Raw genomic sequence first — 72,089 nt, 5'->3', positions numbered from 1 at the left:
AGTCTGCATTTTATATCCTCTCTACTTCGACCATCATTGGTTATTTTGCTCCCCAAATAGCAAATCTCCTCTACTACTTTAAGTGTCTCATTTCCTAATCTAATTTCCTCAGCATCACCCGATTTAATTCTACTACATTCCATTATCCTCGTTTTGCTTTTATTGATGTTCATCTTATATCCTTCTGTCAAGACACTGTCCATTCCGTTCAACTGTTCTCCCAGGTCCTTTACTCTCTCTCACAGAATTACTATTTCATCAGCAAACCCCAAAGTTTTTATTTCTTCTTTATTGATTTTAATTCCTATCCCAAATTTTTCTTTTGTTTCCTTTACTGCTTGCTCAATATACAGATTGAATAACATTTGGAAAAGGCTACAACACTGTCTCACTCCCGTTAAAACCATTGCTTCTCTTTCATGCCCCTCGACTCTTACAACTGCCATCTAGTTTCTGTACAAATTTTAAATATCCTTTCGTTCTCTGTATTTGCCCCTGCCACCTTCAGAATTTGATAGAGAGTATTCCAGTCAACATTGTCAAAAGCCTTCTCTAAGTATACAAATGCTAGAAACGTAAGTTTGTTTTTTCTTAGTCTATCTTCTAAGACAAGTCGTAGGGTCAGTATTGCCTCGTGTGTTCAGACACTTCTACGGAATCCAATACTAATCTTCCCCGAGGTGGGCTTCTCCCAGTTTTTCCATTTGTCTGCAAAGAATTCGTGTCAGTATTTTGCACCCGTGACTTATTAAACTGATAGTTCGGTAATTTTCACATCTGTCAACATCTGCTTTCTTTGGGATTGTAACTATTATATTCTTCTTGAAGTTTGACGGTATTTCGCCTGTCTCATACATCTTGCTCACCAAATGGTAGAGTTTTGTCTGGGATGGCTCTCCCAAGGCTATCAGTATCTAATGGGATGTTGTCTACTCCTGGGGCCTTCTTTTGACTCAGATCTTTCAGGGCTCTGTCGAACTCGTCATACAGTTTCGTATCTACCATTTTATCTTCATCTACGTCTTCTTCCATTTTCATAATATTGCCCTCCAGTACATTGCCCTTGTACAGACCCTCTATATACTCCTTCCACCTTTGCTTAGAACTGGGTTCCCATCTGAGATCTTGATATTCATACAAGTGGTTCTCTTTCCTTCAAAAGTCTCTTTAGTTTTCCTGTAGGCAGTATCCATCTTACCCCTAGTGATATGTGCCTCTACATCCTTAAATTTGTCCTCTAGCCATCCCTGATTGGCCATTTTGCACTTCCCGTTGACCTCATTTTTTAGAAGTTTGTATTCCTTTTTGCCTGCTTTATTTATGGAATTTTTTATTTTCTCCTTTCATCAATTAAATTCACTATTTCTTCTCTTACCCAAGGATTTCTACTAATCCTCGTCTTTTTACCTACTTGATCCTCTGCTGCCTTCACTATTTCATCTCTCAAAGCTACACATTTTTCTTCTACAGTATTTCCTTCCCTTGTTCTTGTCAATCGTTCCCCAATGCAATCCCTGAAACTCTCTACAACCTCTGGTTCTTTCAGTTTATCCAGGTCCCATCTCCTTAAATTCCCCTTTTTGCAGTTTCTTCAGTTTTAATCTACAGGTCGCAACCAATAGATTGTGTCTGTGTCCACATCTGTCCCTGGAAATGTCTTAAAGTTTAAAACCTGGTTCCTAAATCACTGTCTTACCATTACATAATCTAACTGAAACCTTCCAATGCTTCCAGGCCTCTTCCATGTACTTCTTTCGTGATTCTTGAACCAAGTGTTAGCTATGATTAAGTTATACTCTGTGCAAAAATCTACCAGGTGGCTTCCTCTTTCATTCCTTACCACCACTGCATATGACCTACTACTTTTCCTTCTCTTCCTTTTTCAACTATCGAGTACCAGTCCCCCCATGACTATTAAATTTTCGTTTCCCCTCACAATCTGAATGATTTCTTTTATCTCATCATACATTTCTTCAATCTATTCATCATCTGTGGAGCTAGTTGGCACATAAACTTGTAATACTGTGGTAGGATTGGGCCTCGTGTCTATCTTGGTTACAATAATGCATTCACTATGCTTTTCGGGTAGCTTACCCGTGCTCCTATTTTTTAAATTTACTATTAAACCTACTGCTGCTTGATTTTGTATTTATAACCCTGTAATCACGTGACCAGTAGTCTTGTTCCTCCTGCCACAGAACTTCACTAATCCCCACTATATCTAACCTTAACCTATCCATTTCCCTTTTTAAATTTTATAACCTACCTGCCGATTAAGGGATCTGACATTCCATGCTCCGATCTGTAGAATTCCAGTTTTGTTTTCCTGATAACGATGTCCTTGTGAGTAGTCCCTGCCTGGAAATCCGAATGGGGGATTATTTTACCTCCAGAATATTTTACCCGAGAGGATGTCATCATCATTTAACCATACAGTAAAGCTGCATGCCCTTGGGAAAAATTACGGCTATAGTTTCTCCTTGCTTTCAGCTGTTCGTAGTACCAGTACAGCAAGGCAGTTTTGGTTAATGTTACAAGGCCAGATCAGTCAATCATCCAGACTGTTGCCCTTGCAACTACTGAAAAGGTGGCTGCCCCTCTTCAGGGGGGCCTGTCAACAGATACCCCTCCGTTGTGGTTGCACTTACGGTACTGCTATCTGTATCGCAAAGGCACGCAAGCCTCCCCACCAACAGCAAGATCCCTGGTTCGTGGTGGGATTATCTCTACCGCATGTAATCGAAAGTTTTAACATTTTCGTAGCAGGGAAAATATTTATTTTTAAACATGAAACTAGAAATTTTTAGTTATTGTAATAGCTGTGTTTGTTTCAAATTTTGCAGTACGATACAGAATGTTTTAAATTAACAGAAAGGCAAAACTTCGATGTCTGTGGGGTCACAGAAATCATTCCTTTACATTGGCCACTTTTAGGACAGTGTGGCACCCGACACATCTGCTACCTACTTATCGCCACAGAAAATTGGTCTCACTCTTTGTAAATGTTTTTTCTTCCAAAAGAAATGCAGACTTTCTTCTGCTCAGTTATGAGTTGACCTTGAATATGCACGATATCACTGTTACTACTTTTTCTGATTTTAACAATATTTTATTACTGCGTGGACCATGTATAACCAAAAGCAGTGTTTTTAACTTAAGGCAACAATAGGTTAGGTTAGGTTAGCACTCCCAAATATGGTGTGGGTAGTAAGGCTCCATTTGCGATAGTTTAGGAACACAACAAAGAACATCACACTGAATGTGATGCACTGCCTATCTTGTAGTTTTACCTGCACCACAGTAGCAAACAGGCTGATGACTGATATAATCTTACTGTATGTCAGTACCTCTGAAAAGATACTAATATCACGAATGTTTGTGGTCGTCAACTCTGAAGGAGCAGTTTATTCGTTTAGAATAAAGTTACTACTAAATTTGAATGTTCTTCTTGATGTCAAGATAAATGCAAGCTGTGAAATCCCTACATAGCTCAATGGCTACCACCTCTAAAATTTTGCAGATACATATTACTAAAACTTGGATAACTGAACATTATGTAAAAGAAATCTCCAAATCTGAAGCTTTACGTGATACAGCAATCCGACCAGATAATTTGATATTAACACAAATAAATGTAAAGCTGAGTTTCACAGGTATATACTTCTGTGACAATCTCTCATTGCTGTGATTCCGAAATTATTTCGTACCATCTTTTTTGCACAAACTGTTGAGGAATTTAGGATTCAGTTAGTTACTTTAAGACAGTGACTTTAACAAACCCTTAGGAATAAAACTTAATATAATAAGTAATTAAACATGACACTTTTGTCTGGAGTGTCCATTACACTTCTGATTACTTGGATTAAATAAAATGTCTTGCCTCAATTCTTGCAGTCTATGCATTGCCGTATATGATGGTTACAGAATGATAACTGTGTAGGCTCTTCACATCTCCAGTGAAATGTACCAAATAATTCGTTACAATGGTGCTGCACTTATGGTAGCCATTTTTCTTGAACTTGCGGTGGCTGCTGATTTCATTTTACATAAATGTTGGATATTCTTGCTATCCAAAACCTGCGATTTCTGGAGACGACTTTAGGACACACACACCAACTTTCACTAGCATAAGCATAAGCAACGGTTTAGCATCTACGGAATTGTTAAATCGCCAGACATAGCGCAGCCATGTATGTACACATGCTACCTTGCTAAAACTACCGTATTTTCGTTTCGTTCCATTCTTTCCCTCGCGCAAATAGCGCAAAGGTTATCCATACAACAGCCAGTTGAAAACCCAAAGTGGAATCCCGGCTTTCTTATATACGCTGTAAAAATGAATATACACTTTTAAATAACTTACGAATATTAAAATTAATTAATTTACAAAAAACATACGTTGTAATGTTTTTGGGTTCTTTAAACAATATCTATTACTTAATTTGTTTTTTACGACTTCTCAGAGACATTTAACATAGTTTGTATACATTGATAATCTTAACATAATTAGAAAACATTGATAATTTTGTGTCTATTTTTGTATTCAAATAAAAATGAGGATTTTTATTAAAATTTAGATGAAATTTAAGCTGTTACATTACACAATATTAACATACTCAACAGAAATCGCTACAAATCAATGTTCTAACACACTGTTTACATGTGAACCAAGGCTGCAAAAATACATTCGCCAGTCACGCTGTCTGAGCACTTATCAAAGAAAGTAGATTCCCAGAGCTGGCAATTGTGAGCTTTGTATCATAACAACTTTTTACATCTGTTGACAACATATTGCTCTAGGTGATGATATAGTCATAAAAATCAAGGGAACAGGGTAGGAAAATTTATGGGTAACAGAAGAGCATAAAAATACATATGAAATCTGTTCAAAAGGTCTCACACACACATACAGAACACGGCAACAGGAATTTTACAATTATACATTGCATCTAACCTTACCCCTACCAGTCTACATATGCTCATCTCTTCACTAATCTATAAATCGATTTTAGTGTCATTTCTACAATCCAGGAATAGCTAACTGAGGAGTAGGCTAGCCATGGGTTAAATTGGTGTGCATGTTGTATGGCTCTATTTTATTCCCTGGCTTCGTCAGGTATAAATTTCTTACATGTATATATGTAAGTTACGAAAGTTGAAAGGTGTTCTACTTTCTTGCATGATATCACTCCCCACAAGTGCGTATGAGCTTCAGCTACTGCTGGTAGACAGATCTGCTCTCAGTCTGCAGTGATTCATTCCACAGCACACTTTCTGAATCGTTTCGTTATGTACATGTCAAAATGATGATATTAGTCTTCAACTACGTAAATAAATACTTTCTAAAGTGGGAAAACCTTCTTCAAAGGTTTAATAGAAATTTCATTCTAATATTTAACAACTCCTTATACACACTAATTTGAAACAGAGTAACACACCATGATCAGAAGTGACGGAATGGATTAAAAAGTATTTAAACTGAGATTGTGAATTGGCTGAGGTCTGTATTACTGCAAAATAGCCAATACTGTAAGGGTATTTTTTATTTTAGAGTAATTGTAACATTTTTATTGCTTTTGTCTTTGAGCGTAAATATTACTGTGAAATGGAAATTTATTTGTTGCTTAGCGATTTTAAACGATTCTTGACCTCATTAAAATCCTCTGTAAATATCACAGTGTTTGAATTGGTGCTATCATTGAGTATGTTGTTCTGCACATTAGTACAATGTCTGGTTACGAAGTACAGTACCACATCGGTTAAAAAAACGTCTATTTACAGCACCTATAACCTATCAGAACATTGACTAACTCTGAAAATAAAAATAAACTGAACTGTTGAGATAAAACCCTAACTTTCCAGTTCATATTCAGTGTCTTATAGATAACATAAAAATTCAGAAATAGGTCTCTGCAGAATACAATAAGCATATTGCAGTGACTGAAGTTCCCAAATATATATGATACGACCACTCTTATTCTTTATGTGGCTAAACAATTTGACGGACAGGGACGGCTGATGTCACTACACTGTGTGAGAAAATGCCGCCGTTGAGTGACTGTAGAAGAATACACGATGACTTAGGCAGAATTTCTGTTTGGCACGATGAAGTGCAGCTTGCTCTAAACGTGAAAAATAAGGAAATTAGTGCAATACAGTATTAGTGGTGTGCTTATGGCCACAAGCAGTCGATTAACTAGGAGAGACGCAGCGTCGCAAAGCAATATCAAATGGAACAAGAAAGGAAGGACGGCAACATGGAAGGCGAGTGATCATTTTCGGTTTACTGGGAGAGTTTTAGGAAATTGCAATTCATGTACAAATTAGACTGCGTGTAGATTACTTGTGCGACCCATTCTAAATTACTATTCGAGTATTTGAGCTCCCCATCATGTATAATTAAGGGACGACATCAAAGTAATTTAGGGGTGTGCTGCTAAATTTCTTACCGGTAGGATCGATCAACCCACGAGTGTTACGGAGATGCGTCGTGAACTCAAATGGGAATCCCTTGAAGGAAGGCAATGTTAGCTTCGTGAAACACTATTGAGGAAATCTGGGGAACAGGCATTTTCTGCTAACCATAGAAGGATCCTACTGCAGCAAAAGTACATTTCACATACGAACCGCGCAGAGGAGATACGAGAAATTAAGACTCGTACGGAGGCATACAGGCAGTCGTTTTCTCCTCGCTCTATTGGCAAGTGAAATAAGAAAGGAAACGACTATTATTGGTACAAGAGACCCTCCGACACACACCAAACAGGGGTCTGTGGAGTATGTATGTCGATGCAGAGTAACACCGCTGTCCCTCTCCGAATCTTTGGAAGAATGGGACCTCTCCCATATTCGCCGCGATACTTGTCGGTGATGTTCATCGGAGGCAATGCAGAAAACTGATTCATCGCTGAACGCAACGCTACGCCATTCATCAGCACTTCATACTTCTCGGCAACAACACCACCCCAGGCCGTGTGTTCGTGTTAGGGGGTTAGCGATATACTATATGTGGGGCGGTAATTCTCTATTCTGGTTGCTGCCTAGTCGCCGGTTAATATTGGGGGAGGCACAGAATGTTGCTGGAACCCCGTTACTCTTTCTCCAATGGCTGGCACACATGTGAAGACCTTTGATGTGGTTGTTGCAAAATATGGCGATCCTTCCTTGTCGTGATCATAAACGGTCGACTGGAACTTCCACGATGTGTATGACTGCTCTCGCTTTCCCACGCAGTCCACCGTTGGGCCACTGTCACATCCGAATGCCCCACAAATCAAGATATTGTTAAATTCGAACAGTCAACCGAATGGAGACAGTGAATCCACTTTCAAACTCTTGATGATACACTGTTTCACACGAGTAAATTGCATCTCCGTGTTCTTCATGGTAATCACTCAAAATCTGGCGCTCTTCACACCACTTATTACCGTGCCAGCTCTGCGAAGAACACTAAGAATAGTTTTAATCATTTACATGTTCGCCTAAGGTGTGCATGCGTGCAAAGTTGCATTGGCATCTGGCCATGTCTTCCACGTGCTTTGCATTTTTGTCAGGCAGCGTGTTTCGTAAAGCTTCTTGTTAAAGGTGCTAGGAAGGCCGTACATCAATTTTTTCTCCCTTCTAAGGCATGGCGGCGTAAGGACGTAGGCCTACCAAGTGACGCAAGAACTGACATCTTCATGAAGTGAAGTATGTAGCTGTGTCGCCCGACAGGATACTGTCACAGCGACGGAAAGCAACCACATCATCTGCTTAAGCTGTCTCTGTATGTGAGAATCGCAGGGACGACCAGTCTCTTACGTTGGCTACTGCGCCGATGATGTAAATTGCCTTATTTATGTGGGAAGGTCTTCTGACTGGTGTTATGTCACCTCTAATAAGGCACTTCCCTTGTAGATACCCATCCCATTATAAACCTTTAATGCTGTGGTCTTCATTGCCTTCTGTATCGTCATAACATTGATTACTGCTAATTATTCTCCATTTTAGGGACAGTTTCCCACCCAAATGACAAGAGAGTTCCCTGAAACTCTTTCACCTACTCTGTCGTCTTTGACAAGGCTGTTGGCAGAATGATGATGACTTCTTGTACCGAAAGTCCAGCTTCGTAATGTATAGTCAAAATTAAGGAAGAGGAAAGTTAGAACTTAAGGTCTCTTTCTGAAGAAAGTCACTAAAGGCGAATGCTAAGACACGAAAGGGTTGAGGGTTATTCGGTTGTGCTAAGCTGTGAAAAGAAGCCACGAAATACGAATATACAGAAAACTATCCAGAGAACAGAACCTAGTGTTATTCGAACACCGCTCTGGTCCCTTAAGAAATGTTCCACCACACTCACTAACATTATAAGTATATAACATTTCATATGGCTCTTGTACGAATCGTTGTTATAAGCAAGGAAGACATTAGTACAGTTCTACTAGATAGCATACAGAGATTAAAAACGCAGTGTACTCGATAGTGTCTGTAAGTTACGTAAAAACTGTCTGGGGATTAAAATCACGAAGTTTTCAGTGTAGACATCCAACATAGTATCAGCGTGTCAACCGATGTATATTTCCTGAAATCATCTTCCACGAATGTTTGTGTAGTATCGATAAATGGATGTGGAATTGTAATAGACAATGGGTGACGAAATGACGTCATGGGACATTTCCACGGAAACCATGCTTAGCATTGCCATACTTCTATATAAGGCAAGACGCTGGGAAGTTTAGGCTGTGTTTCAGAGAACAGATCGCTGCGAGCAGACAGCATGCCGCAGAAGGCGAAAGTATTTTGACGACGCCACATCATTGTACAGGTCGCTGGAAGCGCAAAAGTTTAGGAGGTGGCGGCGTCAACGCTCTTCGCGGACGGTATAAAGGTATGCTGTGGTGTCTGAGCACGTACAAGCTCCCACGATTCGGAGTAAAGTTTTGCTCACGTACTCTCGTGTTTTTCAGATACTTGCATTTATTTGAGCACGTGGACGATGCCGTCGCCGTGTACAAGTCATTGGAAGCGCAAAAGTTGGGGAGACGGCGCTTCAAAGCTGTTCCGAACGACACGAAGGATTTTTTAAAGTACGATTGGTTTGTTTAAGCACAACGACGACTCGGCCGCCGTGTAAAAGTCGCTAGAAGTGCGAGAGATGAAGAGGTGGAGGTGCCGAAGCTGTTTGCGAACGTTAGGTAGGCATGCTGTGGCGTCTGTGTATAAGCTCCCACGACTCGCAGTAATCTTATGCTCACGTGCTCTCTTCTTTTTTCAGAGGCGTGGATATATCTGTCTACGACGACGACGACTCGGCCGCTCTGTACAAGTCACTGAATGCGTAAAAGCTGAGGAAGTGCGGCATCGATGACGACTGCGAACTGTACGAAGATATAGCATGTTGTCCGAGCATATACGAATTCCATCGATCCGCAGTAAACTTTTGATTATGTACTCTTTCTTTCAGAGCCTTGTATTTGAGTAAGAAGACGCTCTGCACAAGCCGATGGTAGTGCAAAACCTTAGGAGGTGGCGGTGTCAGTGCTGTTTGCGACCTATGCCTTTTTGTTTGAGCACGTAATAGCACACAAAATTACTAAAAATTTTCTCATGTACACTCTTTTTTTCAGTACCTTGGATTTATCTGAGTACGACGCGCCGCCGCCGAGCACAAATCGCTGACAGCGCAATAGCTGAAGAGGTGACGGCGTCGAAGCTTTTTGCAGACGACTCAAAAGTATACCGCAGTGTCTAACAGATGTGACCATTAGAAGGCTCAGTGGAGACGGCGGAGGAGCAACGTAAGCGGGCTGTAACTGAGGAGCATAGAAGACGGAGCGTGCGCGCTTAATTTCTGGACTCAATATTCATGCATTTGTAAATAACGTGAAATAAAACAAATAAGAGAACTGATATTGTTATAACTGCTATAGCGGTAGAAATATCGAAAATATAATAGTTTAAGTACCTAATTTTCACCAAAGACGCAAAAATATTTCCTCACACTTGTAAATACAAAGAGCCCGTACATAAAAGGTTTAAGTTGAAACGTGAAAATTGCACTTGTTCTGTCTGCAACAGTGGTACACGAATAGAACATCCCCAGTCTGAGACTCCTGAGGCTCATAATTTGTACCTGAGAAGCAAAAACATTTCCCCCAATCACAGCCCATACGGAAGGACCTTCCCTAAACGTTATAGAAAGCTACATGTTTCTTAGAAATCTGTTGCTTATAAAGAATCGCCTACGATTATTGCTTATATCTATCTCGCACATAGAGTCTATGCCTTAGAGCCGATGTCTTGCCCTGTAAGTTCTGTACCTGCTGGCGTCACGTGAACCTATTGCGAAACGTGACATCGAGGTAAGGCACAGATGTGCTTCTCAACGAATGATCGCTGTTGAACCTTTTATGTGAATGGGAACAGGCTCATGGTCACATAATTCAGGTGCCGTTGACAGCAAATGCGACGACGACAAGACACCACAGTGGGTCCCGGTATCCCGATATGTTTCTTTTTTTCCGGATGGTTTTTTCCCCCATAGAGTGGAGCTCACTGCCATTCGCGCCAGCTCTGGTGATCACACAGAATCGTGCTGTCAGTGCCATCAGCTTGTAGGACGGATTGTAGAATTACTCTACGACGACAGAGTTATTATGTTACAGGTGATAGGGCACTATGGTATCACAGGACTATTCACTATGGAAGGAAAATGTGTAACCACGTTCCGTAAACAGATCTTCTTGAAGGAGTGTGCAGTAAATCAGTCTTCATGGAATAACAAGTGACACCTTGTATACCAACTTAGAAGTGTAGAACATACCTGCGCAACAAAGGTGCAGAAAATTCCTTGTTACAATTTTTCGTCTCCTCTTCAATCACCTCTGTAGTCTACAATGGACTGCGGAGAATACCGAACACATAATGTTCGGCTGCCATTGCGGTACCATGCAACATTGAATATGTGTAAATACCGAACACATAATGTTCGGCTGCCATTGCGGTACCATGCAACATTGAATATGTGTGCAACATTGAATATGTGTGCAACATTGAATGTGTGTGTGTGTGTGTGTGTGTGTGAGAGAGAGAGAGAGAGAGAGAGTGTGTGTGTGTGTGTGTGTGTGCGTGTGTGTTTTTAGCTTGAGATTAACCTTAAGATTTAAATCCAGCTCAGAAGTACGCGTTGCCTGTATTCACGCAGTCACGACTCTTAATTACATCTGGCTGACGTATGAGGCCGAGAGTAATAGTTGCATTCTCCCATTAGCTCCTGAAACAAACTGTGTTTGAAAATTACAAGAGCTTCCGTCGTATGATGACACCTGTCAAACCGAAAGTAACCAAATAACTGGATGTCATAATAGTAGCTATCAACTGCACATAGCAATGTATTGTCCAAACACAGCTACTTTTGATCAAGAAACCATTTTAATCCGTTAGTTACTGAAAACTCCCCTTGAGTTAGCACAAATCGAGAAACTACACAGACGAGTTGTCTAAACATAGGCGCTTCTATCCCTTCCTTCCCTTCCCGATCGGACACGCGAACAACATCGGCAACAGAACCATACTGCGCTGTTAAGTTTCTCGAACTTTCTATGGAACGTAGCGATAGTACCTTGGTGTACACTGCTGGCGCTACGTCGGTAGTGTCGGGTGTGCCTTCGTCATTGGCACCGACAATTTTCGGTATAGGCTTCCGGAACACAGCTCAACCTTTACAGCAGAGCTCTTCGCCTTCTATCAGGCCACGCAGTACATCCGCCGACACAGGCTTCTTAATTATGCCACATGCTCCGATTCTCTCAGTGCGCTTCAGAGCCTCCGTGTGCTGTACAACGTCCATCCGTTAGGGCAACGGGTCCAGGAAAGCTGTCACTTGCTCTCTCTTGATGTTGCCGCTATGACGTTTATGTGGGTTGTAAGGTGTCAGGCAAATCCAACACCTTCCATGAAAACTCTGACATGATAAGCAAATCCAGTAGTATGTCACATAGCTCCGAATAAATCGTGACATTAAATTAACCAAAGTAATACGAGTAACGAGTGAGCAAATGGAATACCACAGACTAACGCAAGAATGCCTAAATGCATTTCATACATTCCCACCGTGAGACAGACGCAGTTCCGAGGGGAGAAACGAGAACAGAAGCCGAGAGCAGAACCGTGTTAAGCTAGAAGGCCCTACGATAAGGGACGGACTGGACACCCACGTCGCCAGCTAAACACTAGGACCACCCCAGCTGCAAGTTTTAGCGTGAGACTTTTTCGCATCTCTGTTACGTTAGGACCACCCCCCAGCCTATGTTAAAAGCTAGAGCCTTAGTGTGAGACTTTTTCGCTTCTCTGTTACGTCAGGACCACCCCCAGCCCATGTTAAAAGATAGAGCCCTCCAGAAGAACAGTATAGATCTTACGATAACGCTAAAAGGACCACACCAGCTGCAAGTTTTAGCGTGAGACTTTTTCGCGTCTCTGTTACGTTGCAAACTTTAAAAACATTGCCCCACCACGAAAAGTATAACGTTTCTCATTGGATGGACAGAATTTTTGTAGGTGGAGCTTAAGGTTAATATTGAGACCCTGATTGGTCAGATGAAAACACAGCCAGATAGTTTTTTTAAACCAACTTCGGTAAATTGTAGTAAGGAGAAGTTAGGGGAGAGTTGCTTCGGAGACGGCGAGGTGAGTGGAGCTGTGCTGCCCGCCGCCCCCTGATGAACACCGACAAGGTAATGAATGCACGCAATACCGCATAACAGCGCATAAAGCTTCACTCAGAACTGCAGAAGTCTCATCTGTTACACCCCCTTTTTGCGTAATACTAGTGTCGATCGTCAATTAAAGCTCATGGCGTTCACATTTGCCACTTGAAGTAAAAATCTGAAACGCGATGATTTTTCTGTTATATAGTTATTGAGAAGCCACATCAGCCACTGTAATTTACAACAAGTTAGACAAGTAATTAAAGATAATTGAGGGTCACTGTAGACCATTTTGATAGTTTTCTCTTTTGTGAAACTTAATTTAAACCTAGATTATAGATGTGATACGGCATAGGTCATCCTTCGATCCATAGTAGAACTTGGAAACCCACTCAGGGAATATTCGTTCACATTTTTGTTGAACGCATTTGGTTTTTATCATCCTGTATTAAAACATTTCCTTTTATCAATAGTGCAATTTATAAACAATGTTTTGTGAGTAGAATAAAATTTCCAATGGTAAACTTAACTGCTTTTTCGACGTTATTTTACCAGCTAACTAAAAATAGGAAAGCCTTGAACCCCTTCCACTAAATTTAGTTAGTATTAAGATCCTTTTACAAGGAGTGCAGTGGAGCTGACGCTGAAATCATTAAGTATTTGCTTGTATCATCGCTAGTCTCACTGAACTCTTCTGAAATCTGCATGTCATGTGTGGTCTGGCGTCTCCTTACCAGCAACAGGTCCCATGTTCAAACTAGTCAATTCCCTAAAAAACACGCTCAGAGCGTCGTTGCGTGAAAGTGGTAGGGAGACACGATATAGAACAAACAGACACCACGCAGAATGTTAGAGGGTTCCTGGACACGTCGGCCTGACGGGAAACGAGGCTGTCCTACCTCGGCCCGCTAGCTCTACCATTCCTTCGGATGATTTCCGTGTTGCCGCGTGACGACAGGTAGTGGCACTTTGGCATCGTCTCTTGTCTTCTCGGGAACAAGCTCCAGAGAATTAGACCTCTCCTGGTGACTTGTTCGACCTCCTCTCGGACCTCTTGCCGCGATGAGATTATTTTAGCTAGGTTGTGTATTGGGCACTGTCGTTTTAGCCATCGTCATTTTTTAGGCGGTGTTCCCCAACACCATGCGCTCATTGTCGTCACTCTTTGACGGCTCATCATTTCCCGAACGAATGCCCTATTTATAACCACTTACGTGCTAGTGTGTATTTGCCATCTCAGTTTTAGCGAACGACGCACGGACTGCCAACGGCGTTTGACATTTTATCCGTATTAATACTATGACTAATCTTTAGTTCTGGACCTCTGTTGCCTCTACGGGGTACTTTGTGGACGTTTCGCCAAGAGGAAATCTTTGTCCTTAGCTCTCTTTCCTTCCATCGATTGGGTTTATCGTGTAGTCACTTTTAACTACTTTTTCGTATTAGTGTTCTAAGGTTGTGACAGAAGAACGGATGACCTCAGGTGTTTTCGCGCCCTAAAACAAAACATAGCAGAACATAACAACCCCATCGCCCTCAATGTACATTAGCGGTTACTTCTGTTATCTAGCAGGTTGTGGCATTACGAAGTGATGTGAGAAAGGATAAAAGCTTCAGTTAGTGAGCTGCAATTTAAATTAACGAACTTCAAAAGCGCAAATAATATTATTAAATTTTGTGATCACACCATCATTACTACGAACCACGAGAGGAAGTACTTTTAAGGCACAGAGACTGAAATTTTATTTCAATATTTGAGTTTCGATTACTTAGACCTTTAAAATAAGAGATTTATTTTGTGGAAAATATCGATGTGGTAGAACAAGATGCAAGTGATTTCCAGAATCTGTGTTCATTGCAGAACACGTACTTTGGGAAATCGTTTGGCAAAAATTTTTAAAACGTGATCACACCATCATTACTATGATCCACGAGAGGAAGTACTTTTAAGGCACAGAGACTGAAATTTTATTTCAATATTTGAGTTTCGATTACTTAGACCTTTAAAATAAGAGATTTATTTTGTGGAAAATATCGATGTGGTAGAACAAGATGCAAGTGATTTCCAGAATCTGTGTTCATTGCAGAACACGTACTTTGGGAAATCGTTTGGCAAAAATTTTTAAAACGCAGGCTTGTGTAATTAATCAACACTGCACAACACAATTGAAGGACCAGTTTTTCGAAATACCTTGATAGAGTCCCACTGCAGCGTATATATTTAAAATTTGATTTAACAGTGCCTACAACATTTCTCTGTAATAGTGCAAAATCGTGGCGGCTTGCGCCTTCACCCTCGGCCTCACCGACTCTTCAGGCAGCAAGTAGACAACACCCGCGGACAAATGGCCACAGTTCAGAAGTTCATGTCGTCTAAGGTGGGTTAATGACGTCACATTGGCACCAAATTTCACCTCAGTTCCGACCAACGCTACAGCAGATTAGTCACACGATGTGAACGACGTCACATGCCCTCTTACTCACATTTTATTCCTTCCTTTGATGCCTCTGACATGGAGTTTAGGACGGTGACACCCATTGTTGAAATCACGCGGTTTTCTCTTCAGTGGCCGGGATAAAGATTTCAGACGCATCGCCGTTCAGAACGGACACGAAAAGGCCTCAGGAAGTGGCACAAAGGGTGTCATTAAACCATCCCTTTCCTTGGGGCATTGATTCGTGCATATTTCACGGTCCAAGACGACAGTCCTCAGTGCGATGAGCGACAGGGGAAAGTCACTGACAACTATGACGCTGCTGACACCCCCGGACTTTTCAGCTCCTCTCTACGGACACTGTGGAGTTGCATCGGCGCACTGTGTGAATGCATCCCCATTTAAAGTGTGATTTCACCTTTTTGGAGCGCAGCGCAACTGCAATTTTTGCTCTGGTTTTCAGGTTGGAATCACTAGGGACCGTCAAAATTATTCGACGAAATTTGAACTAGACTCGCAGCAGCAAAGCGCCCTTATGCTTTTCCAACCATCCTTCATCGCGCCAGCCTGTGGCGTGATCACGGAGAGATGCGACATTTACATAAGCACGAATACGGCAGCAAATTTTTATCAGTAAGTTTTTAAAGCATTCGTAACAAAGCTCTCGAATTTATTAGCCTCCAGAAAAGTTCTCGCGTTCAAATTGTCCTCGGGACCGAGAGGTAGCTGAAACGCAAGTGAAAAGCTCGGAGATATTTAGCGAGTCGTGGAACGGATATCAACAAGACAAATTATAGGCCGTAGCAGGGCGAGTGTTCATTGCAGTTGACAAAAATAATTTCTATTGAGGTCGAAGTTGAGTGTGACAGTGAAGTTATCTGGTAGCGTACAGCAGGTCTTCGGTGTTTTTACCAGCCACCCGATTCTGCTGTGACCAGTTCTAGAGGCATTCAAAGAAATTCTACTGTTAGTCGCGCGTAAACAGCTAGATCATACATTACTAATTGGAGGCGATTTTAACTTACCTAATATAGACTGGGACGTCTGTGGATTCATTGCAGCCGTGTGAAGTATTTTTGAACACGTTTTGTGAAAACTGTCTTGATCAGCTACTTTGGCAGCTCACATGCAGTGGAAATACACTCCTGGAAATGGAAAAAAGAACACATTGACACCGGTGTGTCAGACCCACCATACTTGCTCCGGACACTGCGAGAGGGCTGTACAAGCAATGATCACACGCACGGCACAGCGGACACACCAGGAACCACGGTGTTGGCCGTCGAATGGCGCTAGCTGCGCAGCATTTGTGCACCGCCGCCGTCAGTGTCAGCCAGTTTGCCGTGGCATACGGAGCTCCATCGCAGTCTTTAACACTGGTAGCATGCCGCGACAGCGTGGACGTGAAACGTATGTGCAGTTGACGGACTTTGAGCGAGGGCGTATAGTGGGCATGCGGGAGGCCGGGTGGACGTACCGCCGAATTGCTCAACACGTGGGGCGTGAGGTCTCCACAGTACATCGATGTTGTCGCCAGTGGTCGGCGGAAGGTGCACGTGCCCGTCGACCTGGGACCGGACCGCAGCGACGCACGGATGCACGCCAAGACCGTAGGATCCTACGCAGTGCCGTAGGGGACCGCACCGCCACTTCCCAGCAAATTAGGGACACTGTTGCTCCTGGGGTATCGGCGAGGACCATTCGCAACCGTCTCCATGAAGCTGGGCTACGGTCCCGCACACCGTTAGGCCGTCTTCCGCTCAGGCCCCAACATCGTGCAGCCCGCCTCCAGTGGTGTCGCGACAGGCGTGAATGGAGGGACGAATGGAGACGTGTCGTCTTCAGCGATGAGAGTCGCTTCTGCCTTGGTGCCAATGATGGTCGTATGCGTGTTTGGCGCCGTGCAGGTGAGCGCCACAATCAGGACTGCATACGACCGAGGCACACAGGGCCAACACCCGGCATCATGGTGTGTGGAGCGATCTCCTACACTGGCCGTACACCACTGGTGATCGTCGAGGGGACACTGAATAGTGCACGGTACATCCAAACCGTCATCGAACCCATCGTTCTATCATTCCTAGACCGGCAAGGGAACTTACTGTTCCAACAGGACAATGCACGTCCGCATGTATCCAATGCCACCCAACGTGCTCTAGAAGGTGTAAGTCAACTGCCCTGGCCAGCAAGATCTCCGGATCTCCCATTGAGCATGTTTGGGACTGGATGAAGCGTCGTCTCACGCGGTCTGCATGTCCAGCACGAACGCTGGTCCAACTGAGGCGCCAGGTGGAAATGGCATGGCAAGCCGTTCCACAGGACTACATCCAGCATCTCTACGATCGTCTCCATGGGAGAATAGCAGCCTGCATTGCTGCGAAAGGTGGATATACACTGTACTAGTGCCGACGTTGTGCATGCTCTGTTGCCTGTGTCTATGTGCCTGTGGTTCTGTCAGTGTGATCATGTGATGTATCTGACCCCAAGAATGTGTCAATAAAGTTTCCCCTTCCTGGGACAATGAATTCACGGTGTTCTTATTTCAATTTCCAGGAGTGTATCTTAGACCTTGTAGCTCAAATAGACCGAACCTTATCGACAACGTCAGTACAGAAATGGGGATAATCCTCATATCGTGATGTCATTATAGCACCAAACGTTACGAAAGTGGAACATCAGTTAATTAGACTAAGAGAGTGTTTCTGCTAGAAAGAGCAGATAAGCAGTTGTTAGCCTCTCACTTAGACAGTGAAGTGACATTACTCAGTTTCAGTAACAAGAACATAGAGGAATTATGGGAAAATTTTAATAAAACGAAATGACACAATTTCAGAACCCTTCTGGTCTCAGAGCTCTTATGGTCTCGTACAGATGCGATTTTATGTATGTAGGCTGAAGCAGAGAGTGAAAATTTGTACCAAGTCCGGGAATCTAAACCGGTCTACTGCTACCTAGGCAGGTGCGTTAGTCACTAAAACACCTTGCCAAAGCAGTTCACACAACTGCACCGTTTACCGTGGCACGTCTCCCTCCTCGATCCAAATTCTCATTGTCGTCCTGTCCCATTCTACTTTAAATTACCCCCCACCTACACACGAGGAGAATTTCATCTCTATGAAATCAGTAAACTATCTGAAATAGTGTCATTGCGTCCGTATAAGTTCGTGCACCTTTGGTTTCGGGCTGGATCCCCCATAGAGACGAATATCACAAAAAATGAAATGAGCGTGTGGCATTGTTGGCCGGGGGGCCCCATCCGGGGAAGTTCGGCCACCGAGTGCAAGTCTTACTTCAGTCGACGCCACATTGGGCGACCTGCATGCCGGTGATGAGGAAGAAGTGATGATGAGGGCAACACAACACCCAGTCCACGAGTGGAGAAAATCTCCTACCCGGCCGGGAATCGAACCCGGGCCTGCTGCATTGGCGGCAAGCACGTAACCACTCAGCTAAGCAAGCGGACACTCAGACTTCACTTTAGTTGTGATCAAGATGAGGCTGGAGTTTAAGAGACTAGTCAGGAGGAATCAACGCACAAAGAAGTGGGATACGAAACTATTAAAGAATGAAGATGTACGCTTGAAGTTCTCTAAGGAAATGGATACTGCAATAAGAAATAGTTCAGTAGACAGTTCAGTTGAACAGGAACCGGCGTCTGTAAAAAGGGCAATCACAAAAGTTGAAAAGAAAAACAGAGGTACAAAGAAGGTAAGTAGCTGATGCTGGGAGATCCAACCTGAAACCCAGGTGCAGGTACTTGCACAAATGAAATGGCACACTTCAGAGACTTAATTGGTCTCATATAGATGCGATTCTGTTCGTGTGTAAAGGGGGTGGCCGGGTGGGAGGGTGGAGGTGAATGGAAATTAAAGTAGACTAGGGCGGCCATGACAATATGGATCGAGAAGGGAGGTGTGCCACGGTAATTCGTGCAGCTGTGAGAACTGCTGTGCCAAGACACAGGTGGGACCCACTGAACCCCTTAAAAAGCGGACATACTGGTGCAAGTGACGCAGGAACTGGCATTCTCGTGAAGTGAAGTCTGTAGCGGTATCGCCCGACAGGCCACTGGCACAGCGACGGACCCCAGCCACATCATCTGCTTAAGCAGTCTCTGGATGTGAGATTCGCAGGGCCGACACGGAACTTTGCAGCTGTCTTCCAAATTATTTTAACAGTTTTGCAATAAGTGGGATTGAATCAAAGTCATTTGTCCCTAAGTCTCTTACGTTGGCTACTGTGTAGGTTGCCTTATTTGTGGGGAAGGGTTTTCTGACTGGTTTTATGTGTTCGACACCTGTAATTTGGCACTTTTCTTGTAGATAGGCGTTATGCACCTTTAATGCCTTGGTCTTCATTGCCTTCCGTATCGACATATCGTTGATTACTGCTAATTATTCTCCTTTTTAGGCATAGTTTCCCACCCAAAGGGCAAGAGAGTTCCCTGAAATTCTTTCACCTACTCCATCCTGTTTGACTAGGCTGTTGGCACAATGATGATGACTTCTTGTACCGGAAGTCTAGCTTCGTAATATACAGTCAAAATTAAATAAGAGGAAAGTTAGAACAAAAAGTCTCTTTCTCAAGAAAGTCACTAAAGGCGAATGCTAAGACACGAAAGGATTGAGGGTTATTTGGTTGTGTTAAGCTGTGAAAAGAAGCCACGAAATAAGAATATACAGAAAACTATCCAGAGAGCTGAACCTAGTATTACTCGAACACCACTCTGGTACCTTAATAAATGTTTCACCACACTCACTAACATTAGGTGTATATAATATTGCATACGGCTCTTGTAAAAAATCCTTGTTATAAGCGAGGAAGACACTACTACAGGTCTAGATCGCATAAAGAGATTAAAAACGCAGTATACTCGACAGTGTCTGTAAGTTACGTACAAACCGTCTGGGGATTAAAACCACCAAGTTTTCAGTGTAGATAGCCAACATAGAATCAGTGAGCGAACTAGTGTATGATTCCTCACTTCATCTTTCACGAATGGTTATGTAGTATCGATAAATGGATGTGGAATTGTAATAGACAATGGGTGACGGAATGACATCATAGGACATTTCCACGGAAACCATGCTTAGCATTGTCATACTTCTATATAAGGAAAGATGCTGGGAAGTTTAGGCTGTGTTTCAGAGAACGGATCGCTGCGAGCAGACAGCATGCCGCAGAAGGCGAAAGTATTTCGACGCCGCCACATCATTGTACAGGTTGCTTGAACGGCAAAAGCTGAGAAGGTGGCGGCATCGATGCTCTTCGCGAACGGTACAAAGATATGCTGTGGTGTCTGAGCACGTACAAGCTCCCACGATTCGCAGTAAAGTTTTGCTCATGTACTCTCGTGTTTTTCAGAGACTTGCATTTATTTGAGCACGAGGACGATGCCGCTGCAGTCTACGTCATTGGAAGCGCAAAAATTGGGGAGATGGCGCTTCGAAGTTGTCCCTAACGATACGAAGGATTTTCTTATGTACCACTGGTTCGTTGTTTTAGTACGACGACGACTCAGCGGCCGTGTAAAAGTCGCTCGGAGAGCGAGAGCTGAGGAGGTGGAGGTGTCGAAGCTGTTTGCGAACAATAGGTAGGTATGCAGTGGTGTCTGTGTGTGTACAAGCTCCCGCGGCTCGCAGTAAAACTTTTGCTCACGTGCTCTCTTCTTTTTTCAGAGGCGTGGATTTATTTAAGTACGACGACGACTCGGCCGCCCTGTAAAAGTCGCTAAAAGCGCAAAAGCTGAAGAGGTGCGGCATCGATGATGTTTGCGAACTATACGGAGATACACCACGCTGACCGAGCATATACGAATTCCAACGATCCGTAGTAAACTTTTGTTTATGTACTTTTTTTTTTCAGAGCAAAGCTGAAGAGGTGACGGCGTCAAAGCTTTTTGCAAACGACACGAAAGTATACCTTGGTGTCTGACAGATTTGACAATTAGAAGACTCAAGACACGTGAAGACGGCGGAGGAGTAATCTAAGCGGGCGGAGCATAGAAGACGGAGCGTGCGCGCTTAATTTCTGGACTTAATATTAATGCATTTGAAAGTAACGTACAATAAAACTGAAATAAGTAAATTGATTTTGTTATAACTGCTATACCGGTAGACATATCGAAGATATATTGGTTTAAGTACATAATTTTCACGAGAGACGCAAAAATATTTCCTCACGCTCTTGTAAATACTAAAGAGGCCGTTCACAAAAGGTTTAAGTTGAAATGTGAAAATTGCACTTACTGTGTCTGCAACAGCGGCACACGAATAAAACATACACCAATCTGAGACTCATAATACCAATCTGAGGCTCATAATTTGTACCTGAGAGGCAAAAATAATACCCTCACACACAACCCATGCGCAGGAACGTTATAGAAAGCCACATGTTTCTCACAAGGGAACCTCCCCATCGCACCCCCCTCAGATTTAGTTATAAGTTGGCACAGTGGATAGGCCTTGATAAACTGAACACAGATCAATTGAGAAAACAGGAAGAAGTTGTGTGGAACTATGAAAAAATAAGCAAAATATACAAACTGAGTAGTCCATGGGCGACATAGGCAACATCAAGGGCGATGTGAGCTCAGGAGCACCGTGGTCCCGTGGTAGCGTGAGCAGCTGCAAAACGAGAGGTCCTAGGTTCAAGTCTTCCCTCGAATGAAATTTTAACTTTCTTTATTTTTGCATAGTTATTATCTGTCCGTTCGTTCATTGACGTCTCTGTTCACTGTAATAAGTTTAGTGTCTGTGTTTTACGACCGCATCGCAAAACCGTGCGATTACTAGACGAAAGGACGTGCCTCTCCAATGGGAACCGAAAACATTTGATCGCAGGGTCATAGGGCAACCGATTCCGCCACAGGAAAACACATCTGATATATTCTATACGACACTTGTGACGGCATGTGCGTCACATGACAGGAATATGTTGTCGACCCACCTAACTTGTACATTTGGCGAATGAGTAAAAAGATTCTTCTACCTTGCCCGATTTAGGTTTTCTTGTGGATGTCATAATCACTCCCAAAAAAGTGATGAAAACATAAGAGTTTGTCACATAAACTGAAAATAAAAAATCAAACTTTTTACTCGATGGAAGATTTGAACCAAAGACCTTTTGTTCCACAGCTGCTCACGTTACCACGAGACCACGGCGGTCCTGACCTCACGTTGTCCTTTATGTTGCTTATCTTCCACATGGACTACTCAGTTTGTATATTTTGCTTATTTTTTCACAGTTCCACACATCTTCTTCCTGTTTTCTCAATTGATTAGTGTGCAGTTTTTCAAGGCCTATCCACTGTGCCAACTTATAACTAAATCTGAGGGGGGTGCGATGGGGAGGTTCCCTTGTCAGACATGTTTTGCCTATAAAAAAGCGCTTACCATTATGGCTTATATATGTCTCGCACATAGAGCCTATGCCTGCAACTTCTGTACATGCTGGCGCCACGTTAACCTATTGTGCAGCGTGACATCGAGGTAATGCACAGTTCTGCTTCCAAACGAATGATCGCTGACACACAATACTCGGAATTGATAAACCTTATATGTGGATGCGAACAGGCTCATGGTCACGTTAATTCAGGTGTGGCCGGCCGGGGTGGCCCGGCGGTTCTAGGCACTACAGTGTGGAACCGCGCGACCGCTATGTCGCAGGTTCGAATCCTGCCTCGGGCATGGATGTATGTGGTGTCCTTAGGTTAGTTAGGTTGAAGTAGTTCTAAGTTCTAGGGGACAAATGACCACAGAAGTTAAGCCCCATAGTGTTCAGAGCCATTTGAACCATATGAACCAATTCAGGTGCCGCTGACAGCAAATACGACGACGATAAGACACCACAGTGGGTCCTGGTATGTTTCTTTTATTCGGGATGGTTTTCTTCTCCATAGAGTGGAGCTGTCATTCGCGGTATCTTTGGTGATCACACAGAATCGCGCAGTCAGTAGCATGTTACGGGTGATAGGGCACTATGTTATCAGAGGACTATTCACTATGGCACTAAAATGTGTAACCACGTTCCGTAAACAGATCTTCTTGAAGAGGCATGACAGTAAATCAGTCTTCATTGAACAACAAGTGGCACCTAGTATACCAACATAGAAGAAGACATTTTGCAGATGTAGTGCGGAACATCCCTGAACAACAAAGGTACAGAAAATTCCTCGTCACAATTTTTCGTCTCTACTTTAATCACCTCTGTCGTCTACAATGGACTGACCGTGTTGCGGAGAAACCGAACACATCATTTTCGGCTGCCACTGCGGTACCATACAACATTCAGAATGTGTGTATGTGTGTGTGTGTGTGTGTGCGTGTGCTTAGTTTGACAGTAACCCAGAGCTCTCCCCTTAAGATTTTAATCCAGCTCAGAAGTATGCGTTGCTTGTATTCACGCAATCACGACTCTTAATTACAACTGGCTGACGTATTAGGCCGAGAGTAATAGTCCGCATTTTCCCATTAACTTCTGAAACAAACTGTGTAAATTACAAGAGCTTATGTCTTATGAAGACACCTGTCAAACCGAAAGCAACCAAATAACTGGATCTCATAATAGTAGCTAGTAACTGCACTTAGCAATGTATTGCCCAAATACAGCTACTTTTTATCTACTACACCATTTGAATCCGATAGTTACTGAAAACTCCCTCGAGTTCGCACGAATCACGAAACTACACAGATGAGTTGTCTCAACATAGGCGCTTCTATCCCTTCCTTTCCTATCCGATCGGACACGTGAACGACATCGGCAACAGACGCAAACTTCCCTGCCTCCCTCCACCACCCCCACCCCCCGCCACGCCCACTCTCCCTCTCTCTCTCTTTCTCTCTCTCTCTCTATCCCTCTCCCTCTCCCTCCCTCTCTTCCTCCCTCCCTCCTTCCCTCCATCCCTCTCCCTGTCCCTCCCTCCCATCCCCTTCCATCTCCCTCTCCCTCCCTCCTCTCTCTCACTTTCTTCATCCGCTTCCTAAGGAAATTACTCCGGATTCGATCCATCGCCTTAAGTTTCTCGACCTTCGTATGGAACTTAGCGATAGTACCTTGGTGTACATTGATGGCTCTAAGACTGACCGTAGTGTCGGGTGTGACTCCGTCATTGGCACCGACGATTTTCGGTGTCGGCTTCCGGAACACTGCTCAACCTTTACAGCAGAGTTCTTCGCCTTCTATCAGGCCGCGCAGTACCTCCGGCGACAAAGGCTTTTTAATTATGCCATATGCTCCGATTCTCTCAGTGCGCTTCAGACCCTCTGTGTGCTGTACAACGTCCATCCATTAGAAAAAGCTGTCACTTGCTCGCTCTTGATGGAGCCGCTATGACGTTTATATGGGTTCCTGGGCACGTCGTTCTGATGCGAAACAAGGCTGTCCTACCTCGGCCCGCTAGCTCTACCATTCCTTCGGATGATTTCCGTGTTGCCGTGTGACGACAGGTCGTGTCACTTTGGCATCATCTCTTGTCTTCTCTTCACGGGAACAAGCTGCAGAGAATTAGACCTCTCCTAGTGATATGGCCGACCTCTTCTCTGCCATCTCGCCGCAATGAGATTATTTTAGCTAGGTTGTGTATTGGGCACTGTCGTTTTAGCCATCGTCATTTGTTAGACGGTGATTCCCCACGACTATGTGCTCATTGTCGTCACTCTTTGACGGCGCGCCATTTCCCGAACGAATTCCCTTTTTTTTTTTTTTTTTTTTTTTCTTTTTAACGATTTACATGCTAGTGTTTGTTTGCCGTCTGAGTTATTCGTCATTTTAGTGAACGACGCACGGACTGCCAACGGCGTTTGACATTTTATCCGTATTAATACTATGACTAATCTTTAGTTCTGGACCTCTGTTGCCTCTACGGGGTACTTTGTGGACGTTTCGCCAAGAGGAAATCTTTGTCCTTAGCTCTCTTTCCTTCCATCGATTGGGTTTATCGTGTAGTCACTTTTAACTACTTTTTCGTATTAGTGTTCTAAGGTTGTGACAGAAGAACGGATGACCTCAGGTGTTTTCGCGCCCTAAAACAAAACATAGCAGAACATAACAACCCCATCGCCCTCAATGTACATTAGCGGTTACTTCTGTTATCTAGCAGGTTGTGGCATTACGAAGTGATGTGAGAAAGGATAAAAGCTTCAGTTAGTGAGCTGCAATTTAAATTAACGAACTTCAAAAGCGCAAATAATATTATTAAATTTCGTGATCACACCATCATTACTATGAACCACAAGAGGCAGGACTTTAAAGCCACACAGACTGAAATTTTATTTCAATATTTGAGTTTCGATTACTTAGACCTTTAAAATAAGAGATTTATTTTGTGGAAAATATCGATGTGGTAGAACAAGATGCAAGTGATTTCCAGAATCTGTGTTGATTGCAGAACACGTGTTTTTGGGAAATCGTTTGCCAAAATTTTTTAAAACGCAGGCTTGTGTAATTAATCAACACTGCGCAACACAATTGAAGGACCAGTTCTTCGAAAAACCTTGATAGAGTCCCACTGCAGCGTATATATTTAAAATTTGATTCAACAGTGACTACAACATTTCTCTGTACTGGTGCAAAAGTGTGGCGCCCTGCGCCTTCACCCTCGGCCTCAAAGACTCTTCAGGCAGCAAGTAGACGACACCCGCGGACAAATGGCCACGGTTCAGAAATTCATGTCGTCTAAGGTGGGTTAATGATGTCACGTTGGCACGCAATTTCAGCACAGTTCCGACTAACGCTATCGTGGATTTGTCAGACGAAGGGAACGTCGTCACATGCCTTCTTACTTGCCGGCCAGAGTGGCCGAGCGGTTCTAGGCGCTTGAGTCTGGAACTGCGCGACCGCTACGGTCGCAGGTTCGAATCCTGCCTCGGGCATGGATGTGTGTGATGTCCTTAGGTTAGTTAGGTCTAAGTAGTTCTAAGTTCTAGGGGACTGATGACCTCAGAAGTTAAGTCCTATAGTGCTCAGATCCATTTGAACCTTGTTACCCACATTTCATTCCTTCCTTTGACGCCTCTGACGTGGAGATTAAAACAGCGACGCCCATCGTTGAAATCACGCGTTTTTCTTATGGATGGCCGATGTAAATATTTCAGACTCATCGCCGGTCAGAGCACACACGAAAAGGCCTCATAAGGTTGCATAAGGGGTGTCAAGGCACTATCCCTCTCCTCGGGGCGCTGATTCGTGCATATTTCACTGTCGAAGACGACAGTTCTCAGTGCGATGAGCGATAGGGATAAGTCACTGGCAACTATGACGCTACTGACACCCCCGGACGTTTCAGCTCCTCTCTACGAGCACTGTGGGTTTGGGCACTGTGTGATTGTATCCCCATTTAACGTGTGATTTGCTCTGGTATGCAGGTTGAAATCACTAGGGTCTGTCAAAATTATTCGACGAAATTTGAACATTATCCGCAGCAGCAAATGGCTCTTATGATTTCCAACCGTCCTTCTTTGCTCTAGCCTGTGGAGTGATCACGGGGAGGTGCGACATTCACATAAGCATGAATAAGGCAACAAAGACTGTCAAAATTTTATCATAAGTTTTTGAAATATTCGTAACAAAGCTCTCGAATTTACTGCCCTCCAGGAAAGTTCTCGCATTCAATTATTTTCGGGACCGAGAGTTAGCTGAAACCCGAAGTGAAAAGCTCAGAGATACATCGCGAGTCGTGGAACGGATATCAGAATGACAGATTAAAGGCCATAGAAGGGCGAGTGTTCATCGCTATTGAGATCGATGCTGAGTGTTACAGTCAAGTTATCTGGCAGCGTACAGCAGGTCTTGGATGTTTTTACCAGCCACCCTATTCTGCTGTGACCAGTTCTAGAGGCATTCAAAGAAATTCTACGGTCAGTAACGTGTAAATAGCTGGATCAAACAATACTAGTTGGAGGCGATTTTTACTTAACGAATACAGACTGGGACATCTATGGATTCATTGTAGCCGTGTGAAGTATTTTTGATCTCTTTTTGTGAAAACTGTCTTGAGCAGCGACTTTGGCAGCTCACATGCAGTGGAAATATCTTACACCTTGTAGCTCAAATAGGCCGAACCTAATCGACAAGGTCAGTATAGAAATGGGGACAATCCTCATATTATGATGTCATTACAGCACCAAACGTTACGAAAGTAGATTATCAGTTAATTAGACTATGAGAGTGTTTCTGCTAGAAAGAGCAGATAAGCAGTTGTTAGCCTCTCACTTAGACAGTGAACTGACATTACTGAGTTTCAGTGACAGGGACATAGAGGAATTACGGGTAAAGTTGAATAAAATGAAATGACACAATTTCATAGCCCTTATGGTCTCGTACAGATGCAATTTTATGTATGTAGACTGAAGCAGAGAGTGAAAATTTGTACCAAGGCCGGGAATCGAACCCGATCCACTGCTTCCTAGACAGGTGCCTTAGCCAGTAAGCCACCTTGCCGAAGCAGTTCACACAACTGCACGGATTACACTGGGACGCCTCCCTCCTCGATCCAAATTCTCACTGCTGTCCTAGACTGCTTTAAATTCCCTCCCCCTCCCTTCCCCTTTACACACAAACAGAATCGCATCTATATGAGACCAGTTAAGTCTCTGAAGAGTGTCATTTCATTTGTGCAAGTACCTGCACCTGGGTTTCAGGTTGGATCTCCCAGCATCTGCTACTTACCTCCTGTGTACTTGTGTTTTTCTTTTCAACGTCTCTGATCACACTTTTTACAGATGGCTGTTCCTGTTCAACTGAACTTTCTACTGAACTATTTCTTATCGCAGTATCCAGTACCTTAGACAACTTCAAGCGTACGTCTTCATTCTTTAGTACTTCTGTATACCACTTCTTTCTGCGTTGATTCCTCCTGACTAGTCTCTTAAACTCCAGCCTAATCTTGATCACACCTAAAGTGAAGTCTGAGTGTCCGCCTGCTTAGCTGAGTGGTTACGTGCTTGCCTCCCATGCAGCGGGCGCGGCCTCGAGTCCCTGCCGGGCTGGAGATTTTCTCCGCTCGTGGACTGGGTGTTGTGTTGCCTCATCATCACTTCTTCCTCATCACCGGCATGCAGGTCGCCCAATGTGGCGTCGACTGAAGTAAGACTTGCACTCGGTGGCCGAACTTCCCCGGATGGGGCCTCCCGGCCAACAATGCCACACGCTCATTTCATTTTTTTGATATCTGAGTCTTTATGGGGGATTCAGCCCGAACCAAAAGTGCAGGCACTTATACAGAACAAAATCACAAAATTTCGGATACTTTCCTGATCTCATAGAGGTCCAATTCTGTTCCTGTGTAGGAGGGGGGATTTAAAGTAGACTGGGACGGGGCCGGCAGTGAGAATTTCGATCGAGAAGCGAGACGTGACAGGGTAATCCATGCAGTTGTGTGAACCAATGCGCCAAGATGGCTTAGTGACTATTGCACCTGCATATTAAGTGGGAGACCCGGGTCCGACTCCTGGCTTTGGTACATATTATCACTCTCTGCTTCAAACCATATAAATACACAAGTTTAAGAAGACTGTAAATCGTTGTCTGCAGAATTATGAGATTAGTCACTAGATTAAGGACGGAAAAGACCCCCCCCCCCCCCATGGCTTAATAACGAGATTCAGAAAATACCGAGGGACCAGAGGTTGTTGCACTCTCGGTACAAAAGAGAACACGTAACTGATGACAAGCAAAGATCTGCAGAGACTCGTGCATCTGTGAAAAGATCTATGCGCGAAGCATACATCAAATACTACCGTCATACTTTCGCAAAAGATTTGGCAGAGAACCCTCGAAAATTCTGGCCTTGTGTAAAATAGCTAATTGGATCTTACGCTTCCATCCAGTCGTTTGTTGGCTAGTTCGGTGTGGCAGCTGAAGGCAGCAAAACGAAAGCGGAAGTTTTAAATTTTACGTTTCAGAAACCGTTAACGCAAGAGAATCGTACAGACATACCGTCGTTTGACCACCGAACAGACTCCCGTATACACGACATACTATTAACTATCCCTGGCTTAGAGAAACAACTGAAAGAGTTGAAAACAAATAAGTTACCAAGCCCGAGTGGAATCCCAATTCAAAGAGTACTCTACAGCACTGGCTCCTTACTTAGCTTGCATTTATCGGGAATATCTTGCCTAGCGCAAAGTCCCAAGCCAGTGGAAAAAAGCGCAGGTGACTCCTGTGTGTAAGGAGGACAAAAGAGCGGGCCTGTAAATTTACAGACCAATATTTCTAACATCGGTTTAATGCAGAATAATTGAACGCATTATCAGTTCGAATTTAATAAATTTTCTTAAAGACGAGAATCTTATGTCCACGAATCAGCATGGTTTCAGGAAGCATCGCTCGTGTGAAACTCAGCTTGTCCTTTTCTTAAATGATATACTTCGAACTATGAATGAAGGGCAACAGGCTGATTTCATATTTCTAATTTTCGAAAAGCGTTTGACACGATGTCCCATTGCAGGCTGTTAAAGAAGGTAAAAACATATGCAATGAGTTCACAGATATATGAGTGGCTCGAAAACTTCTTAAGTTACAGACTCCGGGATGTTGTCCTAGACGGTGAGTGCTCATCGCAGACAAGAGTATCGTCAGGAGTGTCCCAGGGAAGTGTGATAGGCCCGCTATTAATGTCTATATACATAAATGTTTTGGTGGACAGGAGCTTTTGGGAACTTACGATCATACAGACAGAAGGGACAGATAACATCCCGCCAGAAGTTCTAAAGTCATTGGGGGAAGCAGCAACAGAACAACTTTTCACATTGGTTTGTAGAATGTCTGCGTCTGGAGACATACCATCCGACTTTTGGAAGTTATTCCCTGATGTCTTGATTGTTGTCCTATCATCCTGTCCATTCTTCTTATCAATGTTTTCCATATATTCAGTACCATTACAATTTTGCACAGAACCTCCTCGCTCCTTACATTATCAGTCCACTTAATTTTCAACATTCGTCTGTAGTACCACATCTCAAATGCTTCGATTCTCTTCTCTTATGGTTTTCCCACAGTTCATGTTTCACAACGATACAACGCTGTGCTCCAAACATACGTTCTGAGAAATTTCTTCCTCAAATTAAGACCTATGTTTGATACTAGTAGACTTCTCTTGGCCAGGAATGTTTTTTGTGCCAGAGCCTATCTGTTTTCATGTCTTCTTGCTCTATATGTCATTGGTTATTTTCCTGCTTAGAGTATAGAATTCCTTAACTTTATCTACTTTGTGATCAACAATCCTGATGTTAAGTTTCTCGCTGTTCCTATTTCTGCAGCTTCTCATTATTTTCGTCTTTCCTCGATTTACTCTCAGTCCATATTCTGTACTCACTAGAATGTTAATTCCATTCAGCATTTAATCCTTCTTCACTTTCACTTACGATAGCAACGTCAGCAGCGAATCTTATCATTGATATCTTTTCACTTTGAATTTTAATTCCACTTTTGTACCTTTATTTTATTTCCATCACTGCTTGTTCGATGTACAGGATGACCTCTTTTTAATCCAAGCACTTCGTTCTTGGTATTCCACTGTTATTATTCCCTCTTGGCTCTTTTACATACCACGCGTCTCTTCCTATATCTTACCTCTCTTTTCATCAGAATTTCGAACATCTTCCAGCATTTTACATTGTCCAGCGCTTCTTCCAGGTCGACAAATCCTATGAGCGTGTCTTGATTTTTCTTTAGTCATGCTTCCATTATCAACCACAATGTCAGACCTGCCAGTATGGTGAACTTCCTTTTCGTAAAGCCAAACTGATCGTCATCTAACACATCCTCAATCTTCTTTTCCATTCTCCTGTACATTATTCTTGTCAGTAACTTGGATGCATGGGCTGTTAAGCTGATTATGCGATAATTCACGCACTTGTCAACTTTTTCACTCTTCGTAACTGTGTGGATGATATTTTTCCAAAAGTCAGATGGTATGTCACCCGACTCAGACATTCTACAAACCAATGTGAAAAGTTGTTCTGTTGCTGCTTCCCCCAATGATTTTAGAACTTCTGGCGGGATGTTATCTGTCCCTTCTGTCTTTAAATTCTGGTTCTAATACTGGATCCCCTATCTCTTCTAAATCGACTTCCGTTTCTTCTTCAATCACGAGGCGAATCTCCCCCTCATAGAGGGCTTCAATGTACTCTTTCCATCTATCCGCTCTCTCTTCTGCATTGAATAGTGCCTTCCCCGTTGCACCCTTGAAGTTACCACTCCTTTTTTTTAATTTCAGCGAAGGTTGTTTTGACTTTGCTATATGCTGAGGCAGTTCTTCCAAAAATTATTTCTTTTTTGATTTCTTCACATTTTTCATGCAGCCATTTCGTCTTAGTTTCCCTGCACTTCCTTTTTATTTTATGCCGCAGTGACTTGTAATTCTATATTCCATTTTTTTTACTTCCTTCTTTCATCGATCAACTGAAGTATTTCTTGTTACCCATGGATTCTTCGCAGTTGCCTTCTTTGTACTTATGTTTTCCTTCCCAACTTTTGTGACTGCCCTCTTTCGAAATGTCCATACCTCTTCAACTGTGCTACCTATTGAGCTATGCCTTATTGCTGTATCTATAACCTGACAGAACTTCAAGCGGACCTCTTTGTTCCTTACTACTTCCATATCCCACTTCTTTGGCCACTGATTCCTCCCGACCGGTCCCTTAAACTCAGTACATTCTTCATTACTATTAAATTGTGATCCGAGTCTATATCTGCTCCTGGATGCACCTTACAATCCAGTTTCCGATTTCGGAATTTCCGCGTGACCTAACTGTAATCTTTCCGTATCTCCCAGCCTTTTCCAAGTATACCTCCTGCTCTTGTGATTCATGAACAGAGTATTCGTTTTTGTAGCTGAAATTTGTTGCAGAACTCAATTTTTCTTTCTCCTGTCTCATTCCTAGTACCAAGCCCATATTCTCCTGCAACCATTTCTCTTACTTCTTACCCTACAATCGGAAAAACTCCCTCATCACTATTACATTATCATCTCCTTTTAGGTACTGAATTACCAGTTCAAAATCCTCATATATCTTCTCTATCTCTTCATCTTCAGCTTGCGAAGTCGAATTTATACATGAACTATCGTTGTTGGTGTTGGTTTACTGTCAGTTCTGATGAGAACAATCCTGTTCACAGCAACAGACTCTCTGTCCTACATTCTTCTGTATAACGACTCCTACTCATATTATAAAGTTTTCTGCTGTTGTTGATATTACCCTACACTCAACTGACCAGAAATCCTTATATTCATTCCATTTCACGTCACTGACCTCCACTATATCTAGATTAAGCCTTTGCATTTCCCTTATCAAATTTTATAGCTTCCCTACTGCATTCAGATTACTGACATTCCATTCCCTGACTCGTAGAACCTTATCCGTTCGCTGACTATTCAATCTTTTTCTCATGGTCACCTACCCTTGGAAGTCTCTCCCTGAGATCCGAATGGAGGGTTATTCCGGAATGTTTTGCCAATGGAGAAATCATCATGACATTTTTTTCACTTACAGCCTACATGTCCTGTGGATACACATTATGCCTTTGAAGCAGTAGTTCCCATTGCCATTTGCATCCTCATGCCGTTGATCAGTGATAGTTCTTCCGCCTTTAGGGGCAGTATCACATGCCAAGTGCAAGAGAGTGCCCTGAACCTCTCTCTGCTCCTCCGCGATGTTTGACAAAGCAGTTGGCAGAATGAGGGTGACTTCTTGTGCTGGAAGTCTTCGAGCCACCAAAGCCAATGATTTTTACTCAAAATTTAAGCGGTGGCGTAGTTCGAACCGAGAACAGAGTACGTTTTGATAACTAATCAAAGATGCTGCCCCCACACTACGGGTTCACTATTCCAGTATATCTCAGACATTAAAATCCTTACACATGTATGCATATCATCAACAGAAATAAGCCTTTTCGCTGTACAAATACAGCAATATCAAACGAATGCTACGCTCCCTACTTCATGAAATTAGGGAAATTACGTAAACTGTTACCAATTGCAACCGAACCCGCCGTTTTTCCATGCGTCCAGTTCACATGTAACCAAACTTCTTCATGTTTTTGTAGCAGGGAAAACATTTCTTTTTAACTACAAGACTAGCACATTATAGCTATTGCAATAACTGTGTTTCCTTTAAATGACGTTTGATATGGTACCCTTTCCAATTGTTTGTTCTTCCCATAACAATACATACTTTCGTCGTCCACCCAGTGAAACATGGACGCTAATTCTGCACCATGTCACTGTTACTAATTTTCCTGGTATTAACAATATTTTATTACTCAATCGTCCACATAAAACCTAGCAGAATATTGACAACTTAAGGCAACAAATTTCTTTTGGACTTCACTCCCAAGCACAGTGTGAATAACAGGGCTCGTTTGCAATAGTTTCAATACACATCAAAGAATATTACACTGAATACACTGAACTGCTTACCTTGTAGTTTTATCAGCACCACAGTAGCGAAGTGATTGTTGACTGATGCGACCAATTCACATGTAACCAAATTGCTTCATCTTATTGTAGCAGGGAAACCATTTCTTTTTAACTACGATACTAGCACTTTATGGATATTACACTTTATAACTACTGTACGACTGTCCCTCCAAAAAACACAATGAAGATTTGTGGTCGCCAGCTCTGAAGGAGCAATTTAACTTTATTCTTTCAAAAGTTATTAACTGTTACTGAAACTTCGATATCCTGCTTGGGGTCCAGATGCATACAGGCTGTGAAATTCTGACATAGTTCAATGGCTCAATCTTTAATATTTTGCAGTTATGTATTACTGAAACTTAGACAACTAAACGTTAATTAAACTCACTCTCAGAATTTGTAGCTTTGAGTAATGAGCAATGCGACCTGTTTATTTTGTATCCACACAAATAAATTTAAAGCTGAGTTTTACACATATACATTCTTGTGATAATCTTCCATTGTCATGGTTCTGAAATTATTTCGTGTGATCTTACTTAGCGTCTTTCAGAATGACCCAAAACTATTTAAACAAATTAGCAAGGAATTTAGTATTCATTTTGGTTACTCTAACACTTAAAAAACTTAATATATTCAGTAATTAAATATGACGCTTCTGACTGTAACATCCAATATACTTGGTAAAAGGTTTTGCTTGACTATTGCAGCCAGTGTGGTGCTATAGATGACAGTTGCAGGATGATAACTGGGTAGGTTCTTCACGTCCCCAGAGAGATGGGTCTAATAATTTGTTTCTACCACATTGCATGCAGTAGCTATTTTCTTTGAAGTTGCTTTGACTCCTCATTCCATTGTAGATAAATGTTGGATATTCTAACTGACCAAAACCCATAATTTCTAGAGAAGACTTTAGGACACAAACACCACTGCCAAACTAACTTTCATTCACATAAGCACCGATAGTTACATCGCCAGATATAGTACAATCACATACTAACACCACACTACCCTGCCTGTAACTGCTGTATTTTCATTTCATTCCACTGAAAATGGACGTGGATTCCATACTTGCTTAGATACATTGCACAAATCGATTTCCACTTTTGAATAACCTATGAATAGTACAGTCTACATATTTATAAAAAAATATCTTGCTTATAATGCTTTTAACATAGTTTTTATATCGATAATTTTAGAATAATTTGAAAAGATCGCTAAATTAATATATCGATTTTTGTACTCACAATTTAAATGAAGATTTTTATTAAATATTTATGAGAAATTTCAGGTTTTGCTTTGCAGTTGCCCACATTTCATTGAATCATACATTTAGGTTCGGTTCAAAGAAATGTCTCTTTATAAAACACAATCCTTGTGGAATAATTAATTACTTTAAGAACATCTCATTTTCCAACAGGATAATATACATTGAAATTAACTAATACATTTTTAGTGCAGCTTATATGCTTTTCATTACAAACTGTTACATATTGTACATAAAAGTGATTTCTTGTTTACTAAATAAAATGTCCAACTATTTTCTCTCATCTGGAGTAATTTCCTTGCATGGAAGAAAATCTAGCAAGATTTCCACTAGACTCTTTGATCTCTGTCTTTTTTTAAATTTCTTCAGGAGTAAAACATGTCCGTTCATGATTTTATGTGTTCATTATTTGTTCAAATTCTGTAACATACTTGTCCCAAAATCTGTAGTTTTCTTGGCAGTAAGTTGGACATAACCACCTAGTCTCTTGCGTGTATTTCTCTATTAGGTCTAATATCCTACTGAAGTCCTGACACTCGCTATCTGATATCAAGTCCATTCCATTTATCAGGACTTGCTAAAAAGTCTGTTCTATTTTTACATCTCTTTGTTTTTCTGGAGGTTTTCCTCTTCTTCTTCTCCCCCTCCTCGCTATCATTGACTACTTCTTCCCTCTGTTAACCATTTTCTTCCTCTTCCTCATCTTCTTCATTTAAATTGCCACACAAACAGTTCATTCCATTTTTCATTCATTTGTATCACTTTTGTATTGTGTGAAGTTTCAATGGATTCAAATCCACCCTCCTTCTCAGACGCTATTTTTCTGCTGTTGGCTTCACAAAGGTCATTACTGCTAACAGAATTAATTACTTTGAGAGGAAAAATAAACTCTTAATCACTTCTGTTTTCAGCTGCATCGTTCTCTTAATCTAATTAGGTTTTATTTCCTTTTGCTTGGCAGGCTGCTAGAAATTCCTTGGTTAACTGACATATCTATTTGTCATCTTCATCATCTTCTACGAATTCCCGCAAAATCATACATGTAATATTCCACTGCACAGATGTTATGTCTTCATGTTTTTTTTGTTTTTTTTTTTACGTCAAGAAAAATACAATCAGTCTCATGAGCTTTTATGTCATCGGGTACACAACTTATCACTACTATTATTTTTAGAATCACTTGCATTGTGATGAATTTCACAGAATGTGCAGAATAATTGGAGTGAGTTTCTATTAATATGATTTTAAGATCATTGTCTTCATTTCTCCCTTCAAAAGTCGCCTTCTTCTTCACAGTCTTTTGTAACTGTTGATCATGTTCAGGGAGTGCTATTATCTCAAGCAATATCTACGCACTTAAGCACCAGTGTGCAAGGCTATTTCCTTTCCTCCCTTTCTACAATCAAGGATAGAGCCACTTCTAGGTCACTACTTCTCGTATCTAGCTCGACTTTCCCATTTCTCAATTTCCTCTGACCCATCTTTTAAACAGCACTTATTGTGCCCTTCCTTCAGTACTTCCGAACCACCTTCTTCTACATCCATATTTTCTTCTCTCTTCCTCTCTCTATACCCTATTCCGTTTGAATATTTCCAACTTCATCTGTCTTCTTAATGACTCTTTCTTCTCTGACTCCATGTATCTGTATTCCGATGTTTATGCTTTTAGTGTCTCAGTGGCACAACTTGTTTGCCACAGGACCATGCTCTATCTTTCTGTTCCTGTCTTCACGCTGTTAGTATTTTCACTGTCATCCTTCTTCAGACCACTTTCTCTTTTCCGCACCCGACAGACCTGAAACCTATGCTGTCATCAGTTTTCCTCATCTATGTACCCCTTACAGTTGTTGATATTTGCTCTACCATAGTTACTGAAATTTCCTTTACCGCTTCCTCTCATCACATTTATTTGCTTTCCATTGTGACCTCCTCTTTCAGGTACATTCTTTGGTTGTGCGTTTCATGCCAATGAACGTCATATTTGGCGAACCTCTGTTCAACACGCCTGCCATTCTACTACCATTTACAGCAACAACTGCCAAATTAATCTCTTACCCATCTCTCATCCCATTTGGTAGCACCCGTTGGCAATTCATTATAAAATTCGACGGATGCCAACCCCTCTATTTTATTTGAGAATTGTATTTCTCCTTTTTGCTCAGTAGTTCCGAATTGTACACAACCAAGGGAGTACTACTCGCTTTATTTTGCAATTCTATACGTAATGATTCTATTTCATAACGAATTTGTGTAGCCACATCATCTACACTGTTTTGTACATGTGTAAAACCAGATGGTACTTTCCTGAATCTGTCTTTGAGGGCTATGGAAACAGCTTTCGTCTCGTCTGTACTAAATCTTTGTTACTGCAAAGAGTTCCTGCAATTTATTCCCTGCAATCAACTCTATTTGTCTTCAGTATGAAGTCTACTAGTTACCTCGTTCTGGACTTCTATCAAGTCACTTTTTACTGAAGAAATGAAAGCACTTAGTTCAATAAACAATCGGCTCTGTAAATTCAATATTTCCAAATTCGATTCTGTCTTATTAGTTAATTTCTCTTAGAAATTTGAACTTTTAGTCTCCAGTTTCTAGTTTTGAATTTCCAACTTTTGGGTCTCATTACGTATTTGATTTTTGTTGTATTTTGAGTTTCCAACATTTGCATCTCAGTTTGAGTATGACTCATAATATTAGTTTGAAGAACCCCATGTTTCGTTTCATTGTAGTCCTGTTTATTGACATGTCTTTCAACATTTCCATAATGTCAGAGATAGACAGTTGCTGTTCTGTCATCATTGTTTCCATCTGGTCAGCGTATTCCTGATAGAAAAATGTAGTCCCATTCTCTATTTTGATCAACACCAGTGTGAATTCGCTCAGTGGGTGGTTAATCTCAAGCACGTTGTCACTAGCTAAAGGTGATGACCACTGTCGGCTCTTGCTTTCTGTCTCTCCAGTTGCACATATGCGATCAGCAACTCCTTTGTCATTTCTAACACTGTCGAGCAACGACTTGATTTTTTCTGGTCCCTGATTGTGATTAGGACTTGCCCCACTAGCGCATTCTTTTTCTTGCCTCATTAGTATCCAAATTTAATAGAAACTGTCACACTGTACTGAACTGCTTTCCTTTCGATATTTTTCAAGTTGTTCTCGCTTAGTTTGAAAATTTCTGGTATTTCAATTTTTTCATGAACAGAACTTAAGTTCTTTTCATCAGAAAATTTGAAATAGTCCTCTCATGGTTGTGACATGTACCAGAACCCACTGATTCCTTGTGCAACTGTTGTTGTTGTTGTTGTTGTGGACTTCAGTCAAGAGACTGGTTTGATGCAGCTTTCTATGCTACTACATCCCTCTGAATCTGCTTAGTGTATTCATCTCTTTGTCTTCCTCTACAATTTTTACCCTGCCATCCAATACTAAATTGATGTTCCCTTGGTGCCTCAGAACATGTCCTACCTATCGATCCCTTCTTCTAGTCAAGTTGTGCCGCAAATTCCTCTTCTCCCAGTTCTATCCAGTACCTCCTCATTAGTTATGTGATCTATCCATCTAATCTTCAGCATTCATGTCCAAACTATTTATCGTCAATGTTTCACTTTCATATATAGCTACACTCCATACAAATACTTTCAGAAAAAACTTCCTGACACATAAATCTATACTCGATGTTAACAAATTTCCCTCCTTCACAAACACTTTCCTTGCCATTGCCAGTCTACATTTTATATCCTCTCTATATCGACCATCATCAGTTTTTTTGCTCCCCAAATAACAAAACACATCTGCTATTTCAAGGTTCTCATTTCCTAATCTAATATCCTCAGCATCGCTCGATTTAATTCGACTACATTCCATTATCCTCGTTTTGCTTTTGTTGATGTTTATCTTATATCCTCCTTTCAAGACACTGTCCATTCCATTCAACTGCTCTTCCAGGTCCTTTGCTGTCTCTGACAGAATTACAATGACTTTGGCAAACCTCAAAGTTTTTATTTCTTCTTCATGGATTTTAATTCCTATCCCAAACTTTTCTTTTGCTTGCTCAATAAACAGATTGTATAACGTTGGGAGTAGGCTACAACCCCACCTCACTCCCTTCCCAGCCACTGCTTCCCTTTCATGTCCCTTGACTCTTATAACTGCCATCTGCTTTCTGTACGATTTGTAAATAGCCTTTCACTCCCTGTATTTTACCCTGCCACCTTCAGAATTTGAAACAGAGTATTCCAGTCAACATTGTCAAAAGCTTTCTCTTAATCTACAAATGCTGGAAATGTAGGTTTGCCATTTTTTAATTTATCTTCGAAGACAAGTCATGAATTCAGTATTGCCTCATGTGTTCAGACATTACTCTAGAATCCAAACTGATCTTCCCCAAGATCGGCTTCTATCAGTTTTTCCATTCGTCTGTAAAGAATACGTGTTAGTACTCTTCAGCCATGAATTGTTAAACTGTCAACACCTGCTTTCTTTGGGGTTGGAATTATTATATTCTTCCTGAAGTCTGAGAGTATTTCACCTGCTTCATTTATCTTGCTCACCAGATGGTAGAGTTTTGTCAGAGGTGGCTCCCCCAAGGTTATCAGTAGTTCTAATGGAATGTTGTCTACTGCTAGGGCCTTGTTTTGACTCAGGTCTTTCAGGGTTTTGTCAAACTCATCGCGCAGTATCGTATCTGCCATTTCATCTTCACCTATGTCTTCGTCCATTTTCATAATATTGCCCTCCAGTACATTGCCCTTGTATAGACCCCCTATATACTCCTTCCACCTTTGCTTGGAACTGGGTTTCCATCTGAGCTATTGATATTCATACAAGTGGTTCTCTTTTCTTCAAAAAAATGGTTCAAATGGCTCTGAGCATTATGCGATTTAACATCTGAGGTCATCAGTCGCCTAGAACTTACAACTAATTAAACCTAACTAACCTAAGGACATCACACACATCCATGCCCGAGGCAGGATTCGAACCTGCGACCGTAGTGGTCGCTCGGCTCCAGACTGTAGCGCCTAGAACCGCACGGTCACTCTGGTCGGCTTTTCTTCAAAAGTCTCTTTAATTTTTTTGTAGACAGTATCTATCTTACTCCTAGTGATATATGCCTTACATTTGTCCCCTAGCCGTCCCTTATTTGCCATTTTGCACTTCCTTTCGATCTCATTTTTGAGACGTTTGTATTCCTTTTTGTCTGCTTCATTTACTGCATTTTTATATTTTCTTCTTTCATCAATTAAATACAACATTTCTTCTGTTAACCAATGATTTCTACTAGCCCTCATCTTTTTACCTACTCTTCTATGGTATTTCCTCCCCCTGTTCTTATCAATCGTTCCATAATGCACTCCCTGAAACTCTCTACAACCTCTGATTTATCCAGGCCCCATCTCCTAAAAATTCCCACCTTTTTACAGTTTCGTCAGTTTTTATCTACAGTTCATAACCAATAGATTGTAGTCAGAGTCAACATCTGCCCCTGAAAATGTCTTACAATTAAAAACTGGTACCTAAACCTCTGACTTACCATTATATAATCTATCTGAAACCTTCCAGTGTCTCCAAGCCTATTCCATGTATACAACCTTCTTTCATGATTCTTGAACCAAGTGTTAGCCTAGGATTAAGTTATTCTCTGTGCAAAATTCTACCAGGCAGCTTCCTCTTTCATTCCTTACCCACACTGCATATTCACCTACTACTTTTCCTTCTCTTCCTTTTCCTGCTATCGAATTCCAGTACCCCCATGACTATTAAATTTTCATCTCCCGTCACTATCTGAATGATTTCTGTTATCTCATCACACATTTCTTCAGTCTACTCGACATCTGCGGAGCTAGTTGGCATATAAACTAGTATTACTGTGTTAGGCATGGGCTTCATGTGTATCTTGGCTACAGTAATGCATTCACTATGCTGTTCATAGTATCTTACCCGTGCTCCTTTTTTTTTATTCGTTATTAAACCTCCTGCATTACTCCTTCTTGATTTTGTATTTACAACCCTGTATTCACCTGGCCAGAAGTCTTGTTCCTCCTGCCACCAAACTTCACTAATTCCCACTATATCTAACTTTAACGTACCCATTTCCCTTTTTAAATTTTATAACCTACCTCCCCGATTAAGAGATCTGACATTCCATGTTCCAATCTGAGTAATCCCCACCTGGAGATCTGAATGGGGGATTATTTTACATCCAGAATATTTTACCCGAGAGGACGCCATCGTCATTTAACTATACAGTAAAGCTGCATGCTCTCAGGAAAAATTATGGCTGTAGTTTACCCTTGCTTTCAGCCATTCGTAGTATCCATCAACAAGGCTGTTTTGGTTAATGTTACAAGGTCATATCAGTCAGTCATCCAGACTGTTGCTCTTGCAGCTATTCAAAAGGCTGCTGCCCTTCTCAAGGAACCACACACTTGTCTGGTCTCTCAACAGATACCCCTCCATTGTGGTTTCACTTATAGCACACAAGCCCCCCACCAATGGAAATTTCCATTATTCATGTGGGAGTATCTCTATTGCATATACTCGAAAGTTTTAACATTTTCGCCGGCTGCAGTGGCCGAGCAGTTTTAGGTGCTTCAGTCTGGAACCACGCAACCTCTACAGTCACAGGTTCAAATCCTGCCTCGGGCATGGGTGTATGTGATGTCCTTAGGTTAGTTAGGTTTAAGTAGTTCTAAGTTCTAGGGGACTGATGTCATCAGATGTTAAGTCCCATAGTGCTCTGAGCCATTTGAACCATTAACATTTTTGTAGCAGGGAAAATTTAATTTTTAAACACAAAACTAGCAATTTTCAGTTATTGTAATAGCTGTGTTTGCTTTAAATTATGCTTGGTACGATACAGAATGTTTTAAATTAATAGAAAGGCAAAACTTCGATGTCTGTGAGGCCACAGAAATCACACCTTTACATTGTCCACTTTTAGGACAGTGTGGCATTTATCGCCAGAGAAAATCAGTTCCCTCTTTGCCCCTGTTTTTTCTTCCAAAAAAATGCAGTCTTTCTTCTGCTCAGTTATGCTTTGACATTAAATATGCACTATATCACTGTTACTACTTTTTCTGATTTTAACAATATTTTATTACTGCATGGAACATGTATAACCAAAGCAGTATTTTTAACTTAAGCCAACAATGGGTTAGGTTAGGTTAGCACTCCCAAGTGTGGTGTGAGTAATGGGGCTCCATTAGCAATAGTCTTGGTACACAACAAAGAACATTACACTGAATGTTATGCACTGCCTATCTTGTAGTTTTATCTGCACCACAGAAGCAAACAGACTGTTGCTTGGTATAACCTTACTGTATGGCAGTGCCTCTGAAAAGATACTAATACCACAAATATTTGAAGGAGCAGTTTAACTTTATTCTTTCAGAAGTTATTTAACTGTTACTGAAATGAACTTGTGTTATTACTGCTAAATTTGAATGTTTTTCTTGAAGTCAAGATAGATGCAAGCTGTGAAATCCTTACACAGTTCAATGGCTACAACCTTTAAAATTTTGCAGCTACATATTACTTAAACTTGGATAACTGAACATTATGTAAAGGAAATCTCCAAATCTGAAGCTTTACGTGATATTGCAATACGACCAGATAATTTGGTAACAACACTAATAAATTTGAAGTTGAGTTTCAAAGGTATATACTTCTGTGACAATCTTTCGTTGCTGTGAATCTGAAATTATTTTGTACCATCTTTTGAGCATTGAAAATTATTTACACAAACTGGTGAGGAATTTAGGATTCAGTTAGTTACTTTAAGATAGTGACTTTAATAAAAACTTTAGAATAAAACTTAATATAATGAGTAATTAAACATGACGCTTGTGTCTGAAGTAACCATTACATTATACTTCTCATTACTTGGATTAAATAAAAAGTCTTGCCTTAATTATTGCAGTCTATGCAGTGATATATATGATTGTTGCAAAATGATGGCTACGTAGACTCTTCACATCTACAGTGAAATGTAACAAATAATTTGTTACTATGGTGCTGCTTATGGTAGCCATTTTCCTTGATCTTGCTCTGACTGCTGATTCCGTCTTACATAAATGTTGGATGTTCTTGCTGTCCAAAACCCGCGATTTCTGGAGATGACTTTCAGAGACAAACGCCACTGTCACACCAACTTTCACTAGTATAAGCATAAGCAACGTTTTAGCATCTACAGAATTGTTGAATCGCCAGGCATAGCGCAACCTTGTATGTACATATGCTACCTCGCTGCAACTACCATATTTTCGATTCGTTCCATTCTTTCCCTCGCGCCACTAGCGCCAAGGTTATCCATACATTAGCCAGTTGAAAACCCAAAGTGGATTCCCGGCTTTCTTATATACACTGTAAAAATGAATATACACTTTTAAATAACTTATGAATATTAAAATTAATAAGTTTATAAAAAACGTTCCTTGTAACGTTTTTGGGTTCTTTAAACAATATCTACTACTTAATTTGTTTTTTTTACAACTTCTCAGAGACCTTCAACATAGTTTGTATACATTGATAACCTTAACATAATTAGAAAACATCGATAATATTGTGTCGACTTTTGTATTCAAAATTTAAATAAGAATTTTTATTAAATTTTAGATGAAAATTAAGCAGTTACATTACACAATGTTAACAGCCTCCACATAAATCGCTACAAATTAATGTTTTAACACTCTGTTTATATGTGAACCAAGGCAGCAAAAATACATTCAGTAATCACACTGTCTGAGAACTTATCAAAGAAAGTACATTCTAGAGCTAGCAGTTATGAGCTTTGTATCATAACAACTTTTTACATCTGTTGATAGTTCTAGATGATGATATAGTCACAAAGTGCAAGGTTGTAAGGTAGCAAAATTTATTGGTAACAGAAGAGTGTGAAAATACATATGTTATCTGTTCGAAAGGTTTCACACACACATACAGAACACGGCTCCCGTTCGTAAAAGCCATTCAGCAGACCAATACAAACAATTATAATTCCTTTTCGCTTTCACAAAATTACGCTGAACTCAGCAGTGTAACTACCCAGCCGACTGGCGTGCTGTTACAACAGTGAGTAACAAGAAAGAGAGGTACTGTCGCGGCATTTATGTGTGGCCGTCCGTAGTGGCCTTGCGGTTCTAGGCGCTGCAGTCTGGAACCACGAGACCGCTACGGTCGCAGGTTCGAATCCTGCCTCGGGCATGGATGTGTGTGATGTCCTTAGGTTGGTTAGGTTTAACTAGTTCTAAGTTATAGGGGACTAATGACCTCAGAAGTTGAGTCCCATAGTGCTCAGAGCCATTTGAACCATTGTTAGCCATTTGTGTGTGTGTAAGTCTTTCTAACTCGTTCGTATCGATCTGCCGGTCGACGTCATCACAATCCCGTAAGCATCGCTTTGACATTGATACACTTTGACCAACTGAAGCGGGTGTTCAAAGCATAATTAAGGTTATATTTACATTCGATAATGGCTGAAAGTGCGCACTAATATACGAAACACACAAGAAATATGAAGTTCAGGGGTAAGATGACGGAGGTGTTATGTATAAAGCAGTTTTCAAGTGAGTAAAATGAACTTAATGAGATACCATTACATAATCTATATGGTAGGATCTTTTATTAATTCTTTCTGGACAATTCTTCATAACAGATATAATCGGAGCCTTGGCAAAACTGACGAAAGACTGTAAGTTGCGAATAACACCGGACAAGATATTTTTCACTGTGTCGGATGGTTCAACTCTGGAGCGACCATTGGCATATTGTATAATAGAACAGGCCCATTTCTTCAACGAGTATACAGTGGTCGGTGTCTCCAACACACACAATATGATATGTTTAATTTTTTCACCAGGTAAGAATGCCGACAGTAAGTATTTTTACAATGACATTTAATCGGAATGTTAACAGCAGTTCCCTTGTTTCAGACCTATTGGCGCGGGCTACGGCCAACTTGAGGACATCAGCGAGTACTAAATCAGTGAAAATGAAACTGACGAACAAAATGTCACCTTGCCTCACTTTTGAGATAGAATCGGTAATTCAGAAAACTTTTCGCGTTTGTTTTCTATGACTAATAATGATGTTCTTATTCTTAGTTTCGAAAATTTGCACGTAAATGTTTAAGAGTGTGTGTTGCAGAGAGTATTGTAAATGTAATCCGGTCCCTTTTTTTTCTAGGGACAATCACGGCTTTGTGTACACGACATTCCTGTGACTGTTGTCCCACGGAGACAGTGGGGGAGCCTTGAAGACCCTGTCCTGCCAACTTTTGATGTATGTCACTGCTTGTTCCATTTCCAACTTATTAAGGTTGAGTTAATTACAGCATTTGTGATCAGCTTTTCAGTTTCGTTAAACCTGTTTGCTCGTAAAAGAATCAGAAATGTCACTAAATAATTTCTGAATGACTGTAATTTTATTGTATTATTTTCTCTGGCTTTAGAAATCAGTTGTATTCAGAGAGTCATATTTTAGTTCCCTTCAAGTATTTCTATCTTATTTGTGTTGTTTATTGTCATTGTGTCCATTGGAAGGAACGTCAACAGGCTGAGAAGATGCCTTGATAAATGAGTTAAGCTCCACGGATCATAGCATTATGTTCTTGGCATTTGGATTCAGACATCAATAGCATGCCAAAAGATAAAACTGTGTGATAATACTGAGATGAACAATGTGCATAATAGTTGTAAGTTCAAACAGTCCTTACTGCAAGTAATTTAATGAGGGCCAAGAGGAATGTTAGATACGAGTTGTCAACTTTGCCTAGTGACGTAGCTTTAGTGGCCGCTGTCACGTCACCTTTTCGGTGCATATATTCACAGTTTTATTGTTAGTTGGCAGGTAACAGTGTGGTTGTAAGTTGGCAAAACCAACAAATGTGATTCTGAAAACACCTGGTTGTGGCAACAGACTGGTCTGTAACTTTACGACATTTGTCGTGTGTTCCCTATCTCCTTGATCCATGCCAATGACTCGTATCAAACATTCCTGTTATCCATTTGCTGATTTATTATGTGGCCCAAATATTTTATCTCCCCTAACACAATGACTAGTCTGTAGCAATTAAATTGAGGAATCTCATCTTTATGAGAATAGAATGCTGTACAGGTGCAGGCTATGTCACTGTCTAAAAAGCCCTAGATATTCGGAATAAATTGATGTTATTTCATTAATTTTGTCAAAATAGCTACTCTGTTTCCTTTGACTGAGTAGGTGTACTAGGTAAATAGCAAAACGTTAAAAAGTAAAATAGAAATTGACAAAAAACATCGATAGAAATACCTGTTCAACCCTACTTCTGTTTAGAAATGTCTCTTATTCCCACTGTTTTACTGCACCATGTTCTGTTGCATTACAAGCATGAAGTAGTGTGAGCATAATTCTCAACCACAATACATAAAATACATAGCATGTTGCTGGTGTAAGCAGAAATAGGAGTCAGCAGTATAGCGAGAGCTTCTTATTAATTCAGAGGGCTCTTGCCTTTGGTTAACATATACCTTGACTTTTTTCATATCACTGAAGATTTTTCTACTAAACTTTATCTAGGTGGAACACAATGAATAAAGTAATTAATTTACAGACAATGGAAAATCCAGGATAGAACAACCATCCAGGACTGGAGTAACTGAATCACATTCTCTGCCAGGGTTTTTACCACCTCTCATTGGTATTCCACTGCCCACTGAACCCACACAATGTCCTTCTCCATCCCTACATAACCCATACTCCGAAGCCCTTGCCTCATGGTTCCCTGTAATAGACCTTGATGCAAGACCTATCCCATACATCCTCCCACCACCACCTACTCCAGGCTGGTCACAAGCATCGACTATCCCATCAAAGGCAAGGCTACCTGTGAAATCAGTCCTGTGATCAAGAATCTCAGCTGCAACCACTGTGCTGCGTTCTTTGTGGGCATGATAGCCGACAAGATGTCTGTCCACATGAATGACCACCAACAAATTGTGGCCAGCAAAAAGCTTGACCACCCGGTTGGTGAGCACACTGCCCAATACAATGTTCTTCATTTTAATGGCTGTAACACAGCCTATGCCACCTGGATCCTTCCTACTAGCACCAGTGCTTCTGAATTGCTCAGGTGGAACTCTTCCTGCAGTATATCTTACATTCCCATAACCCTCATGGCCTCAGTGTTTTTTAGTCATTGTCCTACAACCATCTGTTCCCACTCCGTCAAAACTCCTGAATGCACCTAGCTGCTGTACCCTCCCACAAGCAGCACTTTACCATGCTCCACCCCTACCGTGCTATCCATGCCCATCCCACCCCGGCCTCCTCCTCCTCCCTCCCACCACCCAGATTGATTCTCCCATCATGTGCTGCTGTTTGTAGTTGGCCCAGCAGCCAGAGACACTGTTTTCTTTGTGTGTGTGTGTGTGTGTGTGTGTGTGTGTGTGTGTGTGTGTGTGTGTTATTTTGACTAATTCCTGTGGAGGCCTTTCTGGCCGAAAGATTACTTGTTTGACAGTCTTTTTGTTGTGCTTGCCTGCAACAAAATATCTCTGCTACATTGTTAATTAATTTACAAAGACTTGACTTGTCTAAAACACACACACACACACACACACACACACACACACACACACACACACACACACACACACACACACCTCTGTACACCTGTGTTTTGGTGGCTGCCTACCACAAAATATGCGTAATCTAGCTCAAAAAATGATTTCTCTGAAACTAGCTAAATTTTCAGTCTTCTTTTTGTGCCTTTTGATGATTCAACACCTCAGCTATTCACAGTTACTTTTACTTCTTAAATGATTTATATTGTTTTGATGCCAGACATGAAAAATCATCTACACTTTAAAGCATAGTTTGTGTAGAGCTGTGTAGCAGTTAAACATTTCGAAAAAACATGAAGTAACCTGTAAAAATTGGCTGTTTCACTTGATTCATTTTTGCATCTACATCTATACTCTGCAAACCACCATCAGGTGTATGGTAGAGGTTGCATCCCATTGTACCAGTTATGGTTTCTTCGTGTTCCAACCACGCATGGGAAAACTGACTGTTTGAATGCCTCTGTGAGTGTAGTAATTATTCTGATCTTATCATCATGACCCCTGTGTGAACAATACATAGGGGGTTGTATTATATCACTAGAATAATCCTTTAAAGCTGGTTCTTGAATATTTGTTAATAAAATTTCTTGGGTGAGCATACGACTGTCCTCAAAAGTCTGCCAGTTCAGCTCCTTCAGTATCTCTGTGACACTCTCCCACAAAGTAAACACACCAGTGACCATTCATGTTGCCCTTCTCTGTATATGTTCAATATCCTCTGTTAGTCCTATTTGGTACGGGTCTCACACACTTAAGCAATATTGTAGAACCAGTAACACGATTGATTTGTAAGCAATCTCTTTTGTAGACTAGTTGAACTTCCCCACTTATGCACTTCTTTGTATTGTTCTAATAATAAATTTTCTTGCAATGTAATGCAGCTCGAAGGCAAATTTATATCCTTTTATGTACTGACTTTCTAATGAATAGTAGGCTAGTAAGATATGAATTTACACCATCAGCTATAGTAACTAACCACACTTAGATCGACATAATATTAGTTATTTGGAGATGATGAGGCTCACACAGGATAGAGTATCATCGAAGCTGCATCAAACCAGCCTTCATACTGAAGACCACAACACAGACACAACATGCCCGTATGCTCTATGATGGTGGATTTTAACATTTAATTTGCAACAGCCTTGTGCTAGCATTTATTTACAATGCTTTGGTTACGGCCGTCATTAGACCTGTAATTAAGATCAAGGTTAAGTATATGTTATTACCTGTCGACATAAGTATGAAAAGTCTTAATTACAGATCCGATTATGGCTTTCACCGTGATCATGGACTCAATTAGGAAATTTATTTCTTTTATTAATAAATTCATCGTTAATTTCTTGGTCTGAAAGGAACGAAACACAAATATTACTAAAAACAGTGAGTTGCTCTTTACTGAAAGTTTCTAACTGATCCTTTACTGGTACAGTAGAGCCCTGCTATTTCGAGGTTCTGTGTAATTTGAGCTGGTCTTAATAAAATTAAAATTTTATCTAGAACTAGAGTAAAAGTCCGTTTTAATACGTTGGCGCATGTGCATATTACACACTTTCGAATGCATTACATTTTGAACTTACTTTCAATTTTCAATGTACAGTACAGGTAAAACTGTCCCACATAGAGCTCTCGTTCATAACGCACAGAAACAACCTTAGCCTCAGGGTGCTAATGCATTTCTGTAACTAATGGACGGGTACCATTAGGTATTGAGGAGTGGGATGCTCTTTGTTTGTGGAACCAACACTTATTGAGACTGCTTGACAATCAGATGTACAGTGCATACCATTGTTACTGTTGTACCTTACTAGCAGCAGTGTTCATTAAAATACAGTATGCCTAAGTAACAATACAGTACACATTTCACAACATTGACTGACTGTTGTTGTATGTACTGTAGATGGTTGTGTAGTAACAACAGCACTGTCGTGAACCCATCTGTCTCACATTAATTTTAAAGTTTTTTATGTATGTTCAGTGTACTGTATGCATGTAACTAAATGCTTTTTAGTGTTTTAATTCACACATTGCAATGAGTGGTAGATGTAAGAGAAAATTTGAGCCATTGAACGTGAAGTCAGTAGAGCACTTTCCCGCATAAGGCAAAGGTCCCAAGTTTGAGTCTTTGTCGGCACACAGTTTTAATCTGCCAGGAAGTTTCATATCAGTGCACACTCCGCTGTGGAATGAAAATTTTATTCTGTGAAACTGGATGCTTTGAAAGGACTAGACAAAAGAGAAATGTGAAAAAGTCTTGTTGCTGTGGAGTTGGTGAAATGACAGTTGGAGATTGGCATAGAAACAGAGACAAAATTGAGAAGTTTTCATCAAGCAAGTGTTTTATTTCATCATATGAGGAAGTCAGTGTAGAAATCTGAGTATGAAAAAAATGAGTGACGCTTGTTTCGTTTTTACCCAACAAAGACGAAACAGAATTCTAATTTCAGGGCCTGTTCTGCAAGAAAAAGCTGAATTTTTTAGGAGTGAGTGAAAGGATGGCGAAGAAGATTTTACTGCAAGTTCAGGATGGTTGTAGAAGTGGAAGAAGTAATATGGCATAAGGAAGCTTGAAATTTATGATGGAAAACTTTCTGCAGATTCTCAATCTGTTGCAAATATTTGTGAGAAATTAAGAAAGATCATACAAGAAGATAATCTTATCCAATCAACTGGATAATTGTGGTGGAACAGGGCTAAATTATATAATGCTTCCATCTACAGCTCTAGCCTCAAAAAAAGAAAAGGCTGCCCTGGGCTACAAAACACTTAAAGGAGGTTAACAGTTCTTGCTGCATCAAATGCAAATGGAGATCATAAACTGAAGCTGCTGGTAACAAGGAAGCCTCGAGCTTTAAAAAATATCACTACTTCTGCATTGCCCATTACGTATGTTCACCAAAAATGCTCGGGTGGACAAAAATATTTGTAACAAGTGGTTTTATGGCAATTTTGTTCCAGAGACTGCCTTCGAGAGCAGTCTCAATACTTGACAATATTGCTTCACACCCTGATGAGGAAGAATTACAATGTGATAGTATGTCCGCATTGTTATTATACCCCCCGAACATGACAAGTTAAATGCAGTCGGTAGACCAAGTTGTTTTACAGTGCTTTGAAAAAAGTATCATCATCATTTGCTTCAGGTGCTTCTACGAACAACAGAAGGTGAAGGAACCATCAAAGAACTTCTAAAAAAACTGTGATAAAACATGTAGTTTACAGGATAACTGATTAATGGTCTGAAATAAAGGCGGAGACATTAAAAAAGTTTTGGAACCAGATTTTATGGAATGAAACAGATACCTACATTACAGACGAAGATGAGCTACGGTTGGCAGAACTAAAGACAAAGCTTGCTGGATCTGAAAATGTGAATGCGTTGATGTTTCAGAATGGATGAACAGTTTGAAGTGACCAATCTTGCAATTGCTGAAATGGTTAGTGAACCTGCTGAAGACAGTGGCAATCTGGAATTGCACAAAAGAAACTGTACCAGTGATCACTCACACCAAGGGTTTGGCAGCATTAGATGTGGCACTGTGTTATATCGAGGAGCAAGCAGTAGCTACCCCCACTGACACCATGCTTCTTAGAAAACGGCACAACATTGCTGCTATAAAATGAGGCTCTATTTTAAAACAGAGGACAATGGACTGTTTCTTTAAAATGTAACTTACATTTTTGCAGCTTGGAAATTTGTACCTTTACATGTACATATAATACAGGTATGAACTGAATTGTTTTTTTTTATTTTTAATCATTATTGTGCTCATTAAACTTTTATTCATGATTTACCCATTGATTTAGTGATAGTTAACTGAGTTTTGTAATTTGAGGCAGCCTCAGCCTCGGTTAGCTCAAATTACCACGGGCTTTACTGTATTCCTCCATAAAATGAAAGGGAGAAGTAGGGATGAACCACTCCTTCTAAATTATCAGCAAAAACAAAACAGAAATATCTTTACTCTCAACAGAATATCCGGCTGTGTCCTGATCCAAGTCAGTGCAAACCTGAAAATTGTGGCATCACATGTTGGCTTTGAGCTGTGACATCTTCAAACTGGTGGACATCCTTATTTCAAGCTTATACAACATCGTGACCATGACATCACTCATTAGACACACAAAAAGACACATATAATACAAAATATAAATTGCAGAAGCAAGATGAAACCAACAGGACAACCACACGAATTACAGGATTTCTAAAATATGTGGCAGTCCTAATAACAAGGAAACATCAAAACAGAGACTAACACAAAAAAGAAGCACACCAAATCTTCAGCAACCAACAAAACTGCACTAAGAAAAACCTGAAGACAAAAAACAAACCAACAACAAAACTGGTGTCAGAAATTTCCCTCGACCCTTATAACTCGAACAAAGTCCACTGTACCATGGATTGATACGCAGCTCCAAACAGTTGTACCAGAAATTTCGCTTGACCTGTAAAGCTCAAAATGAAACCCACGATGTAGCTAAAATAATAATAGTGACCAGTCGCATTCCATCATAATTATCTTCAACTAACAGTGCAACCCAAGAAATGCAAAAAAATTGTGTTAATACTAGTTTTGATACACAAGAAATACACAGTTATGCACATATACTATACATATTGCAATAAAAAAATAGTATATAAATGTGCTTCCCATCCAAAGTTGGCTGAACGCAGATATAAGGATACCAAAAATGTATCAGCACAATCTTTCAAATGGCCTGTCTCAACCTCTCAAACCAGGAAACCATCCAGATGCCATACATTGTCCTGCTGATTATGTCATATCCTGATTAAAGATGCAGCAACTCAAATGTTCTCCAAAAATGTACTACTTCACATACTCAGAAATTAGACCAAACGACTGTAGAAATTTAATATTAATCACATGCCATCCCCCATTGTGGCATGCAGAGATCCACTCATGTAATACATTGTTACATCCACAATTAACAAAATATGATACACGAAATTAAATGTCCAAGCATGAACTACATACTGCACTAATGATTCTAAACCCAAAAATGAATCTATTGCCCACAAGTGCCATCAAAATAACTCTGTAACAAACTGCCTCAAACTCTTCCAATATTATTCTAACAAACAGCACTCAAGCAGTCCAATGAGTCATTAACAGGCTCACAATCAATTTACAAACAAATGTCCCACACAAGGAAGTGCCGCCACATATTCCAACACACTCTCTACAAATACATTTCAAACACACCGCATTGCCATGACATTACACAACACAGTTAAATCACTGGTCAAAGCAGACAGGTGGTACTGCAAAGTTTGGTTGACCCCAAATAAGTTTCTGTTGCAAATAAGTGTACATGGCACACCTATGAAAGTTGTTTGCACTGCAAGAGACATCATGAACATGAAACAAATGTGAAAATGCTGTTCTATTTTTACGATTTCAGTCTCAGTGAATGAGGTTGGAGAGTGGGGAAAATGAAATACACATTGGTTTTGTATATTGAAAATGTGTGTATTTTAGATCTTTTAACCTAATTAATGTCTAACAAGATTAGTAATGGTACTGACAACTATAGCATTGAACTGGCTAATATCAGCTTATTGTCATTAGCCATCCAGTTTGTATTCACAAGTGCCCTTAATATACAGGGTGATTTAAAAAGAATACCACAACTTTAAAAATGTGTATTTAATGAAAGAAACATAATATAACCTTCTGTTATACATCATTACAAAGAGTATTTAAAAAGGTTTTTTTTTTTCACTCAAAAACAAGTTCAGAGATGTTCAATATGGCCCCCTCCAGACACTCGAGCAATATCAACCCGATACTCCAACTCGTTCCACACTCTCTGTAGCATATCAGGCGTAACAGTTTGAATAGCTGCTGTTATTTCACGTTTCAAATCATCAATGGTGGCTGGGAGAGGTGGCCGGAACACCATATCCTTAACATACCCCCATAAGAAAAAATCGCACGGGGTAAGATCAGGGCTTCTTGGAGGCCAGTGATGAAGTGCTCTGTCACGGGCTGCCTGGCGGCCGATCCATCGCCTCAGGTAGTTGACGTTCAGGTAGTTATGGACAGATAAGTGCCAATTTGGTGGCGCTCCATCCTGCTGAAATATGAATTGTTGTGCTTCTTGTTCGAGCTGAGGGAACAGCCAATTCTCTAACATCTCCAGATACTGTAGTCCAGTTACAGTAGCACCTTCGAAGAAAAAGGGACCAAAAACTTTATTGGCTGAAATGGCACAGAAAACGTTCACCTTAGGCGAGTCATGTTCATACTGAGTTGTTTCCCACAGATTCTCAGTGCCCCATATACAGACATTGTGACGGTTGACTTTCCCGTTAGTGTGGAAAGTTGCTTCATCACTAAACACAATCTTTGAAATGAAAGATTCATCTGTTTCCATTTGAGCAAGGATAAAATCACAGAAATCGATTCTTTTAATCTTATCAGCTGCAGACAGTGCTTGAACCAATTTCAGACGATAAGGTTTCATAACTAACCTTTTTCGTAGGACTCTCCATACAGTTGATTGTGGAATTTGCAGCTCTCTGCTAGCTCTGCGAGTCGATTTTCCTGGGCTGCGAATAAATGCTTGCTGGATGCGTGCTACATTTTCATCACTCGTTCTCGGCCGTCCAGAACTTTTCCCTTTGCACAAACACCCATTCTCTGTAAACTGTTTATACCAACGTTTAATACATCACCTATCGGGAGGTTTAACACCATACTTCATTCGAAATGCATGCTGAACAACTGTCGTCGATTCACTTCTGCCGTACTCAATAACACAAAAAGCTTTCTGTTGAGCGGTCGCCATCTTAGCATCAACTGATGCTGACGCCTAGTCAACAGCGCCTCAAGTGAACAAATGTACAACTAAATGAAACTTTATAGCTCCCTTAATTCTCTGACAGATAGTGCTTAGCTCTGCCTTTTGTCGTTGCAGAGTTTTAAATTCCTAAAGTTGTGGTATTCTTTTTGAATCACCCAGTATAGTAACTTGTTGAGCAACTACAGTTTTGATCTGATCTAATATTGTTGCACAACAATTGTACTGAAAACCATTTACAACAAAAATAATTGCTTAAGGAGCTTCAAATACAAGAAACTTCATGATTTCCTTGAAACTGTGTAGATAAATCTCTGCATTTAAACTGCACAAGCTCTGTTGTGTTATTTCTTTTTTCCCCCTTACATTGTGAGTGTCATGCAGAACAACACTGGAAAGCTATAGACAAATCTCAATGTACAATCTGTATGCCTGCTCCTCAAACTTGTCAAATCTTGGTAGTATAACTGATTTTTCTTATTCCTAAATGTTGAATATTACATAAAAGTGATCACAACAGAAACTCTGACATAGTGTTGTACAACTCCCAGATTAAAATAGTCTGTGGCTAGCAGTTCATGCTTCAGCTGATGCAAATAATGATATTACCAACATTACAAATTACACAAACAGTAAATTTTCTGAATTTTTTTCATGTAATGTTTAAGCTTAAAACTTAGTATCTGAACATGAAATTTCTTTTATGTGAAGCAATTGCATATCAGACATGGCATAACTTTTACTTCACAGTCAATTGAGGAATATATTTCAAAGTTCTAATTTTATTCTTTACTGCATTGAAAATCCATTATTCATTTGGACAACTTGTGTATTGCCTATTTCAGCATTTACATTTTCCTTTTTTAAATTTATTTATGAATTCAGAAATATATAACTTTCGCGTCCTCAACATGAATTTTCATTTCATTGATATTGTAGTATATTTACCTTTAGCCCTTTACTTAGTATTCTGGTTTCCTAACATGACTGCATTCTTTCTACTTGTGAAGCCACTTTTTGATGTGTTTGTGCTCAATGCTACTGGCAGCAATTTGAAGATTAATGGTGGAGGACTACACAGTTTTATATAAATTTCATTTGCAAAGGAATTCAATAACATTATTTCAGGAAATTCTAGGAATGAAACTTGATTTAAAGGTCAGCAAGGACATATTTCCCCCCATTGTATTTGAATTTTGATAATTTCATAGTGCAAATAAGTTCATTTTTAATTAATTAGTCAGCCAAAATCTGGTCACATTGTGATAAATCCGATTCTTCTTCTTCCTCTTCTTCTCTTGTTTTTTCCCCCCACCCCACATACAATGATTCAGAAACAAATTTCTGTCACATTTGGAAAGAGGTATATTGCTGGCAGTTACATTGTCTTTGCTTCATGGTATCCAATTTGTTAGGTAATTGATGAGCAGTTTTCTCATGGATATTGGATCATGCAAATGACTCTCAGGTTCTTATAGACAGGACATTCAGTGTGCAAATATTTAATTGGCTTTATGATGATAGGTTAATAAAACAATTAGTGAAAGTTGAGTGTGAAGAGAACAGCAAACCACTCTATTCTTGGAAAATACGTTGCACCATTGTTGTGTGAAACTGATGTGACATATAATTACTGGTAATGGCTATATAGAATAGCAAAGGGTTTAGGTATGTTCATTTTTGGATGTGCTTTTTAAATAAATATTATGCCAAAAGAACCTTTTCTGAGTAGAATCTTTAAGGATTTTTACTGTGCACATCACTCTGGATTTCAAAAGTCTCATATCCCGAAGTAGCTGCTGAGCATTTATCATCATTCATGATGGTAAATGACATGTGTCGATGTTTATTACATCCACACTATTCCTTGAGTTGATACACTTATAATAAATGATCCTTGTAAATCTGAATATGGCTCTCTGTGGAACACATAAGGTAGTGCTGAATGGTTGGTCCATGAAGTGCTTATTATGACAGGAGAAGGGTTGTTGGTTATGATGGCAGTTTCTGAAGACTATAAGCTGTGGTGCTTCGTCTGTCTTCACTGGCTACACTGCTGTGGCATTCCTTCTTAGAGACTCAAGACTCTTGTTGAATGGAGGAAAGTATCAACCATCTGTTGAGCTTACCTTATCCATAGTGCTAGATAAGAAACACACACAGTCTTGTTCCACCAAATGGTTAAAAACTTGAGAATGGTTCAGGAAATATGATATGGCTATGCCCAAGCCAGAAGCAGCTTGTCTAACGTAACACATTTACACTAATATCTTTAGCTAGGATTTAATACACAATTAGCATTGTTTTGTGTTTGCCAAAGACAAAACCAGATATATTTATAAGATACAGAAAAAATTGGAAACTTTATATCATTTTTTAGTGCTGTATATGACTTTTGTCAAAGTAAAAAAATTCTGCTGAAGTACAGTTTTACAGTTGGCACCAGTGTAACACTAATTGTTAGATGAATCTTGTATACCAACACATCTTGAGGCTCTCACAGCCATACTGGAAATATTTTATGGGAGAGTGTCTGCTATTTCCCCTGTGTCCCCAGGTAAAAATATATAATACTAATGAAATCTGACAGTATCTGGTTGCATATTCAGTTATACAAATACCTATTTACTCAAATGAGCTAACAAGTACAATTAATTACATCATGGACCTGCACAATTATTTGAGACTCATGTAAAGAAGAAATTGTCATGTAGATGGTAATACGAGGGCTGTCCACAAAGTACATTACGTTTTGGAATTAAAAATAAATAAAGTATTAGAAATTTATTTTATTATATACAGATGAAAGCCACACTTAAATACTACTTTTCTACATTGTTGCCATTTAAATTAAGGCACTTACCGTAGCGATGGACGAGCTTGGAAATTCCTTCATAGTAAAATTCGCCCGCCTGTGCCTTCAACCACATGGTTACCTCTTCTTTAAGCTGTGCGTCGCCATCAAAACACTGCATAGCCAAGCACTTCTTCATTGCTGGGAATAAGTGGAAGTCGCTCGGTGCCAGGTCGGGACTGTACGGTGGATGAGGAAACAACTCCCACTTCACGAGTGGCATTTGCCGTGTGGGCTCGGGTGTTGTCGTGAATCAGCAAGATCTTTGAGCCCAACTTTCCCCTGCACGTGTTTTGTATTGCTCTTCTGAGGTTGTGCAGAGTTTGCCAATACCTTTGAGAGTTTACTGTAGTGCCTCTTTCCAAGAAATCCACAAAAATCACACCTTTTCTGTCCCAAAAGAAGAGGTAACCACGTGGTTGAAGGCGCAGGCGGCCGAATTTTACGACGAAGGAATTTCCAAGCTCGTCCATCGCTACGATAAGTGCCTTAATTTAAATGGCAACTATGTAGAAAAGTAGTATTTAAGTGTGGCTTTCATCTGTATATAATAAAAAAAATTTCCAATACTTTATTTATTTTTAATTCCAAAATGTAATGTACTTTGTGGATAGCCCTCGTATTTGGTATAGCGGTGTGGGGGCAACAACACATTGTCATCATTAGACACTGTGTTATTAATGTCACCCATAACTGAGTCAAGCTAGAAACTGTTAGTGGCCTTTATAAAGAAAACAAAGCTCCTTGCACAGGGAAAATAATTTTGGTTCTGCACACAAAAGATGCATTTTACAGTGTGTGCTATTTTTTATTCATACATTCCATATTTTATGTTGCTCATATCACAAGGAAGAACCTTCAGGGATATGAAATTAATCATAAACATAAAAAAGCAGTTCTTAGATTTAATAACTAACATTTTGGACTTCTACACTCTGTTTGTACATACTCATGCTAAAATTATGTATGTTTGAATAAGCTGCTACTTGCTTGGTTACAATAAAAAGCTTCTGTTTCTCCTGTTAGTGTCTCCGGCTTGATACTTATGACATTTGTCCTATAAATGTTGCTTATGTGTCACGAGAATAGACAAAAAGCATTGCTTGTAATGGAATTAACATGACTCTTAAATCCTTGAATCTGGATAATCAGACAAGTTTTAGGAGGGCTGGCAACTAAGGTACTTTTCTTTTTGTAGTATTTAGTTTTAGGGTTACTCGAGGTCTTGCAGTATTAGATGGGATCATGTCAAAGACTTTCACACCAGAACACAGAAACAAATTCTGAACCCTACATAAGAAGGCAAAGTCTACATGCAGATTATTTTCCTGTTTTGTTTTTTATAGTTGTAGTCTTCATTGTGAAGAATGGTTTGATGCAATCCTCGATAGTAGTTTATCCTGTGCAAGCCTCATCATCTCTGTATAACAACTGCAGTCTGCATCTATTTGAACCTACTTCCTTTAGTCAGGCCTTGATCTTCCTTCATAGTTCAATTGTTACACTCCTCCCCCCCCCCCCCCCCTCCAAAACACACACACACACACACACACACACACACACACACACACACACTCACTCACTCACTCACTCACTCACTCTCTCTCTCTCTCTCTCTCTCTCTCTCTCTCTCTCTCTCTCTCTCTTCACTTCACTACCAAAGTGAAGAGAAGATTCCTTGATACTGCAAGAGTTTTATGGATTGTAAATCAAAATTTAACCCATGCTGTTTATGGTAATGGAAAAGCTTTGGTGGAATATAAATAATGCAAGAAGTACAGCTAACAGCTCATCGTGCAGTTGAGTTGTTGACCGGAACATAAAATAAGACTGAGAATTATGTTAAATTTCATACGAAATCTTCCTCAGAGCTACTGGAAGATTCATGTACAGGCATGGTTGCATTGTCCTGACTGACTATATTGTGCTGGCGTTGCAGCTCAACTGGGTTCAGGAGCTGTGTCAGATGGAGTGAACAAGGAGAGAATGGAGGTAAGAAATAGAAGGGAGGGTTGGGAAAGGATGACTGACAGCTGGGAGGGGGAGGCAGTAGTTGTATGTTGTAGGTCTGTGGCACTGTTGAGCCTGTTCTGGCTCCAGACAGGAGGAATTGTGCACAGCACATAGTAAAATGGAAGGATGCTTTGGGAAGGGGAGATAGAACAGAGGAAGAGGGAGTTTGCAGAGAGAAGGTTGTAACTGCAGAATGAGTGAAGTTAGGGTCATGAGGCAGGAGTGAAGGTGGGGCATGGGCTAGCAGAGATTGAGGCTAGGAAGCTTATGAGATCAAAGAATGTATTGAAAGGACAATCCCCATCTATATAATTCAGATAAGCTGGTGTTGGGGATAGAAGGATTCAGAGGGCTCTGGTTGTGAAGTAGCCATTATCATCAGGCATCTTGTGCTAAACTGTATGCTCTACCACTGGCTCATCAACACTGCTATTAGCCACAGTTTGGCAGTGGCCATTCATTTGGATAAACAGCTGGCTGGTGGTCGTGCCCATGTAAAACACTGCAGAAGTTACAACAGAGTTGGTATATGATGTGACACCTTTCACAAGTGGCTTTACTTTTGATAGACTAGGATATGTCTGTGACAGGACTGAAGTAAGATGTGCTGGGTAGGTGCATTAGACACGTCTTGTATCCTCATCTTCTACATCTACAGGTATCCATAGGCAAGGTGGCAGCATAATACTGCTTTGAGAGGAGTGGGAGGGATGGAGAGTAGGAGGAGCAAACATTATTGTCATTATCATCATTTTAATCATGTTTTAATGTTGTTGGTCTATCTCCAAACCATTATTCTGAATTATCACTTCATAATACTCACTAAATACTTAAATAGCAATATAAGCTGTGCTCCAAAGCCAAAATATTGTTGAACTATGTTAAGACTGTAATGTTTATGTTATTGCATGATCTTAAGAATATGTCATGTCTTTCCATTTTTCAGGTTAGTATAGATTTCCCAAATTTCAGGATTTTGCGAACAATAGCAGAACGTATGCGTAACATCAACTTGTATTTGGAAGTTGGGGCCAATTCACTGGGAACACTTGTAATTGAAACACGGACAGATATTGTCAGACTAAGAACTCAGTTCAGCGATCTCAATATAAACAGCACAGCAAGTAAGTTTATTAAAAAATTGTCTCTAAACGCTGAATCACATGTGCTTCATACATCAATTTCAGCAATGCTCAACTCAGTTAATGTGTAGATGATGGCATGAATTAAACTTTTGACTTTTACCAGAACTTTCCTACTTCTGAACATATAATTTTTGAGTATTATACTAACTAATCTGCCTAAAATAGTTTTTTGTTTCAAAGTCCATTGAAACACCGCATTTTTGTAGGGCTAATTTAATATTGTCGTATGATCATCAAACATGCTATTAAAAATGAAAAAAGACTAATCAATTCATAATTATAATGTGGATGTGTAAGATATTGAGTGCATATATGTTGTAACTGACAAAAATAAATCAAAAATCAATCCTGTATACGTGTTTCACATAGTTATTTTGATTTTTGTATGTGATTTTTCTCATTTAGTTCATGTAAATAAGCATATCTATGCTCTGCAAACCACCTTACTGTGTGTGGCAGAAGGTACTTTGGTAACATTTCCTTTTCCCACCTTGCCTGTTCCATTTATAAATGGTGCATGGGAAGAACAATTGTCGCTCTAGCTCTTTGTGAGCTCATAATACTATTTTCTCATCATCATTTTGCAAGGGATATGAGGGCGTAAGTAATATGTTGTCCAACTCTTAGAATTTCAGCATTAAATCTTTCTGTGATGCACAATGCCTCTTTTGTAGGATTTGTCATTGGAGTTTGTTGAGTAGTTCCAAACTCTCCTACACTGAATAAACGAACATATGATGGAATGCACCACTTTTCTATTCATCCTACTCATGAAAGTGCCCCAGATTGAATAAGTCAAACAAGTAATTTACAAGCATCATCTATCATGAATGAATTACATTTCTTTCATATTCTCCCTACAAATCTCAGCCTGGCTTCCTGTAGTATTTGTTTTATATGGTCAGGCCTTCTTATGTCAGTACATATAGTTTCTCATATGTATTTTGCGGTAGTTAATATTTCCAATGATTTGTCGCCTATAGTGTTATCAAACAGTAGTGGATTTCTTCACCTATTTGTGCACAATATATTACATTCATCATTATTTGCCAAGCCCTGCATCAGTCATGAATTCTCTATAGATTTTCCAGCATTTTTCTATAGTCTTCTGGCATTGCACCTTTCTTACAGACAACAAAGTTGTCCTTGAATACCCTCATGGGACCTTCAACATATCCACTAGAAAGATCATTAATATAAACTGTAAACAGTAACAGCCTTATAACACTCTCTTGGGGCACTCCCAGAGTTACTTTTAAATGTAATATGACTGCAAGGTGTCAGTTCTTTCGAACATGTCCAAAAGAACAGACACCATACGGAATCTGCAGCTGTGATGCATGTTATGTATAGTAATTTAATTGGATGGATAAAAAATCCACTCATCAAGCTGTGTCACATGCATAAAAGGAGGTTATAATTAGGGAAGCTTTTGGAGCCAATGGCTTCTCCTTCAGGCAGAAGGGTCGAAGGGGAAGGAAGAGGGATGAAGGAAAAGGACCGGAGAGGTCTAGGAAAATGGATAGATTTCAGGAAAGTCACCCAGAACTGCAGGTCAGGGGAGACTTACCAGACGGGATGAGAAGGAAAGACCAAGTGTTGGGGACTGCATTGGATGAGATTTGAAAACCTGAGATCTCAAAGGTGGAAGACAGGGTAAATGCAAGACAGAGATTACTGCTTAAACATCATGTGTGAGTTAGTAAGAGTAAAAAGCCAAAGGGGGGGGGGGGGGGCAGTGAAAAATAGATGGTTAAGACAATGAAAGATGTAGAAAACTAAAACAGAGTGAGGAAAAGAGCAGTTACTGTGAGGAAATGCTGAGACAGAAGAAATTAATGTAAATTAAGGCCATGTGGGTGGCGAGAACCAAGGACATGTTATAGGGCTAGTTCCCACCTGCAGATTTCTGAGAAACTGGTGTCTGGGGAGGAACCCAGGTGGCTCATGTTGTGAAACAGTCACCGAGCTCACGATTGTCATGTTGTAGATCATGCTTTGCAACAGGATATTGCTTGTTGCCAATATACACCCTCTGCCTGTGTGTGTGTGTGTGTGTGCGTGTGTGTGTGTGTGTGCGCGTGTGCACGTGTGCGCGTCAAAAATCGATTATTTTTGTTGCTGTATTGTGTAAATTGATGGTGGAGGGGGAGAAAGGAAAGAGACTAATGTGGTCAGCTGCAAAGAGACTTCATGCGAAATCAGCTGCAACAGGTGGAAATGTATACCAGACCAGATTCAACCACTGCACCATCCAGACACAATGTTTCTCACAACTGTGTGGACTATCTGAGCAAATGTCTTGGCCAACTATCTACAGTCCCTGTCCATGTCCTCCATGCTCACCACTTTGAGTTTCCCACATGAGGTTGGAAGTTATTGTGCATCCGCACTGAAGCTGGTGGATTCATCACCCGTGAAGGTGAATTCATATAATTTGATTCATCTTGATGGGCAATGAATCCACCATCTTCAGTGTGGATGCACAAAATAACGTTCAACATCCTGTGGGAATCTCAAAGTAGTGAGCATAAGGGACATGTACAGGGCTGTGGATAGGTGGCACTAGGTAGAGTGTGAGTCACTCGAAAGACGTACCAAATAGGCCACACGTTTGCAATAAACACTGTGTTCAGATGGCGCATTGATTAACGCAACTGTATTGTAAGCAGGAGATCCTGGGTTTGATTCCTAGTCCGGCACGCATTTTCACTCATCGCTGCTGATTCCACTAAAGTCCTGCTGCAGCCGACATTAACAGTCCCTTTCCTTTTTTTGTCCCCTCTTCACCTTCAATTTACATAACCTTTAAATGTACTGATTTTATTCCATTAAGGCTGATTTGTTTAGTTCTGTCTGTAAGGAACCCCTGAATCCAAACACAATTCTGATCCAATACTTGTTAATCTCATATTGTGTTCCCTAAAAGACAGTAAAGACAGCGCAGTAATGTGTCGAATGCCCTCTGAAATTCAAGGAAACATGGAATCAACATAGATCTCGTGGATGAACAGAGTGAGCTGAGATTCAAAAGATCTTTGTTTGCAGAATCTGAGAATCTGTGTTGGTTTTAATAGATGATAGTTTAAACTCTTCAAAATCTGTGTTAGCATTAGATGTGTTCCATAATTCTAGAACAAATTGACGACTGTGATACAGGCCTGATAATTATATGGGTCGGTCCAAGAAACCTATTGTGAAGATGGGAATGACCGCACTTCTTTCTGGTCATTAGGTGCTCTTCATTCCTTCAGTGACCTACAGTAAACTACTCTTGGTAGAGGAACAAGTACTTTTGCATTATCTCTGTAGAAATAAGTGTCCCTTCCGTTCCAGAAGTCTATCACTGCCGAGCCATTTTAGTTCGATTTCTATTTTGCAAGGCTTATCCCAATATATGCCAATTTGGCATTCATGTTGTTGTTGAACAGAGGAGCAGTATTACATTTTTTTTTTTTTAGCAGTGAAACAAATTCAAAAAACCAAATTTGGTGTTTCATCCTTCTCTCTTTCTCCTGTTTTTGTGCATATGGTCACCGAGTGGCTGTATAAATGATTTTAATCCAGTTACAGATTTTACATAAGACTGAAACTTCTTAAGAGTTTTAGTCATATAATTTGGCAAAATTTTACTTTAAAATTAATTGAATGTGTAGCGGTTCGCCTCCTTTGTTTCTTTGTTTGTTGTCCTCAGTGTTGACGTACTAGCTAAAAAAAATAGGAGGTGGCCATGTGCAGTACTGTCTTAAGTAAATGATGTAGCCGACAGATGCACAATTGCATTTCACAGTCTTTCACTTTCACTTTTCACAACCACCCAATAATGCACAGTTATATATGGCCAGTGCACTGTTGTTCTAACTTCCTATAAGCCTCACTAATAGTTAGCAGGCGAGCCATCCACATACTGCTAAAATAGTTTACTGTTGAACATCTGCGAGCAGTAAAAGCCTAACCACAAAGTTCTTGAAGAATAGAAAGGTACATATGGAGCAGACACTGTCACTGTTTTAACACATGACCTAATTATGTAACACTTATTACACTGTTAAGTTAATGCATTGTTGCCATTCTGACCAACACTAGTTCCTTGTCTGAAACTCAGCTGTGGACTGACTGTCTTGTGATCAAAAACTGGGCCCTTATATATCCTCACAATAATAGGTACTGAACTTACACATTGTTCGAAGTAAAATTAACAGAAATTACAATTAAAACTTACTTCACACAATTAACTGACTACATCAAAAAATTGGTTCTTTTTAACAGTTTCTTTTACTACAGGGGTTAAGTCGAATTATTTGTTTAAATCATGAAATTAACGTATATAGTTACATAAACAATACTTTTGACAAAACTGTTAATTACTTTGGAATTAATTGAAGGCTGGCTTTGCTAACATGTTGACAAAAAGAGCTAAATAGATACTTTAAGATTACTAGTATTTCATCTTCCAAATGTGTATAATTAGTACAGAATTTGTATTTGTTTATACATCAACAATAGAATTTAAGTAATGAAACAATTATTGATTTCACTCTATAATGAAAGATATTAACTAGGCATTTTCAAAATAAATAAGAAAATCAGTTACATACATAAAATGGGGGTAAGAAATGAAAGAGGAAGCCGCCTGGTAGAATTTTCCACAGAGCATAACTTAATCATAGGCTAACACTTGGTTCAAGAATCATGAAAGAAGGTTGTATACATGGAGACACTGGAAGGTTTCAGATAGATTATGTAATGATAAGACAGAGATTTAGGAACCAGGTTTTAAATTGTAAGACATTTCCAGGGGCAGATGTGGACTTTGACCACAATCTATTGGTTATGAACCGTAGATTAAAACTGAAGAAACTGCAAAAAGGTGGGAATTTAAGGAGATGGGACCTGGATAAATGAAAGAACCAGAGGTTGTAGAGTTTCACGGAGTGCATTAGGGAACGATTGACAAGAACGGGGGAAGAAGAGGGGGTAGCTTTGAGAGACGAAATAGTGAAGGTAGCAGAGGATCAAGTATGTAAAAAGATGAGCGCTAGTAGAAGTCCTTGGGTAACAGAAGAAATATTGAATTTAATTGATGAAAGGAGAAAATATAAAAATGCAGTAAATGAAGCAGGCAAAAATGAATACAAACATCTAAAAAATTAGATCAACAGGAAGTGCAGAATGGCTAAGCACGGAAGGCTAGAGGGCAAGTGTAAGGATTTGAGGCATATATCACTGGGGGTAAGTAGATACTGCCTACAGGAAAATTAAGGAGACCTTTGGAGAAAAGAAAATCACTTGTGTGAATATCAAGAGCTCAAATGGAAACCCAGTTCTAAGCAAAGAAGAGAAAGCAGAAAGGTGGAAGGAGTATACAGAGGATCTATACAAGGATGATGTACATGAGGACAATATTATGGAAATGGAAGAGGACATAGATAAAGATGAAATGGGAGATATGATACTGTGTGAAGAGTTTGACAGAGCAGTGAAAGACCTAAGTCCAAACAAGGCCCCGGGAGTAGACAAGATTCCATTAGAACTACTGATAGCCTGACAAAACTCTACCATCTGATAAGCAAGATGTATGAGACTGGCGAAATACCGTCAGACTTCAAGAAGAATATAATAATTCCAATCCCAAAGAAAGGAGGTGTTGACAGATGTGAAAATTACCGAACTATCAGTTTAATAAGTCACGGCTGCAAAATACTGACACAAATTTTTTTACAGATGAATGGAAAAACTGGTAGAAGCCAACCTCAGGGAAAATCAGTTTTGGAGTCCATAGAAATGTTGGAACACATGACGCAATACTGATCCTACGACTTATCTTAGAAGACACATTAAGGAAAGGCAAACATACATTTCTAGCATTTGTAGACTTAGAGAAAGCTTTTAACAATGTTGATTGGAATACTCTGTTTCAAATTCTGAAGGTGGCAGAGGTAAAATACAGGGAGCAAAAGGCTATTCACAATTTGTACAGAAACCAGATGGCAGGTACAAGAGTTGTGGGACATGAAAGGGAAGCAATGGCTGAGAAGGGAGTGAGACAGGGTCGTAGCCTCTCCCCGATGTTATTCATTCTGTATATTGAGCAAGCAGTAAAGGAAACAAAAGAAAAATTTGGAGTAGGTATTAAATTACATGGAGAAGAAATAAAAATTTTGAGGTTCGCCGATGACATTGTGATTCTGTCAGAGACAGCAAAGGACCTGGAAGAGCCGTTGAACGGAATGGACAGTGTCTTGAAAGGAGGGTATAAGATGAACATCAACAAAAGCAAAATGAGGATAATGGAATGTTGTCGAATTAAGTCGGGTGATGCTGAGGGAATTAGATTAGGAAATGAGACACTTGAAGTAGTAAAGGAGTTTTGTTATTTGGGGAGCAAAATAACTGATGGTCAAAGTAGAGAGGATATAAAATGTAGACTGGCAATGGCAAGGAAAGCGTTTCTGAAGAAGAGAAATTTGTTAACTTCGAGTATTGATTTAAGTGTTAGGAAGTCGTTTCTGATAGTATTTGTATTGAGTGTAGCTATGTATGGAAGTGAAACGTGGACGATAAATAGTTTAGACAAGAAGAGAATAGAACCTTTCGAAATGTGGTGCTACAGAATAATGGTGAAGATAAGGTGGGTAGATCATGTAACTAATGGGGAGGTATTGAATAGGATTGGGGAGAAGAGAAGTTTGTGGCACAACTTGACTAGAAGAAGGGATTGGCTGGTAGGACATGTTCTGAGGCATCAAGGGATCACCAATTTAGTATTGGAGGGCAGTGTGGAGGGTAAAAACCTTAGAGGGTGACCAAGAGATGAATACATTAAGCAGATTCAGAAGGATGTTGGCTGCAGTACGTACTGGGAGATGAAGCAGCGTGCACAGGATGGATAAGCATGGAGAGCTGCATCAAACCAGTCTCTGGACTGAAGACCACAACAACGACAATAACAACAGCTGTGAAAAGTGTAGTTACTAGCTATTTTACAGCTGATGCATTTTAGGCTGTACATCACTGCATACCAAATATAGCTAATATATCTGACTTGTTTATATTCCATAGGGCTTGCAGCATAGTATAAGTCAGCAAATGACATTTATAAGGAGTGTCCAGCGTCAATGGAGGGTTATATTAATTTTTATTTCTCTCCATTTTCAGTATGTATCTGTTTCAGCTAAACTGTTGTTATCAGGCAACCTGCAGCACAATGTCAGTTACATTATTTTCATTGTATATATTTGTGTTACGATAGGACATGGAACATGGATTGCTACTTACATGTATAGTGTCTAGATGGATTGACATGCGTATAAAATTGTTGGCAACAGTATTTTGACTGCTCCGTATTTGTTGAATTAAGGTTGTAATTAATTTTTTTATGACAATAACTTGACTGTTTTGGAGCTACGATGTTGAATGTTTACGTAGTACAGTGTGTTTCACAACGTTTTGACATTCTAAAATTTGAATAATATGCTCAAAAAACAAGATACGGCAATGGTGGCACCATCTATTGGTAGCACAAAGTGTTAAGTTTCATACCATATACAGGGGAGTAATCATGTCATATTGGTTAAAGCAACTTTGTGATGGAATGCTGTTTCCACTACGACAAATCTATTGTGCATTTGCAGCATGTCTTTCGTAAGCATTTCAAGATTCAGCTGTGATATCCAATTCCTGCTCGGGGAACAATGTTGAAGAGAATGAGAAACTTCCATGCAACTACCAGTGCATGGAATCAAAATCAACCAGTCTTTGGAAAACCGTCTGAACTCCAGAGTACATTGAACATGTGTGTAGCAGTTTACGGGCAAACTCTCACCATTTGTTACCAGAACTTTCTCAAATGGCTGGTCAAGAAGCTATCAGCAGTTAAATAGATAGAATTCGCAATGAGATTTCCAGAATCCCTCCAGCAGTTATGAAAGATGTGTTCAAAAACTGAGTGAAATGCCTCTAGTGTTGTATAGCTGTGAATGGTCATCATTGTTCCAATATAGTGTTTATAAGTAAACGTGGGTAAATGTTGTACCTTGTGAAAATGTTCAGCTTTGTTTTGCAACTAGTTTGCATATTATTTAAATTTTGAATTGACAAAACATTGTGAAACATCCTGTATAAGCACTGTTACACAGATGATATATACATTATTTAGTTTAGTTGTGTATATATCTGTGGTTGCTGTATGCAGTAGTAGTAGCAGTAGCAGCAGCAGTAGTAGTAGTAGTAGTAGTAGTAGTAGTAGTAGTAGCAGCAGCAACAGGAGCAGTCTGTGTTTATAGCAGTTGTAGATGCTATTAATTTTTGTGTGTTTGTTCGATAATGGCAATGAAGCCTAAACACATATTTAGTACAAGTGGAAGGAAATGAAAATTAATATCATGCAGCAGCGAGTCTGGACGTTCCTTATAAATATGTCATATTTATATTTATTTTAACACTGAAAGGAGAGCCATGCCTCTTTCCAGTCTAAAAATCTCTCTCGCGTTTGTCTTTTTCGTACACTGCCAATACAAGCTTAAGCGTGTGCCCACTGCTACTCCATCAATGGTAACTTCAAATACAGCATTGTTTCTTCTGAATACACCTCAAGCTGAATTGTGTATTGCTTTGTGAAACTGAAATTTTGTAGAAATACTATTGTAGATTAATTAACTTGCAACCATTATTTTTTTACCTACCACATGGTATTAAGTGCCATGTTATGTGGCCTTATTAAAAATAAGCTTTTGATAGTGTCATTTTTAAGGACACTGAAATACTTGCTCAAATTTACCTTATTGTAATGAGCAGTTTCTCAGTAAGTTGAAAATTTATGTCTTGCTTTGTCAGAGTAGCTGACACTAGTTGCTTCAAGAAGTGTAAGCTATCTGGAGTTATTCATGGAATTTCTGTTTGCATTGAGAGAGTTCATGAGAAACCACAATGAAACTATGTTTGACATTTATAGCACTGTACAGGTGCTCCAAGTAATTACAGTTTTCCAATTTTCTGAGCTTTAAATAAAGATAAGACACAGTATGAGGGTGGTCTGAAAAGTGCTCAGCCCAATAGTGTTAATGACAATTTATGCTTTCAAAGAAGTTTTATTTTTCCGTATAAACTTCTGCAATATTAATACATTTCATCCAGTGGTGATCCAATGCCATTATCCCTTCTCTGTAGCATTTCTCCAGAAGAGCTGCAAAGTACCCATCTGTAGTGGCTGTGGCTTCTTGACTGGAGGAAAAGTGCTGACCAGCGAGTAATTTCTTCAGTTTTGAGATTGAGGGAACCAAATCTGCGGAATAGAGTGGATGTTCCAGCATTTCATAATGCACATCCCTTGGGTTCCCCATTCCCAAGACACTTTTTTGTATGGATGCAGTGTCCTAAGGTATATGACTATTTTGTTCTTTTAGCTGGATCTCTTTTTCATGAATGCTTGTGTCCAGTTTCATGAGAAGATGACAGTAGTATTGTCCAGTTACAGTTGTACCTTTTTCAAGATAGTCATCCAACAAAATTCGTTTCACAACCCAAAACACTGATGCCAACATCTTTCCCATCGGTGGGACTGTCCTTGTATTCTATGGAGCTGAATAACCAGCTTATGTCCACTACATAGATTGCTGGACTTGAGTGTGTAGTGGGTGTAGTGGTGAATTCATGTTTCATCCACTGTCACATATTGATGCAAAAAGTCACTTCTGTCCCTTTTTTTTTCTTTCTTTTTTTCTTTTTCTTTTAAAAAAAAAAAGATCATCACATCAAACACTTTTTGGAAAGTGTCATGAATGCATTTGTAATCCACAGTGAGAACATGTCACCCATCTTGCGCAAAGCTTTCTGGTATTCTTAGCAATTTCACACACCTTTATATGCTGACCTTCCAAAATCATATCATGCACTTGTCGATGATTTCAACCACTCGAATGATAGCTGAGTTACCTTTACTTTTTCCATGATTTGTATTCCATATAAGACTATCACAAGTTGTGTAGACTCTTATTGAGGAGGAGCAATATCCAAATCCTCAACCAGCCATTCCTATGTGGGTATGCTGTGATTTCCATGAATTACTTGAAGTGAATAACAGGGTAGTCTATTAAACAGGACGCCACTTTGTTCCCCCAGCTCCTATAACACTCCATTTATAGTGACATAATCCTCAGTGTTAGCTTAAAATAATATCTATTTTATTCACCTGACAATGAAGGTTTAATTTTTTTTCAGGCTTTCATAATTTCAATGAGTTTTTCTTTTACAGAATTACATGTAATTACTCTCTTTGTTCCAGATGCATTGCCTGATCCAGAAAAGATTCGATCCGTGAGAGTGGACGTCCGAAAATTTGTACAAGTTCTGGCTAGTGAACAGTTGCACCCAAACAAAATGCAGTGTGATATAGCTGATGGTCGCTTGTTGCACCTCTTAGTCATACATGAGGATGTGACTTTGCATTACTTCTTGTCACATTATGACAGCTGAGATATGGCAGTAACCCTTCTTCCTTCCTCAAGTAGTGTTGGGGAGAGAGAGAGAGCTGTTGGATCACACATCTATCAGAGCCATGATTATGGTTGATGGACTACTGTGGGATAGTAACTTGCTGATGTGTGAAAATGTAGCAATATCTTTCGATTCCCTTTTTTCTGATATGTATAGCTTCTTAGTAATTTATTATTGATTCTGTATTATCTGTATTAAATGTGTTGTCTTGCTAAGTCTGTGGTTATTGTGCTCATTGAGTAGAAAGTCAACAACTTCAGGAATACACATATTGGATTCTGTTGATTCCAAGCTAAGTTACAAATAAAGTGCACTATACAGGGTGTCTCACCTAACTCTGCCACCTCAAATATCTCTGAAACAACAATAGATATTCAAAAATGGTTTTCACGAGCATGAACGTACGGCAGGGGCTTAAGAAATCAAATACACTACTGGTCATTAAAATTGCTACACCAAGAAAAATGTAGATGATAAATGGGTCTTCATTGGACAAATATATTGTACTAGAACTGACATGTGATTATATTTTCACAAAATTTGGGTGCATAGATCCTGAGAAATCAGTACCCAGAACAACCACCTTTGGTCATAATAGTGGCCTTGATATGCCTGGGCATTGAGTCAAACAGGGCTTGGATGGCATGTACAGGTACAGCTGCCCATGCAGCTTCAACACGATACCACAGTTTATCAAGAGTAGTGATTGAGTGATTGGTGTATTGTGACGACCCAGTTGCTCGGCCACCATTGATCAGACGTTTTCAATTGGTGAGAGATCTGGAGAATGTGCTGGCCAGGGCATCATTTGAACATTTTCTGTATCCAGAAAGGCCAATATAGGACCTGCAGCATGCGGTTGTGCATTATCCTGCTGAAATGTAGGGTTTCACAGGGATCAAATGATGGGTAGAGCCACTGGTCGTAACACATCTGAAATGTAATGTCCACTGTTCACAGTCAATGCGAACAAGAGGTGACCGAGACGTGTAACCAGTGGCACCCCATACCATCGTGCCGGGTGATACACCAGTATGGCGATGACGAATACTCGCTTACAATGTGCATTCACTGCGATGTCGCCAAACATGGATACATCCATCATGATGCTGTAAACAGAACATGGATTCATCCGAAAAAATGACATTTTGCCATTTGTGCACCCAGGTTCTTCGTCACTGAGTACACCGTCACAGGCCCTCCTGTCTGTGATGCAGCGTCTAGGGTAACCGCAGCCAAAGTCTCCGAGCTGATAGTCCATGCTGCTGTAAATGTCATCGAACTGTTGGTGCAGATGGTTGTTGTCTTGCAAACGTCCCCATCTGTTGACTCCGGGATCGAGACGTGGCTGCA

At 40.3% G+C, this 72,089-nt stretch overlaps 1 protein-coding gene across 1 annotated transcript; it reads left to right on the top strand.

Annotated features, from left to right (window-relative positions):
• Window positions 1–44,227: 44,227 nt before the first annotated feature.
• Window positions 44,228–71,145, top strand: LOC124711884 (checkpoint protein HUS1-like). The gene is made up of 6 exons (XM_047242126.1): window positions 44,228–44,369; window positions 44,459–44,662; window positions 44,736–44,845; window positions 44,989–45,084; window positions 60,044–60,221; window positions 70,525–71,145. The coding sequence occupies exons 1-6, from the start codon at window positions 44,318–44,320 to the stop codon at window positions 70,713–70,715; spliced, it is 831 nt and encodes a 276-aa protein (XP_047098082.1). The 5' UTR covers window positions 44,228–44,317; the 3' UTR covers window positions 70,716–71,145.
• The last annotated feature ends 944 nt before the right edge of the window (window positions 71,146–72,089 follow it).

This window comes from Schistocerca piceifrons, chromosome 8 (genome assembly GCF_021461385.2).
Source record: "Schistocerca piceifrons isolate TAMUIC-IGC-003096 chromosome 8, iqSchPice1.1, whole genome shotgun sequence".
NCBI lineage: Eukaryota > Metazoa > Arthropoda > Insecta > Orthoptera > Acrididae > Schistocerca > Schistocerca piceifrons.
The sequence above is the reverse complement of the archived record's forward strand: the minus strand, read 5'-3'. Positions and strand labels throughout refer to the sequence as shown.

Coding starts and splice junctions, on each gene's coding strand:
- LOC124711884 (XM_047242126.1), top strand. CDS start 44,318: ATGAAGTTCAGGGGTAAGATGACGGAGGTGTTATGTATAAAGCAGTTT. Junction 44,663..44,735: donor ATGTTTAATTTTTTCACCAG/GTAAGAATGCCG, acceptor CCCTTGTTTCAG/ACCTATTGGCGCGGGCTACG. Junction 60,222..70,524: donor CAATATAAACAGCACAGCAA/GTAAGTTTATTA, acceptor TCTTTGTTCCAG/ATGCATTGCCTGATCCAGAA.